General features: G+C 39.8%; 4 protein-coding genes and 1 long non-coding RNA gene across 5 annotated transcripts; 1 reads left to right on the forward strand and 4 right to left on the reverse strand.

Moving 5' to 3' along the window:
* Positions 1-2,694: 2,694 nt before the first annotated feature.
* Positions 2,695-13,049, reverse strand: LOC121638511 (SLAM family member 5-like). The gene is made up of 3 exons (XM_041983359.1): positions 13,010-13,049; positions 5,272-5,583; positions 2,695-3,252 (listed from the first exon to the last, which is right to left on the reverse strand). Exons 2-3 carry the CDS (start codon positions 5,492-5,494, stop codon positions 2,954-2,956), a joined length of 522 nt encoding a protein of 173 aa, XP_041839293.1. The 5' UTR covers positions 5,495-5,583; positions 13,010-13,049; the 3' UTR covers positions 2,695-2,953.
* Positions 6,004-12,639, reverse strand: LOC121638518. The gene is made up of 3 exons (XR_006010033.1): positions 12,557-12,639; positions 8,206-8,211; positions 6,004-6,025 (listed from the first exon to the last, which is right to left on the reverse strand). It is a non-coding gene; the product is annotated as an uncharacterized LOC121638518 (long non-coding RNA).
* A 3,295-nt stretch (positions 13,050-16,344) lies between the features above and the next one.
* LOC121638496 (E3 ubiquitin-protein ligase TRIM21-like) lies at positions 16,345-20,275 on the reverse strand. The gene is made up of 2 exons (XM_041983333.1): positions 20,175-20,275; positions 16,345-18,545 (listed from the first exon to the last, which is right to left on the reverse strand). The coding sequence occupies exons 1-2, from the start codon at positions 20,237-20,239 to the stop codon at positions 17,345-17,347; spliced, it is 1,266 nt and encodes a 421-aa protein (XP_041839267.1). The 5' UTR covers positions 20,240-20,275; the 3' UTR covers positions 16,345-17,344.
* A 9,262-nt stretch (positions 20,276-29,537) lies between these two features.
* Positions 29,538-34,064, forward strand: LOC121638043 (CD48 antigen-like). The gene is made up of 5 exons (XM_041982468.1): positions 29,538-29,580; positions 32,171-32,470; positions 33,474-33,743; positions 33,813-33,950; positions 34,036-34,064. Exons 1-5 carry the CDS (start codon positions 29,553-29,555, stop codon positions 34,062-34,064), a joined length of 765 nt encoding a protein of 254 aa, XP_041838402.1. The 5' UTR covers positions 29,538-29,552.
* Positions 34,065-35,291: 1,227 nt separating this feature from the next.
* Positions 35,292-53,732, reverse strand: LOC121638044 (protein NLRC3-like). Its single transcript, XM_041982470.1, has 15 exons — positions 53,659-53,732; positions 53,391-53,557; positions 51,661-53,239; positions 47,454-47,624; positions 47,051-47,299; positions 46,797-46,967; positions 45,819-45,992; positions 43,771-43,820; positions 43,140-43,702; positions 41,854-41,909; positions 39,855-40,069; positions 39,494-39,759; positions 39,295-39,411; positions 39,083-39,224; positions 35,292-37,622 (listed from the first exon to the last, which is right to left on the reverse strand). Exons 1-15 carry the CDS (start codon positions 53,730-53,732, stop codon positions 37,300-37,302), a joined length of 4,317 nt encoding a protein of 1,438 aa, XP_041838404.1. The 3' UTR covers positions 35,292-37,299.
* Positions 53,733-71,592: the final 17,860 nt, after the last annotated feature.

The raw sequence follows: 71,592 nt of genomic DNA on the forward strand, positions 1-71,592 counted from the left end.
GGGTTAAGGCAGTAAAAAAAATTAAAAAAAAATAAATAAAATAAAAATAAATAAAATAAAGTTTATTTTAACCTGAAGGGTGACAATACCAACTGGGGTCAGGTTAACATCCAGTAAATCTGAAAGATTGAATAAATGCACCTTGGTTGACTGATTCCATACAAAAACAATATTTTATTAACAATTGTGTTTAAAAAAAATAATAAAACATGACTATTAAACACAAACCTTTACAGGGGTTTAGATCACACAGCTTTTACAACCCTGTAAATAAAAACGTTAATACATGCAAAACACGAAAAACACTTAAAATATCAAATCGAAATCAGGACCAACAAAACCACAGAAACCAAGCGATATGAGGAAAACCTGGGCTACATCCACAGTGTGCGATCAGTTTTTGATGCCTTGCATTGGTGTGTAGTAAACTGTCAGTAACAAAAACGTATTAGTCCACCAGCCAGTGGACTGGAGCAGTGAGCGGGAATCCAGCGGAGACAAAACAGCTATTGCAAGCCGAAAGGGCCAAAATTCACCACTCTATTGGTGTGATTGTAATAAAACGGTGGAAAACACTTCGTTTGGTGGTGAAAAAAGCCGTTAAAAGCCTCGTTTTATGTGGTTAAACGGTGTAAAATACGCCATTTTTTAAAGCTTCGGTAAACGTTGATAAATACGACGTTCTTTGTGGTCTTTAAACGCCGCTTTTTGCAGTGTTCAATGAACACGCGTAAAAAGCGCCATTTTGTCATATTTTAACACGTGTTAAAAATGGCATTTTGTGGAACTAAAACACGCGTTAAAAGCGCCATTTTGTTGTATTATAATTATCTCAGCCCCTTTTTTGTACAGCCAGTAAAATTGAACCGTGATCAACCAGTCAGTAAAGAATGAGCGCAGACCCTCCAGTTCATCACGGAGCTTTGCTGAAGGATTGTCTGCATTGTTCCAGTAACCCTGTGGTCTGCTTGTGTGCTCACATCTCCAGCCATATTCAAATGTGCTGCCAGGATACAAGTTAAGATATTCATAAAATTTGTTATATCTTCTTCCGCTGTTTTATTACAAACGCACCAGTAGGGTGGCGAATTATGACCCCTTTGGCTTGCCATAAACAGCAGCCTATGTACCGACAGCGCAGGGCGCGCTAAATCCAGTGTCAGTACATCCCTTCCCACGGGGAGGGAGAGAGAAGAAAAGGCCAGGAATACTCAGCAAAAGGTTTGGTGAGCTAGCCTGGCACCAGACGCAAACACAACCAGGCAGTACACCGGAGAGGTGAAACTGCCCGGTCTGCGGCTTCCCACCCACACAAACTGTCAGCATACAGCGCAACACCTGTCCGGATATAAAGGTGCTCTACTCCGCCCAGCAGTCAGTGGGAGCGAGGACAGGGGAGTAAGGAAATAATAATAACCATAATTGTTATTACCATCCTCATCGATCAATCAACCAAATTTTATTTAAATAGCACTTTTCATACATAAGAGCAGCACAAAGTGCTTTACACAACATAACAACTAAATATCAACAACAAAACAGAATTAAAAATCTAAAAATAAGACTTCATATTCCCAAGCACACAACTCCACATCCAGTATAAGCACATAACTCCACATCCAGATCTGTTCCCAAAGCAGAGCCGGCTCTTTTGGCTCCCAAACAGCTCTTAATTTAGCATCTTTTTAGCCCCATAATTTACATTAACTTCTCAAAAATGGATGAATTGTGTTTTGAAAACCGTTTTTTTGTTCAGCATTCTTACGAGAAACCTTATATTTGCCTCGTTTTGTGCATTTATTCTGATACAAAACCACTTACTGTTGTTTACTATTTCAACAAAAATCATTTATTGCACAAATGAGCAATAAACAGCAACAAATCCACAAAACCAAACTCAAAGCAGCTTTAATGGTTGGCATCTAGCAGCAAGCTCCGGCAGTAAATTGTGAAGCCTATGCTTTCCAGGAATGACGACGCGCATGACGCTGTCAAGATGGCGACGAGCTTCACTTTTGCTCTTCAGAAACCTACGGGTGACGTCACAAAGGCTCCGTCCATCTTTTATACACAGTCTATGGTTGGCATACAGAAAATAAGATGCCTTATTCTGAAAGGGCTGTTCCGGTGTCCCCCCTCTGTGAGTCGGGTTTGATGACGTGATACACTCTCTAACCTCATGGCTGACTGCTGTCTCACTCAGTGTAGCCGTCTTTTATCTCCTTGTTGTCCAGATGCACTTCAGTGTAATTTGACACAGCTGTTCATGCGTGGTTCAAGGTGGTGCAGTTGCGGGCTGCGCCCACTAGAGGGCGCCAGAGACGACTAGATAGAGATTTAAAATCTCTACCTGTGTTATTAAAACTTTACCTAACTGGATTTTGGTTGAATTATGGCTCATTTGGCGTATTTGACTGAGTTAGTCGAATATGTCCAGTATTTATTTGTTATGTAATCTCATAAAATTGTACAGTAATATTAATATTTTTTGTACTTTGTTTCTTTTATAGACCACACACACACACACACACACAGAGGCAAACCCATACCATCCTGTAACCCCACTCAACAGTAAAGTGTTGAAGGAATTGCTTTCTTTGTGCCCTTCCCTCTGACCGGAGCTCTGACCAAGGAATCTGTCAAACCAGTAACATCCCCTCAGAGTGTCCCACTCTATCACACTGTTGTTTTCTATCCCATTTTCTCTACTATTTTACCAAAGAATGTCTGTTTCTACTATTCTCTGTGTATGTGCTTTGTATTTTCTAAGTGTGATGTATTTCTGTGTGTTTCAGGGACTGCAGATGGAAATCAGCGTCAATCTGGTACAAAGTGTTTTTTCTGTGATCCGTGCTGCTGTACACGCTCCCTGTTCCATAAACTGGAAGTAGAAATCCTCACCATCCTTCCACACCGATGGAGACGAGCTGCTAACAGGAAGAACTAGTCTCCATCAGACTGAACTAAGCGTACCTGATCCATGAGGTGGACACAGCTGGGTGGAGTTGATGGAGGTGGTTTCAGTACTGATGGGGTTATTTGCCTCACAGGTGTAGCTGGATTTATTCTCTCTGTTAATCTCCAAAAGGAGGGTGGGACTGATGGAGATGTTGTTGTTGCTTGTCTGGCTTATTTGTTTCTCTCCTTGGTACCAAGTCAGGGTTACATCCGGTCCATTCTCCACAGAACAGCTGACGTAGCAGGTCCCATCGCTGGTCGGCTCTGCTGTGATGTTTGGAACAGAAACGGTTTCTACAAGAAAGAAATATTTAGTTAGTTCATGTAGATGATAAGGAAGCTAAAAACCTGAACAGTCAGAAGGTCTCGGGTCAGGACTTCTGATGATACCCTTTTCAAATGATTTTACTATTGAATGAACTTTATTAATAAAGATCAGGGGTTACGATGGTCTGTCAGTCCATGACTGCTTCTCAGCTTCACTGTGTGAAGGCCGCGCTCTTCAATGGTGGCGTGAACACTGCTCTAGGCCAGAGAGCGTTGCTAAGGCAACGGACAGGGAGCAGAGGCCCTTATCTCGACAGATAACACCTGCTGGAAACCACCGCTTTTGCTCTCAGTGAGTGAAGAGGGAGAGAAGTTTTATTAAAGTTTGAATCTATGACTGTTATGGCACACATGATGTGAGATGATGTTTTTAATAAAAAAAACTGAGTTTATGGACTGCCTGATCAATACTCAGTCATGTTTTTCTATGTGTTATGCATTACCTATTCACATTTCATATATTCCTGTTTGCTTGCTTATTTACATTATTATCCTTAGATTTAGTGATGTTCATTAGGTTTTGGTTTTGATTAATAAGAGCTACAGCTTAGTTGTTATTATTCTGTAGCTTACAGAGAGTGCATTCACAAATAAGATGCAAATAAGAGACAGAGTTTTTACACTGCTGAAGAAGTGGAGAGAGGCCCTGAAGGTCTGAGACTAAGAAGGGGAGTTACTCCTTATCTGCTCGCTCCGAAGCAGAGCGGAATTCCCCAGCAAACTCAGAAAATATTAACAAGCAGCCTTTGTGTAAAAACTGTGAGGATAGATAGATAACGGGGCAGGGAAAAGTGTCTTCTTTCCTTCAGCTCTGATTCAACCCAGAAGGAGGGACCACTTTGCAGATGCCCACATATGCTTTATCCGCTGATGGAAAAATACTAAGTGGGTTGGTTCTGAGTTGTTTTCTGTTGATGGAAAAATACTGAGTGGGTTGGTTTTGGGTGTTTTTCTGTTAGTGGGAAGGTATCAAGTGGGATGGTTTTTAAGTTATGTATATATACTGGTGATATTTTGAAGAGAGTCGGATTGTCCGGAGATTTTGAGGAGCTGCTGCGGAGATTTTGCAGAGACTTCTACAGATTTTCTACGGAGACGTAGTGGAGACTTAGTTAGATTTTTACAGAACTTCACCCTTTGCTGGGATAGATTTTCCCCTTTTGCCAAGGGAGATTGAATTATTATTAGAGAAGACATAGACCGCGAAAGCGGAATCACCCATTGAGGGAAACTTTCACTTTATACTTATTTCTTATATTCTGCTTTTTAGCCCTCACTGAAAGGGAAGCCCCGAAAAGGGAATTTTATTATTTTTTCTTTCTTTTTATTTTTTCTGTATTTTACCAATAAAAGAAAACTTGAATAAAAGGGTTATAGTTAACTTCGGTTAACTTCCCAACCAAACTTATTTCTCTTATATTTGTCCACATCCACTGAGGACAGGAGAGGACAACACAACGAGCAGGTGAGCCCCAGATTCCCCAACGCCCGAAGAGACATAAGAATTCGCTAGATTATTATTTCGATACCAGGTAGTTATCCTGTTAGGACGATAGTACGGTAGCTTCATACTCCTAGACCCAAAGGTTGGCTTATCTACCAGAATAACTCCTCAGGTCTATCTCCGCATGAGCGGACGATAATAATCAGGAATTCTAAAGGGGTAAAATTGCTTATTTTCGCGCCACAAGAATCGAGGTGGAAAGGTTCGCCCATCACTTCGCGACTGGAGTCTCATCGGTCGTTAAAGATCCAAGAGAGGAAACAACAGGACGTGAGCCTGAAAGGTCGGTCAAAGAACTGGCAATAGGGTAAATATTCGTCACCGGTTTCAACAACTGTAACCTGCTTTTCTTCTGGTTCCTCCATAGAAATTCCATTTTCTTCTCTTCACTGATGAACATGACTCCTTTTCTTTTCATATTACTCTGAGTTTTCTGTCCTGAAGCTTTGAAGCTCATTCAGTGCTGCTGGTCGAAGACTTACCGTAGACGGGCAGGTAATATTGTCTCAGAACATGAGGCTCGCTGCCCTTCCAAATCTTCACACAATAAAACCCCGTCAGGCTTTTTGTGACTCTGAGGAAGACGAGGTCTCCAGTGGTTGGATTCAGATGCAGAATATCTTGGTAGCTTTCACTGATTGTGACTATAGAAGCTTTCCACTGAGCGATCTGATCCCCAGAAAAATCTTGACCCTGTGTCCACATGACGTCGTGGTCTTTCTCTAGTTTCTGTAGTCCAGAATCCAGAGTGACTGTTTTTCCTTCCAGAACATTAATACGAAAGGGTCCATTGTCTAGAAAAATTACAAACATGTTACCGATGCACAAATACAAGTAATTAAAATCAGAGCTCTATTTCCAAAATTCTATATTTATAAATAATGTAGAATTAAAGCCCTTAATTAAATTAAAAGACAGCAAATCAGAAGCTGATTTTATAAAAATCAACCATCAATCTGGATGTAGAAGCAACACATTTCACAGACATTAACACAGAGGTGAGAAAAGACTGGAAAACTTTAAATGTCATGGCTGAGCAGTCACAGACGCTGCTTCCGTTCTCTGGAGTAACTTCACCGTTGGTGATGATGACACTGGCTATAACTGGATCAAGTGGGCCAAAGGTCCGAGCACGGCTCCTAAACTGATGTCCGCTTGTCTTCACATGCAGGTTCACAGTCTTTCTGTCTTGCTTTTTTACTGGGGTGTTGTAATGGAAAATTTATACACATAGCCCTTATACCCTATAATTTACTCTTTGTATTATTAACAACCTTGACTTATGCTTCACTGAGGAAGAGAGCGACTTGTACCCAGATAATATTTAGTGAGCTCTCCTCCCCAGCACAGATGCTGATAACAGTCTTTAGAAAACATTGTACCAGGTGCAGACAATGTACTGAAGATTTTCAACCAACGACCTTGATGCCATCACGTCATGCGAGTCTATATTAACCAAGCCCATGTGTGTTCCTGCGGACTCGCTCAGCCAAAGCTGTTTGACTGTGTGACTCTCATTGCTGATCAGCTCTTAATAAAAATACTTTGTTTGATTCTCACTTAGTGTGTGATCTTTGATAATAAAATTCCACAACAATCTTGGCGTTGTCGGCAGGATATCTTGAGTGACTGACTGGAGGACCAGAACCCGTGATTGCTCATCCTGAAGGATACTTCAGCCCCTGGGTCAGCCTTAACCGTCAGGGGACGGCGGAGGGACTCCGTTCAGACACCACTGATATCCAGAACGAAGTCTGCGTGTGGAGCAGCACCCACAATCACACACAGTGAGAAGTTTTCATATCGGGCTCCCATTTACCACCCTTTTCTCACTATCTTATGAAAATGGGGTAGTGGTCCCACTATCTTGTGAAGGCAAGGTAGATCTACTCTGCTGCGGTAGGGTAGGGTTAGTCCGGCACTGAAGTGAAAACTTCGGTGGTAATAATAGGCGTTTTAGTCAATTTTTGTGCCTGAGTTTGGGCTGCTCGAAGAAGAAAAATCCAGCGGGAGACGTCCTAGCTGCAATGGGAAACACAGCTGTGAAGGAGAAGGAGGGTGAATGGGACTCCCCAATATGTAACAAGGAAAAATAAATAAATAAATAAATAAATAAATAGAAGGGTTTTCAGTCCCTTTAAGGATAGGGGTGCCAGTCCCCTACAAGTAACAGGGTTCCAGTCCCTGGAAAAGTGAGGTGCCAGTCCTCACCGCAGGAGGTTAGAGTCCTCTTGTGAGATATTGGGGTTTGAGTCCCCTTTGATAGTGAGGTTAAAGTCGTCACCGCAGGAGGTTGGAGTCCTCCTGTGAGTAAAAAAAGGGTTCGAGTCCCTTTCTACTTTTGGGGTACCCCGTTGTATGTTTTATGTTTGTCTAATGTCTTATGAATAATAATTTATAAATATAAATATAAACATTAATATAAATATATAATTACAACAATAATTGTGGGAAGAAAATATATATTTAAAAAATTGTGTGTAGAGAACCTGAAAGTGTGGGATTAACCCTCAAGCTTACTCCGCTGTCCTATTCTAGAACCGGACAGCAGCAGCTCAGAAGGAGGTGATTTTTGCATAAAGCATTGTGATATTTTTGCTTTGTGAGTATTTTCAGAGACGTTTTGAGAAGCTGTGGTGATTTTGCATACAGCATTGTGATATTTTATATAATAAATAAAATAATTGTATTGCTGAAGCATAAAAGGAAAGAATAATGAAACCAAATAAGAAGATAGCAAAAAAAAAAAAAAAAAAAGGGTCAAAGCAGAGAGTGTGTGAGTGTGTGTGTGTGTGGCTGGAGATTCTCTCACATTCCGAAGCAGCGGAGAGAGAGGACACGTTGCTGGTAATAATGAAGCTCTGTCTAACAGTTTAAGTAGGATTGAGAAATCTCATGAAGAAATAAAATGGGTACTTTTAACAGTAAAAACTAAATTAGAAGGAGATGCTAAAATTACGCCTGGAAAAGATCCAGATAATATAAAATGATCTGATCAGGCTGAGGAAATGTTTTGCTCTGCTCCAGAATACTTAATACACACAAGGACACTTTCGGGTTGTAAAAGCTGGTTGTCTGTTTGGAAAGAAAAATAGAACATTTTATCCATAAGTTTATCTGAAAAACTATAGTTTTTGAGTCTCAGCTGACTTGTATTTGCATTATAAAATATTTTTATAAGAATCTCATTCTTTTCTTATGGACACCTTCATCACAATACTTTAATTTTATTGCTTTCTTTCTACTTATTTTGTGTGTTCTTTTAAACTTGTCAAACGTGAACAATTTTTACCTTAAAGGAAATGAGATCTATCAAATCTGAACAACACTTTGCTTGCAATGAAGAATGCTTTTGCTTATACACACACACACTGAAGATTTACTTTTAGCATTGTCAAATCTCTGAGAGAAAACACTTGCATCTTTCCTCAGACACATACATAATCTCTATAGGATAAATATTGACCCTATTTTTCTTTCTTTTTTTCTTTTCCTCCTCCCTCGTCTCTGTCGGAGACACCCTCTCCTGAAGCTCACAGGCTGCATACCTGACCCGACTCAGTTCTTCCGCCAGGATAAAAGTCAGCAGAGACCCACTGATATATATATATGTGTATATATATATATATAACTTTCTATCACCACCATGTCCTACGAACTGACACTGATGCCCACCCCTACCAGCTCCACCTGATGCTCTATAGGATTCAAGAAACAAAGACAGAAGATACTCCAGCATTTCCTCTGCTTCGAGTTTCAAAGAGACTGAAACCAGATGTTTGATGGACGTGTAAACATCTGCTTTTGGATGGTAGAACACCATCCTCCACAATGCTCCTGATCATGCGTTTATTCAGAGGACAAACCAGGACAAGAGCTCTTCAACCAGCTCTGAGGTGGCGTGGCCGCTGGGCTCTGAGGGGCGAACAGAGAGGTGGGTGCTGGGGGCCCGAGGTTGGAAAACCATCCGGTTCTACTGACCAGAGAGAGAACATCCATGTGGTGAGAAGGGTCATTGGCCATAAAAATCAAAAGGCGGTTTGCCACCTGACTGATCCACGGCAGAGCTGACTCAGGGATGGAAGCAGTCATGTGACCAGTTAACATAATGATGGTGAGACTGTTCTGATTTCATATCACAAATAATTAATGATTTCATTCAAAATCCTACATTGCAGTTAAACAGATCTACATCTTTTTATGGAAAGAAAGTGCTAAAGAGTAAACAGAAGTAAGCTTCATTTCTAGACATTTCATTCACATAAGACGAGTTCACTGCTGGAACAAGAGACACATACATGTACACACACATTTACATGAACAAACACACGCACGCTCACTGCAATGAAGTACCTGCTTGCTACTGACGACATGACAACATGACATGATGAGCTACTAACCCTGTCTTGTTTTGTTTTCATTATTTAGAAAGAACAGAACATGTTTAATGAGCTGGTGGCAACAACCCTTCCTCAGTTATCCAACACTGATCAACTCATTGTTTTTAAAAAAGAAATGAGTAAAACCAGATGAAAATAATGTTTTATTTATTTTAATCCCTTCAGACGCATCCTAATTGTTACTCACTGACACATGAATTTATATTTTCTCCAGATTACCCGTCTAACCGCTGACCCAGGATCAGATAAGATGGTATCTCTCTCATTCCTACAGCTGAAGCAGTGAGAGTGAGTAAAACCTTCCTGCCAGAGGTGGAAATGCTAACATACTGATCCTTATGTACATTTATGTAAATACCGAAAGGCAGTTTCCCTGTTTGTTCTCTGTGGTGATGCAAACTGCAAGTCCCCTGATTTCCTGAGAACTTTAAGTGTGTGCGTGATTTGCACCAAAACTGTTCGTGTGTCTCTGGGTTCTAACTTTTTTTTATATACAAATGGCTTAAGTTAAGGTTTTAATACTCTTGGTACTGTATCTAATTTATATTGAGCAAGAACTGAATCTGAAACAGTTTTAAATATACAAACTGAAGGCATAATAGATTTATTTTCCAGTCAAGCAAACTAAGAATCTGAAATCTGTCTGAAAACAGATGAATCAATAAATAAATTGCTTAGAGGGAACTTCCTAAGACCTAAAGAAAATGCAGCTGTATAATTGAAATTTAAATTAAATTAAAGGAGCTCCTCTATTAACTGTCATCACACCTAACTGTGTGCAATTACTTTTAGTAAAAGAAAGAAAACCTTAAACACTAAAACAACAAAGGTTGAGGCATATAAAATGACCTTTTAGGTCATTGTTAACTCTGCATTAAAACAAGAAAATGCACTATAAAATGACTATTGAGATACCAGAAGAAAATAAAAACTTGTTTCATATTGGTCTGATATCCATGGATATTTTAAACTGATTCTCTTATAAAAATAATAATAATGACAAAAGGGTTTTGTAAAAGACTAAAAGAGAAAAGCGCTGCTCGAGCACATTTGGCTGATGCTGGACACATTAAAAGAAATTTAAATTGGGTTTCCGTCCATATCATCTTGGATTTGAAAGCATTAATAAGAAATCTCCAAAACAATTAATGTTTTCCAAACAATTTTAGAATGAACTTTAAGGATCCTCATGAATGCAGGAAAATTGACCTGCTCTGATTTGGCCTTTCTGCGCACAACTACTGACCTGACTTTGACAAAGTTTTCTGACTCTGACCTGAAGACAGACAACTGATGGACTGATATTAAATGAACTTTTCTTCCAGCAGGATTTTGTCCAGGATTGCTTCCACAAAAGGCTGATTGCTGTGTTTTATAACGCTGTTAATTCTGCTGCCATTAACAGTTACACACATTTATTTTCATGAAAAGCAGGACTGATAATCTGTTTACAGGAGGAGGAGACGTCTACACTGAATCTCTTTTGTAAATTATGTGTATGTGCATTTTATAATCAAACATGATATTGTCCCTTATGACATTTTGGGATAAACTTCTACAGGTGGAGAAAATTATCACCATGTACACATGTACTTGTGCTGATGAGGATTGTTTTCACAGGGGGATGCCAGAACAGGTAACTTCAGGATTCAAGCATACAAGATTTTGAATGTTTTATGAATAATTTTACTCTTTCCTGGGATAATATAAGATATTTCAATACATAGGGACCTTTTGTTGATAAATTACGTATTCCATTATGCACCTGTTGATTATAGACATTAAAGTAAAGGCAACAGACAGAGAATAAGGGAGAAATGGAGTTCATGATGAAGGAACAGGAGGATGACCTTGATCTGAACACAGTGCTCTATCCTCCCCCAGCAGGTTCCCACGGCAGCCCAGGTTTACAGCCTCCTTCATCTGAACCTCCTCCTTTTCACAAAGTTAGCTGCCAATTTCATCCTATAGCACTACTTAACTTTCTTTTTTTTACGATGGTCACAAATGTCAGCAATATTGAGCCATGGGCCTTGCCATGTCTCAACAAGGGGGATGATGGATAAAATATGAAATAAATTCACTGCATATGGTTTCACAAATTATTCAAACTATTTTTGTGCAGCATGATACATGTAAGTAAAAATGAACGAAGTGCTGTTTTACCCCAGGAAATGATGCACTTAACCTTAGGGTGACAAACCTACTTCAAAGTATAACAATTAAATGGACTCGTACAATAGACTGGACTATGATAATTAAGACCACACAAAAGGAGGACAGAGAGGACGGGGTGGATGACAAAATAGCAAGAGAAAGACTGAAGAGGGAGAAAGGTGTTACACTTGTGGAAATTTAGGACACGGATTATGATATTGTCATGGTTTAGAGCAAACATGACTACAGGAAGTGATGAAGGACTGAGGAAAGTAGAAGAAGATTTTAAACTTAGAAGAGATCCTTTTTACAGCAAATAAGGACCCACAAATAACATTGTTGGTTTATCTTTGTTCACTATGCTAATGGAGACCTGCAAAAGGAGAAACTAATGCAGTCACTCCAAATAACTGACCCCTTCAGAAGCTCTCACAGGTACACTGTGGTTAAGGAAGGCCTGCCATGCCCAGCATCGGATCCTTCCGTTCCCTGGTTCCTGGGGACTGGGTCCTGGTCAGAGAGACGAGGAGGAAGCACATGCGGTCTAAAAGGTGGCTGGGTCCCTTCCAGGTCCTGTTGGTCACTCACACAGTGGTGAAGGTCGCTGAAAGGTCCACGTGGATCCACGCATCCCACTGTAGGAGGTTCCAAGATCCACCAACCCCAGCTCCACCAGCTGACCTCTCAACCACAGGGCAGAATAATCCCTGAGGTCAGCCCCGTGTGAGGTAGCCTACCCCCACGTGGCGACATGAAGTGCACCATCTTTCTCATCACACTCCTCTTCTGGTACCTGGATCCAACCGGTCCTCGCCCAACACAACGTACCCCAGCTCCGTCCCAACCCGCCAGACGACTGCAGGGGACAGAAGCACCCTCCTTACGGAGGCACCGCCGAGACGACCACATCCTGATCATCATGACCACACTGATAATCTTTGGTGGCAGGTTTCAAACATGTCAGCTCATAAATTGACAAATGACAGCTGCTATGTTTATGGACTGGTGCCACATGCCACCCCCTATTAGACAGTTTTCATTAATAGAAAGTTCAATTTCCATGTTCATCATTATGCTCCAGTGGATTCCTCTCCCTACTATGATGTTGATTCTGGTGATTTGGAGTTCTTTGAGTAAATTTTCTCTTTATGTGTGATTAATATGGTTCATTTTAATCAAAGGGGTGGATTGTAATGGAAAATTTATACACATAGCCCTTATACTCTATAATTTACTCTTTGTATTATTAACAACCTTGACTTATGCTTCACTGAGGAAGAGAGCGACTTGTACCCAGATAATATTTAGTGAGCTCTCCTCCCCAGCACAGATGCTGATAACAGTCTTTAGAAAACATTGTACCAGGTGCAGACAATGTACTGAAGATTTTCAACCAACGACCTTGATGCCATCACGTCATGCGAGTCTATATTAACCAAGCCCATGTGTGTTCCTGCGGACTCGCTCAGCCAAAGCTGTTTGACTGTGTGACTCTCATTGCTGATCAGCTCTTAATAAAAATACTTTGTTTGATTCTCACTTAGTGTGTGATCTTTGATAATAAAATTCCACAACAGTGTCTACAGAGAAGATAAACCCTGAAAGAAAGAAAATGGATTTAAATGAATGAAAATGTAAACAAGATTAATTTATCAGTTTCTACCTGATTGGACCTGATCCGATGCAGCTGCATCAGTCTGTAGGCAGCAAAAAGAAATTCCAGCTTCTTTCATAACATCTGCACCAGCCCATGAAAGTCTCTGCCGTCGGTCATAAAGGGATAAATAACATGACACCGACTGTAAGCATCCAGCAGAGGCCCCACACCGGGTCTTCTTTCACAAGAAAAAAGGCCAAAAGGAATTTCAGTAATCGGTTTAGCAGCTTTTTGGTTCATTCAGTGGACAGTGAGTCGGGACAAACTACCTACATGTGTCAAAAATAAATCAGGATTATTTGTTGTCCTAGCAACAAGAACTGGGACTGAGCCCAGTTTGAGAGACATGTATGTGCATGTACGGGCATGTTATCCCCTGCACGTGCACATGCATGTTTTCTGTGGAGGAAATTTAGTAAAACCTTTCTAATAACAGGATGCAGGACTGTCTGTTTTGTGCCTGATTGGCTCTGATTTACACTGGATAATAAAATCTGCTGTTTCAACTTGAATTTTCAATCATTTATTTCTTTAAAGATTTTTCTGAAATGTTGGAAGTTGCCTCTTTTTATGATGAAGCAGTGGTTCGGTTTAAAGGATCAGCCCGTTAGAGACTAAATAATCTTTTACTTTCTTCTCTTTACTTCCTGCAGGTAAGAACAAGCCATTTTATACAACTTGGAATTATTTCATTAATTCAGAAAAACCAAACAGTTTTCATGTAAAATGATCTGATAATTCAGGAAGTGTTTTTCTTTCGTTTTGTTTAAGACTGTGTCTTTGGAAAGAAGCTGAAAGCCACAAATAAACAGAATTAAAAGGCTGTACAAGCTCTACTAATATTTACAACAAGATGGTAATAAACATGTATTTACCTGTAATTAGGAGCACTCTTAGCCTCATTTCTCTTTCTTTCATATGCCTGAAAATCCAGATACTCAACCAAACCCAAAAAACCGTCTCAGAGGCGGAGCTGACGAAGAGAAGCTGATTGGCTGGATAAAGCAGGATTTATACTCACACCTGTGTGTCGCCTTGGGCTTCGCTCAGGAAGCTACACGTGCACCTCTTTCTTTTTTAAAATAACTTTCTTTAAACAATAATGGCACAAACATTACTCATTCCATTAGCAACACAAGTTGGTATTAACAAACTGATCCTGAGTAAAGCCAATGACTCACAACAATGCAAAAATAAATAATAATAAACAACAACAAAGCTTAAATTTGGTCCAAGCAGTTACAGTTTTAGTAGCTTAAATATATAGACTAAGTTCACTTTGGAACACAGTGAATGAAGGTTTTCTACCAGCAAATTTACTTTTATGTACATGGAATTTGGCCAAAGTGACAAACAACACATTCCTCCAGGATCATTCGAATCAACGTGAAAACAAATAAACAAACACAAGTTTATCCAGAACAAATGAACAGTGGTTTCTTGGTAGCTGTCAGAAAAACGACAGTTTATCTGAGTGTCTTTCTTAAACCCAGATTTGATCCGGTTCTTAGCAGCGTGGACGGAGAAGAGAAACACGTTTGCTAGCGGAGGAGTTTAGTGCAGACATGATGGCTGCTCCTGAATTAGTGGTTATAGCTTGAGATTCAAACAGCGTAACTACTCCAGAGGGGGTAATATCATCTACTGGTGAGTTCTATTTTTCTATCCATAGAACATTTAGGAGGATCTTATCAATCTGTTTTGAATGTTTATTATGTAGATGAAGGGCTGCTTCAGTCAGTCTAGAAGTACTTTCTGCTTTCGTAATTAGTAAAAATAATAACGTCTAGAGGGGTGCAGGACGAAAGTATTAATTTGAACGAAAATTATAGTATATAAAAAATTGTTTTATAAATTTTGACGGGTCCAAAATATGTAAATATTCACATTTGGTTGCAATGACACACCAGGGATCTCCAACTCCGGTCCTCATGAGCTACTGTCCTGCAGGTTTTGGTTTCTACCCTGATGCAACACACCTGACTCAAATCACTGGGTCATGAACAGGCTTGTGCAGAGGTGTGTTGTAGTAGGAAACATCTAAAACCTGCAGGACAGTAGCTCATGAGGAGTTACTTTAGTGGAGACCCTGGTCTAAATATATACATATTTATATGTGTGTGTATTACTTCAACTTGTAGAAGTTATTATGGAAATTATTAAGTTTTATAATCAATCAATGAATAAAGAAATAAAGAGATATTTCTTTATCTCCAGCAGACAGTAACTCTTGTTCTCAGGTGTGATTATAAATAATAATCTTAATCCTTGTGTAGCAGAGATGGGATTCCACTTGCTATTCATGTGGTTTTGTGCAGTTTTATTTTGCAACTATATGGTTCCACTTCAGTGTGGGTTTCCATGGAGACAGCTTTTGGGTGTGGCATGGATGCCCAGGGCCAGCTCTAAGCCGGCAGGTGCCCTAGGCAAAACCGGAGTTTTACCCCCCGCCCCCACGCAGCAAAATGCTTACCGAAGCTAAAGCTACTTAACTCAGTCACACACATTTTGTAACTAATGTACAAATTCTTGTTTCTTTATTAACAAACAAAACAAAGTCACACTGAAACACTCTAAACTAAAGAAACCGCTACAAAAATGATAAATAGCACAAAATAAATATCATTTAGTTAAAAATAAAACATGTTTAGTGCAATAATCCAGGGCAAGAAATGGCACAAGTGCAAACCCTAAAACAATGTAAAACGCTGCAATCAAAAGCACATTAAACAAAACATCAATCAAGCTATCAAATAAAAAATCAAGTGGTTTAGTTAAGATAATTCCCTCATTCCCTTAAATTTTATTGCAGTGACATTAAATAGCAGCAGCCTGGCCGTACAATAAACACATTTTTATGTCGTATCAAACCTTCTGACATGCATGTTTTTTTTTTTTTTTTTTTTGCATAATATAGGTGGCACTTTAATTATTATGTTGTTCAGATATTGTTGTTATAGCATCTATGCTAGCTAGCGTTAGCCCGCTGTTGATGTCAGAATGAAAAGTTAACACACGCTGCCTTAATGTTCAGTAACTCAGATAAACCTCTGGACTCGTTTTTCCTCCTTCCTACGTTTTCTGTAAGCAGCACCTGATACTTGGATTGTCTTTTCATTATAAACTATTTTAATGATTTTCTTGTTGGCAACACACGACAAGGCGACGTCGTCCATCCGTAGTATCATTACGAACCTGGATGCGCCGCTCCCGTCCCTCCACTCTCACCTTTATTTTTTATGATTTGTTTGGTCTAGTTATTAATTAAGAAAAGAAAAAAAAAAACTAACAAACAAACAAAAAAGAATTATTTATTTCTTTATTTTTTGACTGCAATTTGGCGCCCCGTCCAACAGATGGTGCCCAAGGCGACCACTTAGGTCGCCTATGCCCAGGGCCGGCCCTATGGGTGCCTAGCAGGGCTTCTGCAGATCTGTCATGTCTTTAGAGCTTCTTGCTGTGAGAGAGAGCTGAGGTGTCTTTGATTGCTAGATGCTGGAATAAATGACTTAAGAGATGCCAAACGAAGACTTTCCATGAGTAATTTATAACACAACGAGTGTAAACAGCTGCTACACTTGTCCCCAGGTAACTGATGTTTTCTTCATGCCTCTCATGTATACGTCACACAAACAACACTTTGTAAAATTCTCAAACCAAAACATAAATAAATAAACAAATAAAAAGCTAGATTTAAGAAGTTTTAGAAAGAACTGGTTTTTAGCTGATTTATGTACTAAAATCTGAATATTTAACTTTTTGCCTTGCAGTTACACCCCTGACAGTTGGGGGCGCTGTAGGATCATCAGCACTCCTGCTTCCCTTCCAACGATCTTAATATTTTCATATCTCAATATACATTTTACTGATTAGATGTTAAATAAACTAAAATGGTGACATTATTTAAATAGTAATGGTACACAACTCAAAGTATGATGGCTCAGTTATAAAGTATTTAACATGTTTATTATTTTAGGAAAACTACTTCCTCTACTGAATTACAATCACAGAAAAATAGGCAATATCGGCAACTGCTGGTGAAAGTGTTCATTCACCTCAAACTGGTGATTCCAAAGACGGATTTAGATTATCTCACTGGTGAACAGAAACCAGACTAATGTTTTTATCAGGTATGGTTTTATGACGTTTGAGCCATGATGAGCTTAAGCAGCAGAAATAACACAGATATCCTCCATATACATTTTAAACAAGCTGTTTGTGCACTTTGAGTCCGTGAAGTAGCTCAAAGTGGTCATGTTAACCAGATAATCCACCCTAACGGGATATAATATAATCATGGCTGTTCGGTCTGTTTTGTGAAGAAAAATGAGCAGTTTTATTTTACTCCATGTGTCTGACGGGGGTGATGATCAACGGGGCGAAGTTTTCTCCATCATCGTTAAGACCCGGATCAAAGAACGGGTGGAGCCTCTCGGTGAAGGAGCAGCCGGTGAAGGAGAAGATCAGAGCTGCAGCATCTACGTCATAGAAGAAGACCAGACCCTCCTCGTAATCCACAAACACCCCCACCTTCTCAGGAGGAGACTGAAGGGAGAGGCGGACCGGGGGGGCGGCCAGAGCTCTGTACTCGCTTCTGTTTCTCAGCCATATGGTCCAGTACCCATCCTGAGGGCGCAGCGGCACGTCTCCCCTCCTGTTCACCGTCTCTTGGGTGACTCCTAAAGTCCACTCGGTCTTTCCTTTCACCTGCACTTCAAAGTAAAATTTGCCTGAGAAGAAGCTCTGCCGTCCTAAGACATGAGCATGATATGCACACCTCCATGGGTTGTATAAAAGACTAGCATCACAGCATCTGACTTGCTTCCCGTCGTCAGACACGATGAGCTGGGGACACGGCGTTTCAGGATCCAGAGTCACATCCACCGTGTAGTGTTGGACTTTCATCAGCTCCACCCTCATGAGCAGTTTGGGAATTTCCCTCTTCATCATCTCTGCAAATTTCTGCTCCATCTCCATCTCTGATGTCCTCTGCTTCTCTGTGAGCTCCTGCAGGACTCTGTCAACAGATTCCTTCAGAGAGCCGGTGGTCTGATGGCCGCATGCGTCTTCTTTACTGAGCTGCAATGAAAGTTTGACCTCCTCCATCTTCATTCGAATATCCTCAATAACTTCCTGAAGGTTTTCTTGTGTCAGAGGTAGCTCGTGTTGGGAGAAAACAACACAGACAAATGCCCAAAGCACACAGAAAACCAGGGCTTTCCTCTTCGTTCCAGAGCAGGAGTCACAGTGAAGCTCTGCTGGGTCAGCAGCTTGATCTGGTCCACCTCCTCCAGCAGAACGTCTGAACACATCCACCATCTCTGCCATCAGCGTGTTGACCTGCAGCTCCGGTTTGGGGAAGAACATCTTCTGACAGATGGGACACTGAAACGGGACGTCCTTGCTCAGGTGCTGGGTGATGCAGGCTTTGCAGAAGTTGTGTCCGCATGGCGTGCTGACCGGATCGGTGAAAACTTCCAGACAGATGGAGCACAGAAGCTGATCCTCAGTCAGCCGGCTGCCGGCAGCAGACATGTCTGCACTGTGAGGGGAGACATAAACATCAAACCAAAGTTATCTTCCCTCAGTTAAACAATCCAACTCATTAAGATAAAGTTTAAATTTGCATTATTTTTCATGCATGATTGAAATTTAAATCAGATTCATGTTAGAGGGAAGGTCATGTTTCCAAGGACCAATTTCATTTCAGAGTAGAGCTTCAGGGAGCCACACGGTATCGTCTCAGTCTGGTGTTTTACACCCACTGACCTCTTTACCAACTTCTCCAGTTCTATTCCCTGTTTACACAATCAGCTTTGGGATGTGGTGGAACGGGAGATTCTCATCATGGATGCAGCCGACAAACCTGCAGCAACTGTGTGATGCTGTCATGTCAATATGGAGAAAACGTCTGAGGAAGGTTTCCACCACCTGCTTCCGCCTATCACACCAGGATTAAAGCAGTTCTGAAGGTAAAAAGACATCCAGCCTGGTACTAGAAGGTGGACCTGATAAAGCAGACATGAGTGTAGATCTTTTTTTTTTTTAACTTGTCCTGTCCAGCATGGTAGCGGCAGAATGATGGTCTGGCTGCTGTGTTGTGCTGGACAAGAGGAGCTTTATGGATATAAGGTCCCTCTAGATAATTTAAGAATTATTCTTTATTTTTCAATTTGTCTAAAGCTGATTTTACACACATATATTTTCTGAGGGTTGTTGGGGGGGTGGAGGGGTGGAGGGGAAAGTAAATGAACAAAAGAAAATGAAAGAGAAAAAGAGTGAAAAAAAGGAGGATACACCAGATATAAGGTAACAGCACCAGCTGTTTAATCTAAAAAAAACAGACTAACAGCTGCTACACCTGCAAGGAAACAAAAAAAACACCTGCAACATCTTTAAGAAAAGAAAACCGACAATCACCAGAAGCACCAACAAGACAGACAAGCTGTAGAAAAACGTCAGCAACACAAAGAACAACACGAGCATGTAGCTGGTGATTAAACCCTCAACGCGACACCGTGGCTGTCTCAGCCTACACCCCCACCCACAAATACTCCCCTCCCCTCACACTCCAACCCACTAAATAAGTGACTGCAGGTCAGCCAGTTTATGAAATGATGGAGTTTCACCTGTAATGCCTGTTTTCGCATATCTTCTGCATCTCAGTTCTGTTTGTTTTTAAAGTACCAACAACAAATAATGAGTAGGAAGTCTGGAAAAGCAGAAAATTACAGTCAATGTTTGCAGAAATGGTTCCCAGCAGTAAACAATGCAACAAGCCTCCTTTACATCATCTGACAAACTCATCTCATGTGAAAGGACTAAAATATCCCCTGAAAACCACCTGAGACTAAAACAGGAAGTAAACTACATTTTTTATTTGACTTTGAGACTTGTTGTAACCTCTGCCTTTGTTTTCTCTATTATTTCCTTATTAATGAAATATAAAGGAGTTAAAAAGTCTTTCTGTTAGAGGGGCAGCAGCTGGAAAGCAGCCAGTCAGAACAGTTTACTCAGGAAGTACAGAGGAAAGAAACACGGTGAGTCAAAGAAGCTGAAACAAGGGTTTTCACATAAATATGCCTCAGAACAAAAACACGACAGGTAGGGAAGCAGCACACACCTTCATCAAGAGAAAGTTGAGTCGGGATGTGGGATCAGCTGTACTCACCTGTGTTCAGCAGAGACTCGGAGATGTTGAGGAAACTGCAGGAAAAGCAGATGAAGCTGGTTCATCAGCAGCTCAGTGGACGACGAGAGAGAAGAATGAAAATGAAAGTATGTCAGAGAACAAGAGCTGCTGAGTCTCCTCCCTGTTACCTGAGCTGCTCCACCTCCATCTGAGGTACCTATCTATCTATCTATCTATCTATCTATCTGTCTATCTGTCTATCTGTCTATCTATCTATCTATCTATCTATCTATCTATCTATCTGTCTATCTGTCTATCTGTCTATCTGTCTATCTATCTATGTTCCCTTTATCCGTAACAAACCACCAGAAAACCTGAAGTCTGATGCAATCCTTAGGGCTGGTAGATCAGGTCTTAAAACTTTTTTGATTGGATGTTTTTGGTCTTTTTTTTAATCTGTGTTCATGAATATATTTAAAATATTTAACTCGCTGTGTTTTCTTTGGTCTTAATGTTATTTTTGTATTTTATTTATTATAGTTCACTGGCTTTTATGTATAAAACAGATTTATCTTGCCTAATCCTGCATGATGCACCTCAGGTTGCTTCTTATCTGTAAAAACACACCAGATGTCTTAATCACCATAAAATTAGATGTTATCAGATGTTTTTGATGGATATTTAAATATATTGATCACATACTGAGAGCATCAATATTCCAGGTGTTTCAGCCTTCAGTGTCTTTAATTACACTGAATACTAAGAGTTTAACAAAGATTTGTTTATTTAGCTCGAAGCAGAGTTTTATATGAGTGTTACAATGAAAAGACAGTTTAATGAGAGAAACCACATCAATAATGTCACATAAAAGAAAGAAAATCAGAATAAAAACTAACTATTATTTAAAGTTTAAGATGAAAACATGAACCATTTACATACTTCTCACATGTAAATGAGTAAAACATTAAACTCTTCTAGAGGTGAAAGATGAACAAATGCAGGTGAAAGAGATAAAGTCTAGAAAAAAGAAAATGTGTAAAAACATCCTCTTTGTAAAGACACAAGTATCCATAAAGTTACCAAGAAAAAAAAACAGGCAGCATCATGACAGCTGGAGGAAGGAGGTTTATGGAAAAGTCATTTATTATTTAGTAATAAAAACATAAAGAAATGTAAAACTTTAGCTGAAAATCAGGACCTGAAGGTGGGAAAACAATAAAAAACCAAATGAAATCTCAGGGTGAAATTTAATCATCCAAAACAGAGTTAAAATGTCCAGGTCTGGAAATCCCCCCTAGCTGCCCTAAAACAAGTTACAACCTTTTCCAAGTGTGTGCAGCACAGATACGACCAACAAACAACAACAAACGTTGCATCCTGTGTGTTGGCTGTGAGGTCTTAGTGGTTTAGGTCTGCAGCAGCGTTCAGGTCCACGATCTCTGAGGTCCAGACCGGTTGAACTGTAGTGGGACTTGCATCATCATATATGTAACACAAACCACAGAAAACAAACTCACTGAACTCTGAAGCATCAACAGAAATGAAACTCAACCTGAAAAACATGTTGGATCAGCTTAAAGTCACCAAAATAAAATAAAATAGAAACACTGCAGCTGGCGGGAAATAAAAACACTGATTATTAGCGTACAGTAGGTCTGCAGTGGTGGGGGGGATACATCAGGCCGCGGGGAACATTTGCTCTTTAATTTGATGTTTAGAAAGTTGGAAAACTATTCAGACTGAAGGATCTGAGACACTACTGCTGCTGGTTAAACAGCTGGGTCCACATCTGCATCTCAGTAGTCAGGATTCAGCCAAAGTGTTCCGAAGATGGAAACCCGGCTAAAACCTAACAGGATCAGGGGAAGCCGAGCTGTCATCTGAACCACTAAAGTTAGCTAGCGCGTGACGTGATGCGTAAAGCCAAACTCAGCTGCAACGTCCAAAAACTCTGTTCCAGACCTGGAGCTGTTGTTGCCTAGCAACGTGCAGAGGCTGACAAACCGCTTCACAACTTTCCTTTTCTTCTGCCTAACGTACTGCGTCACACGCTAACAAATGGCCATAAAGACACCGGCTGTTTTAAACGTCCACTGCGACTGATTCAGCAAAGAAACAGAAGAAGATGTTTTCGGAGGAAGAGGCAGAACAAGAGACGAGACTTGCTGGAAAGATCTCACAGTGCAGATAGGCTGAAGATGATGCTGGATTAGCCGTCGATAGGGAGGCGTCACTGAGAAAATCTGCAAAGTTCTGTACTTGTCACAGTCTGTCCTGCTGCTCCTCCAGAACTCCCCTGATCCTCCACACCTGTCCCTGATCCCAGCTCTCCAATCAACCCAACCTGTCACACCTGTTCCCCACTGACTCACCAGTCTTCCAACTCTGGAAGGTAATAGTGGATTGTACACAAAAGTCTCACATTTCACATCATTTCCTTGATTTTATTCTGGACCGCTGGTGTCGCTGTTTCCCGTTTTTTTAGATTATGTGTGTACGCCTCGGTCAGAGTTGCCATGAAGGAACATTTTCCCGTCAGGTTTGGTTTCCATAAATCCCAAAAAACGCCAGCTTGATAAATAAGGCCTCAAATGTTCTGTGAAGCACGTAAATCCAACTGTTGACAGGCCATTTATAAAACACACGGTACCAGGTACCAATACAACAACGATGTTTCCTATTTTTGTCCATATGTGAAGATTTCAGGAACGAACGGAGCTTTCCTGAACTGAAGATGTCAGAGCTCCACCTCTCCAATAACCTGCATGTAGAAACTCTGCCAAACATGACAGTGTGCAGCATTCTTACTGCAGAAGTTGCTGAACATCATATTCTATTCTATTCTATTCTATTCTATTCTATTCTATTCTGTTCTATTCTATTCTATTCTATTCTGTTCTATTCTATTCTATTCTATTCTATTCTACAGTCAGACGCTTTTATCCAAAGCGACTTACATTTGAGAGTAAGATCAACACAAACAAGAATTCAAACAAGATGGGACGTCAGCATTAGGTGGTAGTCAGTCTTCACTCTGGTCCTCTGCTCTCCACCGCTGATGCTTTGACTACAGGCAGCAGCCGGAAACCCACCGACTCCACGCTGAGAGGCTCCAGCTCCATTTAAAAGATGAAATTCCTCCTCATTGGTTGTACTTGGAAGTCACATGTTCAGCTTCAAGGAGGAAAATGCAACTTAAATGTTCCTAAAAGGTGGATTTCCAACTCTGGAAGTAAGAGGAATCTCATCAGCCTCAGTCTAAATATAGCTGGAAATAAACTGGATTAATTCAGTTCAGTTGAATTTAGCTTTATTTGTACAGTGTCAGTTCACAACTTTGTCATGAATTGACACTGGCAAGGCAACAAATATGAAAAAATATTTGTTTATCTGCTAGATTGTAAGAAAAATCATGTATATTATCATTATGTTTTACTATTATAACGTGTGATTCATTATAGGGGAGACCGGGGCTTGTTGTCACATGTGTAAGTTATCACACTGCATTTATTTTCTCCACCAGGAAGCACAACAAAAAAGTGGAATACTAGTTTTCTTCCTTTACATGGGCAGATGTCATGTACTGTCTGAGGAGAAAATAGCACATTGTGAGCTGAGGTGAGCACCAATTTCTTTGTTTGGTTTCTTTTATTCGTTTTTTTAAACAATAATATAAATCAATAAAAGTGTTATTTATTTTTTCTGTGTTTTCTTTTGTTTGTTTTTTTTAAAACATTAAAATTCATCAATAAAAGTGTTATTTATTTATTCTTTATTTATTTAGAACACACACTGAAGTTTTTGGTAAGTTGTGGTTTTCTAGATGTAAGGACCATCATCTTTCAAAGTAGCTGATAAACTCAGGAACTTTAAGGATCCTATTTTCTTTTCTTTTCTTTTCTTTTCTTTTCTTTTCTTTTCTTTTCTTTCTTTTAATACTGACCCTGGTACTACTGCAGTACTGCACTACTGTGTATGCTGATAAGCCAAAATGGAGAGGGCTGGGGTGGACCTTCACCTGGCAGAGTGGATTCTACACAAACCGGCCCCAGTTTGTGAGACCCGGGACTGTGTCTGACCTGCAGACCTGCAGCGTAGGTGTCCCCAGGGGACGGTCTTGTCCCTGTTTCTCTTCACCCTCTACTCTGCAGGGACAGACTGATCCACCGTCGCTGTGTGAAGGAGAGATACCGCAGGTCTTTCCTCCTGCTGCTGTCACACTTTACAATGAGCACATGAAACTGTCTTTACATGTTTACATGTTTATGTACATGTTTATATCCTGTACATACTCACCCTGCACACCAGATACTGGACATGTTATTATTTATTATTTGTGTTCTTATTTATATCACCTGTGTGCTTCTGCTTACTGCACCTGTAATGTTGTAACAAAGCAGCTTCCCCACTGAGAGACTAATAAATTTGATCTTTTTCTTATTATGTTGGGCGGAGGATGAAACTAGTAACATGAAGGAGGAGAGGTGGCGACATCTAGTGGAGAAATGGTGAATAACTTCTACGTGCAGAAGGAGAGTTTGGGATGAAACATGATGCTTGTCAGTGAAGTTAGATTTTCTAGAAAAAACTTTCTGCTGCTCACTGAGTGGAAGAAACATCTAAATAACTTTTATTTTCACTTTTGCAGCTTTTATATTTCAGACAGTGAAATGTTACTGAATCCTGCAGTTATGCAATCACACAAAATATTTAAACAAAAACACGTTTGAATCTTCTTTAAGATGTTATATTTAAAGTTTTTATAAAATTACAGCACATTTATTAAACCGGTCATGACATCAGATTTAATGAAGAGGAAGAGACTCACTTTAATGATCTTCTCTGGATTCATGCGCCACAGATGAAGACTGAGTCTCTCCATCCTCTATTCTCCATCCTCCATCTTCTGTCCTCCATCTTCCTCCCATGTGCCAGCAGTGGATCCGTTGATCTTATCTGTTATGAGAAGCAGCTGGAGGAGAGAGGAGGCTGCAGGAGGAGCAGTGAGGAGGAGGTTCAGGTGTCCTTTGTTCTGCATGAGGAGAGACAGCTGGTCCCACACAGTAAACTGAAGGAAGGCAGCAGCAGGCTGGATGAACAAACCACCACCTCAGCTTGAGCTGCTAGTGGGAGGAGAGGCTGCACAAACTCTGGGATAAGATAAAGTTTATTTTAATCTCACACACTGTAGCCGTTCTTTTCTTCATATTTCTAAAGTTTTATGTGACCACCAGACCCTGCGGGGATTTTAACTTGTGCAGGGCCGTCAGGGGACCTTCATGAGAAGGTTTTAGTGTCAGAAATATTGTGTGTGTTATTAATTATTAATTTCCATGAAACAGAAGAGAAATGTGAAATTTGTATCCTCGTTTTTTTCCTCTCTATTTGACAGTTAAGTTAAACTGTTAAGTTAAAATAAATGTGATACAGGAGAGACGGCTGCTGTGTTACAGGCAGAAAACCTGAGAATAACATGATTATAACGGGTTGAGATTCTTCTTTTTTAACCTGTCCTGTCCAGCATGGTAGCAGCAGAATTTATGGGTATTTTTCTATCATAAAATAAGACACAAAGGACTCTCAGGCTGAGGTCAGCAACATCACGATGGGGAGAGACAGTGGTTCAGCACAGAGTATCTGATGCCAACTCCGACGTCTCAACCCCAGCGCAGCCTTTTTATTATGCCAATCACATGAACCAGTAGTAAGTCGGTCAGAATGGAAAAACACAGCAACCTTTATCATGATAACCTTTATCATGAAGAGCAGTTGTTGCCACATCCTGTTTTCTGCAGGACAGGCAAGACTGCAAGTCACTACACCAGTTTAAAAGAGGAACGTTAAGATGTCAACACTTCTGCTTACTTTAACAAGAATGATGTCTGGTTGCTCTGCCAAGGGGGGCTTATGGGTACAAGGCTCCTCTAGATAACCTGATTCATTTATTTATTTATTTACTGTTGAATTATGGAATCTTGCTGGAGATTCTCCATGTTGCTTGGTTTAGTAGCTGTAATAACCACCCTGGATGAAGGTTTGATGCTCAGTAACTTACTGGCAACACTGTTCCCTGAAATTAGCGATATAGTGGCTGCTTAGTGTTTTCAGACTTACTTCACAGCTGGAAGGTCTGTAGTTGGAATCTGGTCCCAGGCCTTTTTGTGTTGAGTCTGCATGGTTTGAGCAGGTTTCCAGGCTTCGTCTCACAGTCCAGAAACATACGTTTTAGGGGAACTAGCGACTTGACATTGATTGTAGTGATGAGTAAGAGTTCAGATGGATGGTTGGTTGTCTCTGTGGTGGATGGGTAAACTGGCCCGGATGCACCCTCCTCTCGCTCAGTGGTTGCTGCTTTCGGCTGCAGCTGCCATGAACCTGGAAAGAATGAAGCAGATATGGAAAAATATCAGAAAAAACTGTTTTATTTTGCTGTGAAGCACTTTGGACAACTGTGTTGTTTTAAAAGTGATTTATAAATAAAGTGGAGCTGGAAAAAGGAATAAATATTCCATTTAAAAGACTTTAAATGTAATAAATATCTTTAAAATTAAAAGCAAAACTTTCAAACTTGAAATATTTAAAATGCAGTAGAAGTAAAAATACTTTCTCCCAAATGTTTTAAAAAATGCACAAAGTCCTCTGCTGCATCGTTTTATTTAGATAATTTGGTAATAATTTGTATAATGAGCAGAGTCTCAGCTTATCCAGGTTCTTCCACTCAGCTTCAGTCTGCTGGAGAAGAAAAGGATCAAACTGACTTCCTCTTCCAGTTCTCCCGTCTTTTGGATCCTTCCAGCTCTGGCACCGCCTTCTGGTCCATCGTCCGGATTTATCCTCCTAAAACTCTTCAAACAAGAAGAAACAAAAAGAAAAACACATTAAATACATTCCCATGTTTAGGATAAGTTTACTCTAAAAAAATGTGTTTACTACATTTGACCAAAGTACAGGTTTGTTGTACCAGGTGAAACATTTTCTTTGGTGCTTCATGTCCTGCTCTGGATTCATGCATGAATGTGCTGCTTTTAGCAGAAATAATTACTTGTGTTTTCTAGAAATGTGCAGCAAAAGATTAAATCCCTGAACTGTTATGATCACCTGTTAAAAGGACTTTTCTGTCAGAGCTTCTGTTTAATCTTAAATCAACACACAGCAAGAAAAATGTCTGGAAGCTAAATCCCATCCTTTAACGCTGCATTTACAGCCAGCATTGTTCTAATAAGAAGTTTTCTCTGTGACAGTAAGAATGGGGTTTCTGGGAATGTGGGATCTAATGCAGATTTCTCTCTACTGGTTAAACACCAGTCTACTACCACTACATTCCCAAATAAGCTAAGAGCTTCACAGTTTATACGGACATGTAACCTGACTCACTACGAACTGCAGCCCTTTTAAAATAACCATAATCAGCCGAAGTTTTGACGATTAAACGCTGGTATATTCTGTATTTCTCATAAAAGAGTCGTGCAGAATGATTGTGTGACCTGTTCTGACTGTTGTACTGAGCCTTCAGATGAGGTGAGGACCAGCGATGGGCACGTTACTCTAAAAAAGGGATTTATTATAGTTACTAGTTACTTCATGCAAAAAGTATCGTCGGTTATTTTAATCCCTGGTGAGGACAGAGAAAAGAACTGGCTGAAGTTTTGTAGGAATGTTGGTCGATATAGAATAATGAGCTTTGATGATTTCTTAGTGTGTGTGTGTGTGTGTGTGTGTGTGTACTTGAGAGAGTGTGAGCATATGCATACATTATATGAGTTGGGGCGGTGTTGAGAATTTACCTTCTCCTCAGTCAAACTCTCAGTAAGATCCTTGTTTTTGTAAATTAGTAGTCACACACTCACGTATATGTTAAAATATTTATTACAGGTTGAGAAAAAGTATAAAATACAGATCCGGGTTCAGCGTTCCTCTCGCTACAGCCAGACAGAAATGGTCAGCTCAGGAGGTCTGAAGTCTGATCACCAGCTAAAATGTCCCTCAAACCTTTACAGAGGATGCAAAATGTAGGTAGATGTGACCCTCCCAGCAGCCGGTCCACCTAAGATAATGACAGAAGAAGCAGAGGAGAGAAAGCTGGGGGAATGACGTGCACAGTCAATTTCTGGATCATCTCTCATTTCTTTTAATAAGAGAAGTAACACTGCTTGAACGTTAAAAGAAGAACTTAAAAATAAATCTATCAACCAAGTAGCAGAATAGCTGAACATTTCCATTCTAGCATACCTCAGTCTTTGCTTCTACACTGTACTGAGATTCCTTTTACCTCAGGAGTTTGCAGCCTTCACTGTGAACTGAGGCTCATGCACATGTCTGCATACTTAGCACACACTGTGGTGTACGGTTCTGCACGGCACCGGAATGGCGTGACACATGTGTGAGGGGACTTCCAGTCGGAAGTTGTTGTTGTGTGTGTGGCCACGAGGCTAAATGAAGTTAGTTAAGTACAACGCTGTGGTCCATGTTTTCTGGACACACACACACACATGCATAAAAGAGGAAATGGTTAGTACAAGAATGCAGCTGTGATCATGAATAAAGCTGAAGAAGTTTTATTAATATATTCCAACAGTGAACACATGACTCCAGGCTGGACTTTGTGTTCCAGTCCGGCCCTGCGCTGTAAAAAGCCGGACTACAGATATATGCTGTTAACTTTTCTAAGTGAGGAGAGCAAATTGTTTCAAACAAAGCTGAACTAACGGAAAAGGTCAGATTTACAAGTCAGCTGCAACGAGATAAAATTCTCTAGTTGAGACAACTTTAGATGATTTGTGCCTCCATAAATGGACCTAAGGGCACCGTGCAGGTAAAATGGTTGTTCAGGTGTTGGAATAGTCTCACCTCACCATCACAGCACTGCACACATGTTAGTAGCTAGAACCAAATAACAGTTCACACACACACGTTTGAGTGTTGGTGTGTGTGATTTCTATAAATGTGTATCTTCTTTTTACTGGATAGGAATATATTGATATTCAGGTTATTGGACATTCTTGTAACTCCAGAATGTAAAATGTTGAATAATGTTGAAAGTTTAGTAGTTTATATGATTTTTAAAGGTTTTTTTTAAAGTCTTAAAGACACGGTGGTGTAGTGGTTAGCACGTCACCTCACAGCTAGAAGGTTCCTGATTGGACCCTGGGCTGGGGGGAGGGGTGAGAGCCGGTCCTTGCTGTGTGGAGGTTGCATGTTCTGGTGTGTACATGGTTCTCCAGCTTCCTCCACAGTCCAGCTGGGAAAGTGTAAATTGTGGGTGTGACTGGTGGTTTGTCTCCTGTGATGGACTGGTAGCTGCTGGGATGTAAAGTTCACACTAAACGACCCTTTCAGTGCTTCAAGCTGCTTCAGTGTGACACTAATCTAGTGGAACTTTATTTAAAGATGGTTTCCACTCAGACAAGACGGGGGACGATGAAGCTGAAGATCATCTTCTTCACTGGTAAGTACAATAATCTAACCTGCTGTTATGTGCTGATCATCTGTGTTAATGAGGATCCTTCAACTAAAACTAGGACTTTAATTACTTTCATACGCACGTTTATAAGAAACCAGCAAAGTTTAGAAGATAGAAAATATTTATTTATTCTGCTTTTTACTTGATTTAAATATTAAAATCAGTGAAATCATGTCTGAGTGTGTCTGATAAACATGATCTGTTCATGTCGTTTATCCAGTTCTTCTGTTTGTTCAGCTTTATTTTGTTTCCTGACATGAACAGATTAATCTGCTATATTTAACTATTAAAACTGGATTAAAATAAAGATTTTAAAACTATAATTCCACAAATAAATAACGTGACGTATCTTCTACCCCAATTCAGCCGAGCAGTGGCTTCTTTTTATCGGAGGGTAAAGAGACCTTGATAAGCTGCTGATGAGGATGGAGGTCTCGTTCTGCCATTGTGCTTTCTCTCTCTCTCAGCCAGCTGTCCACAATATTTAGTTTTACTTATTTAGCTCGAGCTAACGGACTCGGTGCTGCAGGCTGGTCCGGTTCATAGGCCGAAGGATCGCATACAGACCCTGGAAAACAGAACCAGTCCTCCTCATAGCGACTGGTGGGAGGACATGAGTAAAACTGCCACCTACGAACAGTTCATTAAAAATACACAAACTAAATATATTCTGCAACAAATGAGGCTCCTCTACGAGCATTACATTAACAAACTGATTGGGGATCAGTAACAAAGGAACAGTATGATGTGAGAAACTCAGCATAAAGAGATGCTGTTAATATGTATAAATGGAAAATTTTCATGTTATGAACTTTGTGTCTGAACATTGTGAACTCACAGTTAGTCTCACCTCTGTGGAGATAATATATTCTGATAATAATAATAATAATAATAATAATTCAGTTTATTTTATTAGGATGGGACAAGGTGAGTTACTGAACATTTTATAAGACATTAATGTAAAGATGCTGGATTAAAGCCAAAGGTTCGTTTCCATCCGTTGTTATGAAAAGATGTTTTAAGGAAACAGGAAATTATACAGAAGCTAAAATAATAAAAACAACTAACCTGAAAATAAGAATTACAAATAAAAGATGTGAATACAGTAGAAGTCCAGTTTAATAAGAACGAGGCTCTGACAGCCGCAGATACGCCTCATAATATACGTACGTAAAGTCCTGAATACATGTACAAGTATCCAGTCACATCATACAGAGACACCCCCCACACACACACACACACACACATAGACAATCATCCTATACACAACACACCTTACTATCACCAGCAACCTGAACATAACAAGTAAACCACAAACACTATATGTTTATACACATTTATACTTTAATACACACACACACACACACACACACATATATATCTACATTCATGTCTATACATATACCTACACACACACACACACACACACACTCCCACACACATCACGTCATACCCAGGTCACATGAATCCCTGATCTGGTTCCTGCTTTTTAAAGTGAGCAGAGTCCTGGTTAGACCTGAGCCAGTTTTCCAGCTGGACTTTAATCAAGTCTTTTCCAGTTTCACTGATTCATGGACTAAAGAAAATTTATCCCATTTATTTCCATATTTGCAGCTTCCCAGCATTCCTCCTGACACTATAATCGAGTCTCTGTGGGTAACAGCAAACGTCTCTGAAAGAGATGAGAAACATTTTGGAAGAAGAATTGGACAAACTAAACCTGGAACAGGAAGTTCACCTGTCACACACTGACTCGTGTAAATGATGAACTTCCTGTTCCAGACTGAGCCTCAGATCATTGAAGGTTGTCCACCGGATATTTGTCACCACCAGCAAACTTTCTAAGCTGTGGTGTGTGAAAGACGTCAGCAGCAAACGTGACACACGTGTTGGTCTTCTTCTCAAACATGTGTGTGGTATTAAAGGTGATATTCACACCATTAATGCAGCATTATGGCTGGAATACGTCCAAGCTGTCCCATCATTAGGAGGACAAAGAAGGACATCTCTGCATCTTCATCAGCCCTGAGGAGAATATTATCAGACTGGAAACCAGCATCTTTACGTCACATAATAACACTTAAAACATGACAGGATGATGTTCATGAAGGCAACACAGACGCCACTGATGCTCCCTGACCTGTGTAGTGTGAATATTATGGGATGGAGCTGTTGGCTGCACAACAATAAAATGTGTAAAAAACTAAAGAAGTTCCACAAGATGAAAACGAGGAGAGTTTTTATACATTTAAGGTAAGTTGTTCATCCTGAGGACCAGGACATCTTGTTATTGTAACTGGTTCACTGTGTTCATGTATGTAAATGAACACGGACACACACACACACACACACACACACACACACACACACACACACCCTTCTTTTTATTTATTATTTATATTCTGTTTGTTTTTTTATGCTTTGTTTATGTTTAGTTTATGTACGTTTGTCATCTGTTGTGTTTTCCATTGAAAACTAATAAAAGAATAAAAACAAAGTCAAACTTTATTATTTTCAGGAGCTTTAAAGTGACTTCAGGTTTTAATGTGAACTAATTTCTCTTCATGTTTTTCAGGGATGATTTTATCTGCTGCTGAAGGACAGAAGAACCTGACGGGTGTCGTTGGACGAAGCATCACTCTGCCCGACTCTATGATGGAGAGAGGATTTCTTTCACATAACAGAACAATCGTTGCTTTTGTGTCTAAAAATAAATTTGAGATACAAGAGAAAATCTACACAGACAAACTTTACTGGGACGATAAAACTGGAAAATTTACCATTAAAAACCTGCAGAAGAACGACTCAGGACTTTATGTACTAGACTCTAAAGAAGGGAATGTTTTCAGGTCAGATTATCGTCTCATGGTGTACGGTGAGTCTCATTTTCTCATCAATCTTTATTGATCCGTCTGATGATGGTTGTCCTTCTACCTGCATCTTAACTCCATATCGGACCTCAGAAGAGCCGAAGTTACTCAGAATTCATGACCTCCATCATGTCAACTCCAACATAATAATATCTTTTCTGGGTTTAAAGATGCTTTCAGATGAGATATTTTCATCATCCTCTGCAGCCTGAATCAGTGAAGAAGAAGAAAAGTGAGGAGGAGGAAGCTGTGGAGTAGAATAATAATGGTTAAGTTCAGTCTGACTGAAGTTAAAGATCACATGAAAGATGAAAACATCTGCTCATTAATATGAAGAGATGATGGAGAACTACATTCTGGCCAATCAGAGCTCAGGTTGCTGTCCTGCTGATGGACCTCTCACCACATTTCCAGCTTTAAATGATGAAATTCTAGTTTTAAAGTGTTGGTAGCAGACGTCCCGTAGACGGGACATGACAGATAAATCTGTGTTTTACTCAGCCTTCCTTCCATGTAGCTCCACATGTTCTCCAGCATTAGAAAGCAAAGAGCCCTGACACGTGGAGGATGTGCACCACTCCAGATCCACTAAATGCAGATTCACTGAACACGTCTTTCTGACCAGAAACAGATTTTATGACTGAACCAACGCTGCTGCTGTGCATAAAAGGGAATTTTGGATACCAGACAAAATCTACACAGAGACTCTTTACGATCACAAACCTGCAGAAGATCGTCTGGAATTTATAAAATTAATTCTAAAAGAGGAAATATTTTCTACTCAGCTAATAACTCACAGTGTTCGGTGAGTCATGATGCTGAGAGAAACTCAGAGGAGGAACATTTATTATAAGAAACAAACACTAAAATAAAAAGACGTCTGATTATTTAGTTTCTTTATTAAACTTAAATCTGTTTTAAAGGCGACTCTGGGCCAGCTGGTTGTAGATCAGATGGAGGAGTAAAGGCTGTTTGTGGTGTTTCAGGACTCTGTTTATCCCTCTCCAGACGCTGCTCCACCTCCTGCAGTGAGGAGACTGAACAGCCCTGACGGATGCTTGTTGGAGTGTCGGGTGGAGGAAAAGACGGAGCTGTCGTGGTACAAAGACGAGCAGATCCTGAAGCAGAGCAGCTCTGGTCCCTCTCTGCTTCTCACTGTGCAGGAACAGGACTTCAGCTCCTCTTATAGATGTGTTGCTGCAAACCCTGCAGAAAGTAAAACTCTTCCAGTCGACGTTAGAACATCCTGCAGAGAAGAAAACCTCCGAGAGGACACAGGTGAGGCTGCACCTGCTCTGCTCCTGCTCTCTGTGTCTTACTGATGATCATGTGATGTGTTTGGGACAGGTGGCAGCAGTTCAGGTTCCTGGTGGTTCCTGGTTCCCATGGCTGTGTTTGGATGTGTTGTTGTTGTTTGTGTGTTTGTGACAAACATGAAGAGAAGCAAAGAGACTGAGAGGACTTCACTGTCAGACCTGAACTCAGGTGAGTATGAAGCTGTTGCAGCTCAGCTGATCTCAGTCCCAGATCTCTGTTTGGGTTTTACAGACTTCCTGTTTCCTGTCTGCAGGCCCCGACTCTGCTGAAACACCAGCATGAAGAAGATGACTGGTTTCTGTCTGTTTGAAACTATATATGAGAAGCAAGTAATGAATGTTTCTGCAGTTTAGAGTCACATCTTAACCTCTTCTTGACTAGTCCTATTTTTTCTGCCTCCTGTCTGGAACAACAAACCCAGAATAAATAAAGTTTATCTCCACAACTACCAGGGCTGTATGTATAACCATCATCTCTACAGAAAGCTGAGACATGAGGGACTACAGATTACACAATCAAGATGTTTGTTACTGGCCACGGTTACACAATGTTTTTATTTCAGAACTAATTATTGAGAATGGAATAATTTGGAATTAAAGTATTCTCCTTTGTGTTTAAATGGAAGAACTAATTCTGAAATTAAACACCTTTATTCAGTTCTGCTTTAGATCTGGGGGATGGGAAGGGTTCTGATTGGACACGGGAGGGATGTGACGTATTTACGTCTACTGGAAGAAAACAAAGTCCAGTTCCTGCTTCTTTTCCTTTCGTCTACATGGAAAACATGTAATAAGAAGCTTTTTCACTCAGATGGTGATTCTAGTTTTGAAGCAGCAGCTCGACACCAGCATCCTGCTTCACTGTGGTCAGCCGAGGAGGAGAAGGGAGGTAGAGGACCGTTCCGTCATGGCGACAGGACGAGGTAACGAGCATGCTCAGAACGGCCAGAATTAATTTAAAACAGAATGAAAGTTTCCATGATGGAGGAATTATTCAGCTCAGATTTAATATCAGAATAAATCAGCCAAATTTAACTAAATTAGACAGTAACTAAGAAATGGAACAAATGGAAACAGGAAGTAAAAGTGATGATTCTTATTAAGAGCTGTTGTAGAAAAATTACCAAGAGTCTGGAACTAGTAAAAGTATAAAAAAGTTTATTACAGGAGAAGTATTTAATATAGAATTACCTGCAAGTAATGAGAGTGGTCGTCTTGACTCGCGGGAAGTCAAGAGAGACTCTGGGAGGCAAGAGGAAAAACTATAGTTCTACATTTCTGTAGAAAGAATCCTCCTTCCTGAAGACCTTGGGTGGACACACAACTCCAAGAGCTGGCGTTAAAACAACCACATAGTGTCTCCACCAGAACCAGTCTGAGGGTCTGAGGAAGGACCAGATGAAGGTCATCTTACCCTCGTAGTGAACTTTTAACAGAGCATGTATATGAAGAGAAGAAACCTTAAAAGAGAATAAAAGCATGAAGAGTAAAAATGTAAAAAGTGTAATATAGTAACAATCAGTGTAAATACAATTTATAAATGAATAAATTAAAGGAAGTAATTATAGTTGTGATTATAATATTATATATAGAGCATAATAAGTCAAATTTCTTCCACATAGTGAAGAAGGGTGTGGTACCACCTCCGACTCAGAACGGCCACATGTGGTTCTGTCCAGTCAGGCTTCGCTCTCCAACCTGCTGATGTGCTCCGACACCAGAGTCCAGCCGAAAGGAAAGTCTCAAAAAGTTTATGTCTGAAGGGAAGAAGCCGGCGTGTATTTAACCCCACACACCATCAGCTACCTCATATACACTTTTATAACATCACAAAGACCTATAGATCCATAATAACAGCAATAATTACATTAATAACATTTTTATTTATTTATTTATTTTGCCATAGTGAAAGTAAATAAAACATTACAGAAAGGAAAAAACAAACAAACAAACAAAAAAAGACCTAAAGGGTGTAGGCTGAAACTAGTAGCTTATAAAATGCCTACCCATTACTAAAACAATGTTAACAATTTGCTATAAAAATTACCTCAATTTCTAACAAGAGCAACATTAAAAAAAAAACATAAAAATTACCCACAAAATCTTTTGCATGTCATTTATCATGATACTTCATTATTATATCATTTATGTACTTTCTTATAAGTGATTTCAAAGTAGAACTTATTTTTAAGTCATCACAACAATTGTTCCACAACTTGATTGCATTGGTGGGAATGGGTCTCCGTATTTATTTCATATTTATTAAAATGAATGATAGATGATGGAATAAAAGAATCTCTAGTTGATCTATAAAAGAGCGAACAAAGCTTAGAAACCTGGAAAAGAAATGTGGACATTTCAGACTTTTGTGCATTTTCTACATCAGGCTGCTGGATTTTTGTTTAGTTTTAAGGTCCCATGTGCTGCCAAATGAACCTTTTAAAGGTTTTCTAACGATCACGTGTCCTCAAAGCCTGTATGAGGCCCAGAAATGAGAAAGTTCTGAGCCGTTCTCAGCAGAGCTCCCAGAGCCACTTTCAGAATGGCTGAAATTAAAAACCAAGGCTGAATTTGGGGTAATAGACTTTGTGTAGGAGACACAGATGAAGATGTGGTTCATTGTAAGGTTGAGTGAGTGTGTGTGCTCTGGAAGGTGGTTCACGTGGGAGTGGGCGTGTGCACGTATGTGTGTAAAGGTGCGCACTCACCTGTGACACAGATGAGAGAGCCAGGGTTGGGCAGTAGCCATATTTTTGTTGACGGCTACTCGTTCATTCATTCATCATTTCATTATCTGTTTAAATCACTGGTTTTCATTTTTCTATCCATCCATCTTTGCTGAGCTGTGATAGCTCTGTTGTTTATAATAAATGCACTAAACGCTTCCTGGATCTCAGCGTATGTGTTAATATAGCCCTCTGGCTAACTCGAGGACCGGACCTCATACTCTCAAAAGGGATGTTTCTGGAAGCTGCAACACTTTGAAAACGATGTTCTTTAACTTCCTCAGAGACAATCAGTCGTCTAAACTTTGATGAATGTCACACTGAACTTGTTAGATTCTGGTTTTGGTTCCTGCGAGTCTTAAACATGTTCTGAGAGCATAAAAACATTTACTATTGTAAACTCTTCAGAAAATCAGAAAATTCAAAGAAAGGTCAAAGCTGAGGCGCGTTCAGCTCAGGCAGGTTTTCACTGCCGGCTTTAAAAGCATCAAACTTCTGTTTGGTTCATTCAGTCATTTGTTATCTCTTTAAAAATAATTTCTCGGCTTCCTTCCAGTCGGGATCAGTAATTCATTCTCATGATGGACAGCATCTGATTGGTCTGACAACGTGGAGAAAGGTGGTGTTACACGAAGACTGGTTCCTTTCTGTATCGGTGGATCATCGCTGTGATTCCCTGCCATCAAAGTGTTTTATTAAGTTAATACTCTTGTTTTTATTGTTTGCTCTAAACCTCCTCCACCTCTACTCTCTCCCAATTTTTATTCCACATCATCTCCACAGGCCTAAACTTCAGATCAAGCCGAACTCGCTGCACAGGAACGGATCATTTTCTACGAAGGCGGCGATCAGTTTGGAGCTGGCCTCGGCTCCTTTCCTCCTCACCATGTCGATGAGTTCCCGGGCTTTATCCGCTCTGGGTTTGGCTTTAGCCTCCTCCACCTCAGCGTCGGTCATCACTCTGCAGAGCTGCAGGACATCCAGCAACTTGTCCAGAACAGGAGAGGACACCCGGTCCACGAACCTTGGCCGGATCATTCGCAGCTTCTCGTCGGATGAGATGTTTCGTTCCAGTCGCAGCCGACTGTCGCTCGGGTTGGAGGCTGAGGGTGGAGCTGGAGGCAGGAATTAGATTCTACAGTCAGAAGCTGCATTTCACGCATTGACTCCTGCAACTCCTTACTGGCTGGCCTGCCTGCATGCTCAGTTAAACCTCTGCAGATGATCCAGAACGCAGCAGCACGTCTGGTCTTCAACCAGCCCAAAAGAGCTCATAGTAAGTAAGTAAGTAAATGTTTATTTATATAGCACCTTTCAAGATAAAATCACAAAGTGCTTAACAATAAGATAAAACACTAAATAACAGTAATACAGAGAGAATAAAAACAAATAAAACTAAGTAAAAACAAGTTTAAAAGAGATCATGGAGTCCACAGATCTCGGGCTTAGAGGAAGGGAGTTCCAGAGGACAGGAGCCACTGCTGCAAAGTCTCTGTCACCCTTAGTTTTCAGCCTTGCTGGTTTAACAACCAGCAGATCTTGATGACTCTATCTCAGGGAGCTGTAGGAGATCCCTGATGTATTCAGGTGCCTGGTCATGTAGAGCTTGATAGGTAAAAACCAGAATTTTAAAATGCACCATGTAATAAATGGGCAGCCAGTGCAGCTGGATTAGTAAAGGAGTGACATGGGTGAATTTGGGGGATTTAGTTATCAGCCTTGCAGCAGCATTCTGAACCAACTGGAGACGGTCAAGCGATTTTTTGTTTAAACATGTGAAGAGGGAATTACAGTAATCCAGTCTGGATAAGATGAAGGCATGAACGATCATCTCCATCTCAGATGATGAAACAACTGAACTCAGCTTAGCAATGTTTTTGAGGTGATAAAAACAAAATGTCACTAACTAAGCTCATGTCACTAATCGCTCTCCACTGGCTTCCATTTGCAGCACATCAGATTTAAAGCTCTGCTTCTGGCTTACAAAACAATAACTTGAACGGCTCCGGTCTACCTCCACTCCTTAATCCAGAGCTACACTCCCTCTCCACAGTTACGCTCTGCCAGTGAAAGACGCCTAGTGCTCCCACCACAAGGTGGAGCCACATCAGTAGCTAGACTCTTCTCCTCTGTTGTTCCCCGGTGGTGGAACCATCTACCAAACTCCGTCCGATCCGCAGAGTCCTTATCCACTTTTAAAACCAAGCTAAAGACTCAGTTGTTTAAGGAGCATTTCCACACTTAGCTTAACTCTTCTACTCAGAATGAGTTAGAAAGATTTGTCCAGATCTTTGGTTCAACCAGGTACTGAAGAAGCTGCTGCACTTATGTCCAAGATGATGTTTAATGAATTTGTGATCTTGTATTTAAACAAAATGACTATACAAAACCTCTTAAAAAAAAAAAAAAAAAATATATATATATATATATATATATATACATATATATATATATATATATACTCCTGTAGTAGAATAGAATAGAATAGAATAGAATAGAATGTGCCCTGATTCTCTCTCCATCTGGTTTCCTGGACACATTTAACTGTCAGAGCTTAAAGTGTTGCTGCGTTTACCGGGCAGATGGAGGCCGTACTCCCACACATGCGTCTTCTCCGGATCCTGGATCATCACGGTCACTTCCTCCGTGCTCGACGGCATGATGATCTCAAACGTTGCATGATAATTTGGTCCATAATTTCCAAAAAACTTCGCAGTCTGAAGTGAAATGTAGAAGAGTCAGTCTTTGATCTGGGTTCAGGCAGCAGAGGGGAGGTCTGATACTCACTTTAGGCTGGATGGTGAAACCTTCAGGGTCGCTGTGGAGGCTGTAAGTTTGGTCTTGGTGGAAGAGGCAGAAAGATGGAGCCTGGATGAACTCGGAGTTGGTGTGCTGAGCTTTCACCTGCAAATGAAAACATTTTGTTAAACATGTTCACACAGTCTGAGTGTGAGCGGGTTCTCTGTGGTGAAACTAAGAGTTTTACATCTGTCAGAGGGACGTTGCTTGGCAGCAGGATCACACTTAGGATGAGGATGGGTCTGTGCATGGGTCTCAGGAACAGCAGGGCTTGGCCCTGGATAGGCTTCGCCTTGAAGTTCAGGAAGCGTTTCACGGCGTCCCACACAACGCCAAAGCCAGAGAGGTGTGGGATGTCCACGACCACGTGGGTTTCTGTGACCTCCAGCGGCTTGAGGATGTTCATGCCGTCGTCAGTGATGTGGACGACGGAGAGGCTCTCAGCCACCAGAGCTGCGAGTACACAGAAACAGATTTCCATGTGAGACTCATCGCTGAGGAGAATACTGTTTCCTGCTGGCTGCTCGCCACCACAGAGGCGGTCTTACCAGCTTCAGGTTCACAGTGCGGCAGGTGAAGCTGGCTGACAGAGTCCTGTGGACACTCGATGCTGAACAGCGGTCCTCCGGGCATCTTGTGAGCAGACTGCAGGAGCTTGTCGTCCCAGATCAAAGTCCTGTACGTCACCTCCCCCTCATGGGTCGCGTTGAACACCAGACCAGTCAGAGAACACCGGAACAACCCACAACCGGGGAACCTGAAGCTGAGCAATGCACAAAGGTTTAAATCATCTCTGGTTTCACCAGTTTGGATCTTTTTTATTCTTTCAGTGATTTCTGATATCTGAGAACATCCTGGAATCATCCACCTGCAGACATGTTACCCCTCCACACCTAAAGTCCCAGATTTACCACAAATTACCTCTGGCTTTGTTTTTTTTTCTTTCTTTTCTTTATTTTCAACTAATAAATCTATTTGTTTATTTTTATTTGCCATTATTTTATTTTTATTTTGTTAATTTGTTTATTTTTAACCTGTCCTGATGGTCTGGCTGCTGCGTTGTGCTGAATTAATTTACTCTGCCAAGAGGAGCTTCTGGGGCTCCCCTTGAATCTTAAATGTTATTCTTTATTATTCTTTTAAAATGTGCTTTTGCTTACAACAGCTGGACCAGACCAGAGAAACATAAGGAAAAACGGTGGATAGAAGAGAAAGACGAAGAGAAAAGATAGAAAAAGATGTCGTCCAAAACCAGTGATGCAGGTGACTTTAGTTGTACCTGAGGGGTAGTTTGTAAGGTGCACAGAGTGTCAGATATTACACACAACAACAGGATGATTAAATTAAGTTATGTATTTGTAAATAAGATAAAAATAAATAACTTCAATTTCCCCCCCTTATTGGTGTCTAATCCAGCATCCATCTTCATCGTGTCTCTTCTCTGAGATCTTAGTAAAAGTCAGTCTGATGTTGACTCTCATCTCTTGCTCTCTCGTTTTTCCTCTCATCCTCCGATAATGCATCTCTGATGAATAAGCCTTGGTTTGAGTTTAAAACAGCTGTTACGTTAATATCCAGTTGCTGGTGTGTGACGTGGTGCTGCAAAGTCAAATGCAGCTGTAACTTGCTTCTCTGGGATGGAAACAAAGAGTTTTGAAGGGCAGTTTTTAGTCTCAGGAAGCTGCAGGGCAACAACGACGACTCCAGGGATGTTGTAATGCCACCAAAACGAGTCAGAAATGTAGAGTTTTAGGGTCAAAGTTTTAACCTGAGAGGAAATTAGTGCAAAACAGAGAGAGTTGTTGTGTTTGTGGAAAACGTTGCTGTCATCTCCCATCTACCTGAGTGGTACATGAACTGGAGCAGGGACCATCAGCGAGTTAGTCTCTCTGATCATGTAGAGTTGTCCACCCTCTCCATGGCCTTCATCACAAGAGAGGTGAGCACCAGATCAGCTGTGGCTGAGAAGCTCTTCATCGGTATGGGATCACTGTGGAGGGTTTCCACAGCTGGAGGAAGGTGGAGGATGGTGGATGATGCTGGCCAGAGAGGTTGTGAACAGAGGCAAATAAATGTCCCACAGCACCTCAGGGTGCTGTCAGTGATGTCTGGCCACGGTGCTATGTTTACTTCGGTCTTTTCTAGAGTATTTGACCTTTTTTTCTGTTGTAAAGAGGGAAGAGTTCCCAGATTTAAATTTGATTCTACTGTAAGACTCAAATCTGGTGCCCAGGTCTTTAGGGAGGGATGCTGGACTGCTGCCTGTCAGCTTTGTCATTACAGGTGATGAATATTACAAGGTCAGCATCGAGACTTTCCTGCTAGCGTCTACCTATGTCATCTCAACAAGAGGGAGTTTGATGTGTAAAAAATCTATAAATCCTTCCCTTCTTTCTCTAAAGGAGAGTTCCAAATCTTTCAAACTGTGTTTGGATGTGGAGGACTTCCTCTAACAATGACTACATTCTTATTTTCTCTGCTTTCTGAGGACAAATGCTTTAAATTTAATAGATGTCAGTATTTACTGTGAGCATCTGCACATCTTACCTGTATGAAATCCCGGTTCTTTCTTGGCAGACCTCTGGTGTGAAGCTCGAATAAGTCTGAAACCCAGTAAAAGTAAAAGAAATATTAAAGCCGCAAACGGCATCCATCGGGTCCAAGCGTCCTGGACCCCGCCACCCGTCTCATACACCTTTTCCTAGCGTGGTAGGTAACCTGGTGACATCATAGTTAACATGGTAAAACACGCAGCTGAGAATCTGAAATGTTGATATACCTAGTTAGCATTTTTTGCTTGCATGCTAATATGCTAGCTAACATGCTATGTTGCCATGACAACAGGTGGTGTTGTCCTTTCAAGTTTTGTGCAGTTCCCATGTATTCCTGTGGAGATATGAGCAAACCGTGTTTCATGGCGAGAATGCTTTTTCCGTCGGTTGCCACGGTTACGATCTTTTTCCTATTAGAAAGATTTGAATAGCGTTTGGTCCCCAACTTGTCAGGAAGGTCCCCACCAAGTGTGGAGTCGGTTGCACGAATCCCCTCAGACTAGTTCGTTCAAATGTCAATAAAATCCAAGATGGCGGGCACCCCGTTGCCATGGCAACAGGTGTTCGATTGACTTCTTTGCTGGGTGTTACACGTATGAATACTGTCAACTTTGGTGCAGATCCCATGTATTTCTATGGAGATATGAGCAAACCGTGTTTCATGGCGAGAAGGTCATTTTCCATCGGTTGCCACGGCAACACTGTTTCTGCTATTAGAAAGATTTGAATAGTGTTTGGTCCCCAACTTGTCAGGAAGCTTACCACCAAGTGTGGAGTCAGTCGCACGAATCCCCTCAGACTAGTTCGCTCAAATACGATGTGTGTAAAGTGCAAAAAATGGGCAAAAAATGGCCGCACACGCCAAGATGGCGGGCGCCCCGTTGCCATGGCAACATGTGTTCGGTTGACTTTTTTGCCCGACTCGGGGTGTTACACGTGTGCCGAGTTTCGTCTTCCTTCGTCGAAGAGGAGGTTCCTGGACCTCATTCATTGGGGTATTTTTGGGGTGTCTAGGTGGCGCTGTTGAGCCACTTTTGCCTTGAAGTGTATGCAGACCTTAGAATATTGCGATTTTCACCAGGCTTGACGTGTGTGCCAAGTTTCACAACTTTTCATGGGTGTTTAGGGGGTCAAATTTGGCGTCGAAGCGCTTAGGAGAAGTATAATAAACATTTCAGGAACAATAGGGTCCTTCCATACTTCGTATGGCTCGGACCCTAAAAATTTCCCACTGAAACACAGCTGTACTGCAAATGCTATGAGACAATTAGAAATACTCACAACATCCATTTTCAGCTTCGCTACAGGGGTCAAAGTCAAAGATCCCCCGGAAACAAAGAATGCTGGGAAGAGAGGCTCAGTGAAAGTGGAGTGGAAGGTGTAAATGAGGGTTTTTTTGTTTCCAGACAACCAATAGAAAGAGAGAATCCCAGCTGGCCAGTCCAGAAACAGCCCTAGTGTCTTGGGTCTGGACAGGAAGGCTTTGACGTCAACGTGTGGGATCGGTACAAAGACTCGCTGAAAACTGTGCTGGAAGGAATAACCGTCTGATGCATTGATACTGAAGCACCAGGTGTCATCGCTCCGTTCGATCTGTGTGTCCCATTCCTTCCTCTTCAAGCTTTTATAAGTCACAGCAATGTTCACATAACAAGTCCACTCCACCTCCCAGTAGCAGCGTCCAGTCAGACCTTCTCTGCAGAGCACCAAGCTGGAACAATCAAACCTCTCTGGATGAGCAGGATACGGCTGCTTTTCTTTCGTGTAGCTCACTGTCCTGCCACACTCAGACAGGAGGAGGTGTTCGTTCATAGAGTCCAGGTCAAACGTCAGATCACAGGCATCTAGCACAGAAATGATCGGGGTTACGTTTCAGGGTTGTTAAACAAAGCAGAAGTTCAGCCACACTTACATTTGTTCAGAAGCTGCGGGTTGACAAAGTGTTCTTCATTATGGTCCACACTGAGGGAGAGGAACACAGTGAGAGCAGAACTTATGGAAATATCGTTCAATATGAAACATTTAACCTCAAAACCCAACGTTTCCCTTATAGTACACCAAGGGGCTGAGTTATGACGAGGGCAAAACTGCTGCGCTATTTAACATTTGCTGCGCAGTTTTGCTCTGGTTATGTTTCTACGATTAGCGCCTGATCTATTAAGACTGCTCCTGTTATCATTTGCGGAGCAAACAGCAGTATTTAAATGAGGATTTAGCGGCGCTGTTTGCTCTGTCATGTAAGGTTCTGGAGAGCAAGGAAACCGCAAACGCAAAATTAACTTTTATCCGATAGAAGTTGAGACAAATAAAGGAGACAAATAAAAATATTGCGGAAGTCGAGGAAAAAAATCTAAATGTCACCAGAAATGCTGCAATATAGTTTCATATTCAAGTTCAATTTATTTATAAGGCACACTAACAACAACCTTTAGGAACCAAGGTATTGTACATATAAAAACATGCAAGGAACAAATAAGAAATAATAAAGGTTTAAAAGCTATAAAGAAATAATAATAATAATAATAATAATAATAATAATAATAATAATAATAATAATAAAAGACAGGCATGATAAAGTCTTTAAACTTATCCAGCAATTCTAATATTGCAACGCTGGATCGTCTCCACAATCCTCTTCTCTGGCATTCTAAATATATTAATATAATAGAAAAAAATGCATTATCTTAGTCGCCTTTCATGGTGTCTGTGCCTCCTCCTTAAAATTATTACTGCAGCCATTGCGCGTATACTGTTGTGCCAATTAGCACCTGCTTTTCAGAAACGCTATTTTTAGAGCAAACAAACACCGCAAACTATTTGCGGGCTACATGAATCCCACTGCTGCGCAAACCAGATTTATTTGCATAGTCTCCTCCCACTAATGTGCACTTTCTGGCCGGAACGCCCATAATGCATATGCAGTAGCTTCAGAAACGCAAAGTGGAGAGCGGTGCAGTTTTGCCAGGATAACTGACGCAGTTCCATGTTTGCGGCTTTGATAGATAAGCTTGGGCCGATTTTAGCGGAGCAAAGCCGTCTGCACCTGTTTTAGTACACGCAAAGCGTTAATAGATCAGGGCCCAAGTTCTTTCTACTATCACGCACATTCATACCCCGATAAACACATCGGGAGGCAACGTGGGGTTCAGTGTCTTCCCCAAGGACAGTTTGGCATGTAGTCAGGAGAAGCCTGGAATCAGTCCACCTACTTTCCAGGTGGTGGACAGTCATATATGGCCCATGCCATCAGGGAAGAAGGAATAACCTGCTCATTCAGTTTCTTTTCAGTTAGCCAGCTGACCTCATTCTTTGGACATATAATGTTGGGAAGATAACTGGGGATGCGGAGGACTGTGAGGTGCTGGACGTATTCACACCGTTCTCAACCTGGAGTGTCGGCCAGAACACCCCTTGAGGCCAGGACTTTCTTAGATATGAGGGATAGGCTTTAATGAGGATGATGGCGGATGAAAGGAACATCAGTCAGACACCTGCAGCTGATCCAGAACTCTGCTGCTCCAGTCCTCACTAAGACCAAGAAAGTGGACCACATCAGTCCAGCTCTGAGGTCTTTACACTGGCTGCCTGTTCTTCAGAGGATAGACTTTAAAGTTCTGCTGGTCTAGAAAGCTTTTTGCACATCGCTTTATAATTCAGTTACTGCCCATTCAAAAGCCATTGATCTAACTGGATAAAACAGAAAAGATAAAACTTTGTACCAGAAATCTTGTTCTTTCTGCATATTATGTTTTCTAGAGCACAAAGCTTTTTAGTTTGGCCTCGCATCTGTGGAGATGTTACCAACTTAGCCTTGTAACTTACTCTTGGTATAGTTTTTTTATGTATAATTATAGGAGAACGTTAAAACTCTCTACATTTATGGCTCTACAGTAAAATATTTCTGTTGAATGGCCAAACTGACATCCTTGTATGGGTGTGAATGCTGCAGGGTGTACCAACTTGAGTATTTCCAGTCTACATTTTGGATCCTCAAGTCTCTCAGAGAGCAGCTTCACTCCAGACTCTCCTGGATGGTTGTAGCTCAGATCCAGCTTTCTCAGATAGAAGGGGTTGGACTTCAGAGCTGAGGCCAGAGAAGCACAGCCTTCTTCTGTGATCCCACAGCAAGACAACCTGCACAGAAAATGGCTTTTAATACAACTGATGGCCAAACAATTCCCCGCACTAATACCAGCAGCACAGTTAGACTTTTATTCATGAGGGCAGAGGGTGGGCGAGACAAGGGGTCTTATACTAAGAAAGGAAATGATTGTGTTCCTCTAACGCTGATGGTCACATTAGAGAGACATGAGAAATAAAACATCTTTACATCAATACTCTGGATCACCAAGTGCAAATATTTGCAACAAGTTCAAAAAGGTCCATAGAAGGTAAGTTGGTTGTTTTGAGTGCAGCATGTGGAGCTAGCTGTGGTTCTAGTTTACTGTCTGGTGGTAGACTGGGTCCTAATGTGGTAGTAGGGGGATCAGTTCTAGTTTACTGTCTGGTGGTAGACTGGATCCTGGTGTGGCTAGCTCTCCATTGGGAGCTGTGGGGCTGTTGATGCTGGGTCTGGGATCTGTCTCCACCTGATCTGTGTCCTTCCTCTTACTAAAAGTCAGAAATATCTCTCTTTCTCCTCATTCTTATATCTTCCTCTACTAAATCAGACTGGTTACAGGATATATTTTCCACATTTCATGCGGCAGCTAATTTAAAACCAGCTAACAGCCTTGCTAGCTGGTTTTAGGATGTCTCTGTCCTCCTCCTACAGTGACCCGTCAATAACCTGAGGTGAAACCTGGGGTGTCCAATCAGATTTCAGAGGTGCCACCTCTTTAGCTCCATCCCTGCACCAATATCTTTAACTCTAAATGCACTTGTTACAAAAAAAGGATCTGATCAGTAACATCATGCTATCAGGAGGTGAATAATTACCTAAGTGTTTCCAGCTGACATTTTGAGCTTCCTAGTCCAACAGACAGCAGCTGCACCCCTGAATCCTGCAGCTCATTGAAACTCAGGTCGAGTTTTTTGAGCTGGGAGTTTGAGCTGAGAGCTGAGGCGAACACCTGACAGCATTTACTTCTCAGGAAACAACTGGTCATGCTGCAATCAGGACAAAGATGACATAGAAATAATATCAACAACACACACAAAGAAATGAACATCTAATCTCTGACAAAATGTACCTGAACTCCTTCAGTTTACAGATGGGACCGATCAGTCCAGAGGAAATCACAGTCAGAGGGCTCAGCTCATCAATGAAATCATCGTACTTTTCATTCTTCTCCACTTCTTTTGAAAAATATCCGCTGTAGTCCTTCTGATATGCGTATATGCAATGAGTTAAGTCCAGCGCTGTCAGGTGTGAATGTTTTGACTCAAGAATGGAGGACAGTTTGTGGCATTGAACAAAATCTAGAGTGAACCCACACAGTCTGTAGAAAAACATGTAATTTACTGATTAGCTGCAGGTTCAGGTGTGAAAGTACCAACATTCAAAGGGATTCAGCAGGTATACTGTCTGGTTGCAGCCAACAGATTCTTTTTACATTAGAAACAGCAGCTACAGAAACAGCTCTTCAAACTGACCTCAGAGTCTCCAGTTTACAGTTTGGAAATTGCAGCACGTCAAAGAGATCATGAGGAAGTCGATAACCAACACTTGGAACAGACACCAGGCTCAGCTCTCGAAGGTACGAGTCTTCTGACTGAAGAGCAGACAGCAGTATATCAAGGTAACTGTCATGGTCACTCTTGAGTCTGCAGAGTCGGAGAAAAAGCAAATAAACCAGGGTGTCACAGTAGTTTATGACTTGTATATACACAGCAGGGTCTCCTCACCCTGGTTTCATATTTAAAGAATTTATCTCTACTAAACAAATCTGATGAACAAACCTTATTATATATTTTACACAGACATTATCTGAAAACTGTCTGTTGCTTACCAGGTCTTAACAGTCAGTAAATCCAGCCTCAGATAAACAACATGACAGATCACACTGTCGATTTTTACTGAAGATAAACTCAAAGTCAGAATCAGTGTGAAAAACTGCTTCCTCTTCAGGATCCAGAAGCTCCTCCAGCAGCAGGAAGGTGCAGTTTCCTGGATGATCTTATCAGTTTCTCTCATGCTTCTGGAGGATTTTTGCTCCACTCTTCTTCCCAATGTTGCTTTAGTTCATTGGTTTCTGCAGCTCTCTGAAGGTCCCACCACAGTCAGGATGAGATCTGGACTTTTTCTGGACCATGTTAACATCCTGGGGCCGGTTGTTCAAATGTAATCTGATCGGATTTCAGTCACTGGATTGGATCAAATCTTGAAAAAGTTGTTTAAAAGGGAAAGGGATTCAGAAATCGGCTTGGATCACGTAATCAAGTCCTGGTTGTTATCCAGATAAAACCCTCAGTTTGGGTTGTTCAGAACCTCTGAGTAGAATCTGGATAACTTTGGTCCAAGAAAACCGGATTATCCTGATCCCAACAGAAGGTATGATTACAAGGCAGATTTCAGGAGGAAACTGCGGTAAAACCTCAGATTAGCTCAAACAGTAGAATCTTTTTAGTCAGTGCATATGCTAATATTTATATGCTGCACCCGACTTGTTTAACCGTTACATGGATGAAGTGGTTAAATTAGGCACAGGCTCCTGTTGAGCCTTCCAGCATAGTAAAGCAAGAATAAAACGCAAGAAAAAGCAAGAAAAAAATAATCTTGTCCCCACGATATACACCTCCAAACAATTTCAATAACAAACACACATAAAATAATTAATTTTCCTGTCATTCACTGCAGCATAATCAGAAAAGAACCGGTCACAAATAATGTCTAAGATTCATCCCCCACTTCACGTCCCGTCCGATTGTTGTAGAAAAATTACCAAGAGTCTGGAATGAGTAAAGTATAAAAAAGTTTATTACAGGAGAAGTAGGGAATAAAGAATTACTTGCAAGTAATGAGAGTGGTCATCCCGACTCGCGTGAAGTCGGGAGAGACTCTAGCTTGCTGCATCATTAGCGTCACTTTTATTCAACCCAGTTCGAGCTGAAGGTCAGTCTCTCAAACTGATAACAGGAGAAGTGAGGCTAGAAGGCGTCTTTCTCTTATTGTCTTGCCCCAATCAGGCTGTTATTTTCTAAATAACTGTTTATCTTGCAGCTGCCTATCAGTCTCATCTTTCCCCCACGTCACGAGTCTGAAAGATCAGCCTGACCTCACATACAATGACCCAACAGGAGAATAATGACTTCAATGTTCTATATCAGAAAAGCACACATCATGAAATGTAACTGAGAATAATAAATGAATAAATGCAGTTTATGAGTAAAAGAATGACTACTTGTGTTTATTGTATGAGTAAATATGATTGATTACCATATGCATTAAAATTACTTCCACACCGTCCTGCATCCTGACGGAAAGCCGGAGGTTGGTCCGGTTCCTCACCGCGGCGCTCCGGCGCATCGCTAACATCGACACAGAGAGGGACGCTGCGCCTTCATGAAGACGTTTCCAGAACATCGAGTTGTTAACGAACTAGTTTTATGTTTGTTGTGGCTCCGATGGGAAGTCATATGTTCATGACTGCTGTGTGATGTCGCCAAGTAAAACGTTCTTAAACTGACCTCATACCGGCTCTTCTACCTGTTGTTCTTCACGTAGCCAGAAGCCCACACGGTTTTAAACGCTGGAAATCTGGATTTGGTGATCCTGAAAAACGGGATTCTGGATCAGGGTGATCCAGTCCAATGATGCTTTGAACAACCAGGATAAAAGTAAACTGGACTGCATGACCCTCTGTCCTGAAAAATAGAATTCCCAAACGCGGGTTGCTTTCATCCAGATTAAATGTTTTGGCCCTGGTCCTGTTGTAGTTCTGCTGCTGCGTTTGGGATCATTGTTCTGTCTCAGCCAAGCTTTAACTGATGGACAGATGGACTCACGTCTCACTTTTGTATCCAGAGACGTTTATGGTCCACGCTGGTCTGGTCTGTCCAGAGGACCTTGTTCCAGGCGTCTACTGGTTTGTTCAGATGCAGCTTTGCCAACTTACGCCATGCTGCCATGTTGTTTTCAGAGGGAAGAGGCTTTTTCCTGCAACCAGTCAAGTCATACTTTTTCCAGCTGGACTGTCATGAACTTTATCCTTTAACCTGCTAACTGAGACCTGGACAGTCCGAGGTGAAACTCTTGGCTTTTTTAGTTACTCTGAGCTCTGATCTTGGACTAAACTTGCTGGGAATAAACTTTCTCTCTGTAGAATCGTAGAATCTAGCCTGAAAATGACTTTATTACTAATGATTATCAGTTAATGAGTTCATGTGACTGGCAGACCTGCCTGCTACTGGTCCTCCAGCAGGGGAGGGTTCAGTTTTTCACACGGTGCTTCTGACATTGTTAGACGTCACGTTTAGTTCTTCATCTGAGATGATATAAACGAGGATGTACTTTCTTTTACCACATCTCACATCTTCTCTTAGCTTTGACTGTTTGGACCAGAAACAACCCAATTTTCCAACTTAAAACTATTTTTAACTTTTTTTTTCTTGGATTTTTATCATTTTCAGAATATTTCTTGTGCAGTGAGAAAGGTGGTCTAATACGGTCAACCCCAGGGATGCACGATACCGATACCAGTATCAGGTATCTGTCTACTCATATTCTGTATTTATAAAAGGGTTGTCTTTTTTATCTTTCTTTCTTTCTTTCTTTCTTTCTTTCTTTCTTTCTTTCTTTCTTTCTTTCTTTTACCTGCCTAGGAACTATGGATGCAAATTAGCTTGTTAGCTGGTATGTTTACATCTATTCTTTACAGATGATCATTAGCATGAACTGCTCCTTTCAAATAAACTAATAAATGAAAAAAAGTTCTGATACTCCAGAACCTGAAACCAGAGTGGAAAACTAGGGCTGTAAAAATGAAATCGTTAATACAAAGAGATTAATCTCTGGAATAAACACACCATGGTGACCAGAATCCACCAAAAACCACTTTATCCTCCGTATTTATGAAGATCCTGTTTCCCAGTCTTACTTTTAGAGCGGTTTTTCTCAGTCCTGGTCCTCGGGACCCCGGCCCTGCATGTTTTAGTTGTTTCCAACTCCAGCACACCTGATGCAGATTAACTGCACTGCTGGTCAAATTCAAGCCTGTTAATGAGCCGTTCATTTGAGTCAGGTGTGTTAAAGTACGGACACCTCGAAAACAAGCAGGGCGGGGTCCCCAAGGACCAGGATTGAGAGGCACTGGTTTAGAGGATGCTGCAGGATGACCCGTCTGACATTCTAGTCCACGCTCCTCCTTACCAGTGAACTGTAGTGGGATTTATTAGTACTCATACTGGTACTCGTATCAGCAAGTCTCAGATATAAGTATCTGTACTCAGTTTGTAAAAATGTGGTACTGGTGCATCCGTAGTTAACCTGTATATAAAGTAGTGCGTTGTTACCAGGCAGCTTCATCAATTCATCACAGTGATGCAGTAAATCCTCCACTGGTGCCATTTTTCTAGATTTTACAATAGAAGTGACTCATAAGCTCCAAAATTTAAAAAGATTCCTCTTTAAGAGGAAGAACTCAGAAGGTCTAGCACTAAAACATCACAGGGACTTTATGCTACATCAGTTCTTTTCCAAATCTGGGTTCTCTCATCGTTTCCTTTCTACCTCTGCAACAACAAAACTTGAATGATTTTCTTCATAACTGGCTGCTTGGTAACTTCATAAAATGAGCATTTAACACAACATTACAGTTAAACTCTGTATTAATCTGTACATCAGAAAACTTCTGCTACTTACTCAGCCTTCTTGCAGTTCCTAATTTGCAGGATAAGTCTTTCACCCCCAAAAAGTGGAGTATAGCATTTAGTTAGATCGAGTTGTTCCATCACTTCTCCAGATATCTGCAGCATGGTGGACAGCACGGAGCAGTCAATGGGTGACAGCCTTGCTCCTGAATTTAGGAACTTCCTTATGTCATCCTGAAATCTCTTTTCTTTTAGCTCAAATTTGCAGAGGAAAAGATTCATGCACCTCTCTTTGGGGATGTTGCCTGCATGAAAGCCTCTCAGGTACATCTTCATCTCCTCAGCTGTATCTGAGCTGCTTCCAGTCGGGGGAAGCAAACCTTGCAGCATCGTGTTATTTGACTCCTGTAAGAGTCCAAGGAAGAAACAGAGAAACAGGTCCAGCTGACCCTTCTCACTCTGCAATGCTTTATCCACAATCTTCTTATGCAACTGAGACATGCTCAGATCCGCAGGGTCAACATCCAGGAAGGACTTCAGAGGGATGACGTTCTTCGTCTCACAGCAGTGGAACATGTAAAGAGCAGCAAGAAACTCCTGGAAGCTTAAATGCACAAAGCTGAACATCATCTTCTGGTACAGACCGTGCTCCTGCTTTAGGACCTCTGAGCAAAGTCCACAAAACGCTGAAGCTTCATCAACATCAATGCTGCACTCTCTGAGGTCCTCTTCATAGAAGATGATGTTTCCTTTCTGCAGCTGCTCAAATGCCAGCTTAGACAGATTAAAGAACATGGCAGCATTCTGTGATGTAGACTTTTTCTTTGCACTCTCCGTCTCATATTTCTGTTTTGTTCTTTGTGTCTGAATGAGTAAATAATAGATGTACAACTCTGTCATCGTTGTGATCCTTCGACTCCGCTCGTCATTCCAAGACTTCCTAAATACCTCTGCGATTATCCAACAAAAGATTGGGATATGGCCCATGAAATGGAAGCTTATCATCCCTCTGAGATGTGACAGGACTTCTTTGAGCTGACCCGCAGAGCTGAATCTCTTCCTGAAGTAGTTTTCTTTTTCTACATCCGTGAACCCTTGCACTTCTGTCCTCTGGTCAATGTAGCAGGAAGGAATCTGATTGGCTGCTGCAGGGCGGGAAGTTACCCAGAGCAGAGACTTGGGCAGCAGATTCCCTTTGATGAGGTTGATAAGCAGCACAGCAACCGTTGATCTCTGGTTAACGTCGCTGAGGCTGGGACTTCCATCGAAGTCCAGAGGAAACCTGCTTTCATCCAGACCATCGAAGATGAACAGCACCTGCTTGTTGGTGAGGCGTTGTGCATTCTGCAGAGGCTTCAGTTCAGGGTAGAAGTGGAGGAGGAGCTGCAGCAGACTGTACTCACCCTCCTTCAGCATGTTCAACTCTCTAAAAGGGAGCACAAAGATGAAATCAATGTGCTGGTTGAGCTTTCCCTCGGCCCAGTTTAGGGCGAAGTTTTGGACGGCGAAGGTTTTCCCGATGCCAGCGATCCCTGTCGTCATCACTCTTTGGATGGGCTTGTTTTGTTCAGGTGGTTTTTGGAAAAAAAAATCCTGGTTTGAAGATGTCCCAGCTGTTGATCTGCTGGTAGCTCATGTTTGCGTACGGGGATTTCTCATCAGGAAGCATGAAATGGTGCAGGATCTCATGTTGCATGGAGCCGTGTTGGTCAGCCTGCTGGGTGATGTAGAGTTTTGTGTAGACATTCTCGAGTCTGGACCGACTGCCGGATATACCCTCACATATCCAGGTAAACTTCTCCTGAAGATGGGTTTTAAGCCTTTGTTTAATGCGCTCCATGATCTCACGTCCTTCTATGTTTGCAGGTCTGTTACCACGTCCAGAAAGTCCGTCTGTCTCTTTGGTTTTATTGGTTCTGCTCCTCGTTTCTTTGAAGTTCACGTCAAACCTGAAGAAAGAGAAAAGTGGATTTATTTTCACCTGCAGCAAATATTTATTTATCATCTTTTCTGTGTCACTGAGGGCCGTAAGCTGGTTTAGGTCACAGACATCCTGAGAGCCGAGTCTCCTCCTCCCATACCCAAAATGAACCGATCAGAGAACTTGGAAATCTCTTCATCCATACCTTCATTAAACCAGTTAATCCACATTTTGAGGCTCTTTACTGGTTAAATTAATGGAAACAGTTTGAAAAATGCAGATTAAAAAAGGCAACAAATCTTAAACTTTGTTTGACTTTTGTCTCATTACAAAGAGCCTGAACACAAGAGATGTTTTCTCTCCTCAGTGTCAGCTAACTTGCCAGTGTACATCTGTTTCTGCATTTCAAACCCGAAAGATACTAAAAATATATAAAAACAAAAGTATAAGTTTGGATGAGTTGCAACTTTGCATGATTTTCAAATTTTTTGCATTTCACACACACACACACACACACACACACACACACACACACACACACACACACATATATATATATACATATATATATATATTATATATATATATATATATATATATATATATATATATATATATATATATATATATATATGATGTTTCCTTTCTGCAGCTGCTCAAAAGGAGTAAGGAAGATATTTTTAACAGTACTATTTTGTGGCAAGGTACGGAAGCGTGGAGCTGTCAACCAAATTAAAAAAAAATCGGACCTTATCACGTGATTTTTTTTTTATTATTATTTTTATTTATTTTTTTTTTTTTTTGGTTGACAGCTCCACGCTTCTGTAGCAAGGCCCTTAATCTGTGTTTGAATAGTAAAACTACTATTCTGGGGCCCAATTCCACAATAAAAGAGTATGGGACAGGGTGTAAGGTAGCTGGCCAGTAATTTCCACAGTATATGAATCAATTTTTAAATAATTCAGTGATGAGCATCAGTGGAAATGAGCACATAAATCTTTATTTGGACTTTACACTGTAGACATAAAGCAGAACAAGCCTGGATATCTGATTACAGCGTCTCTTCACCTGCACGTGGAATGAACCTTAAAAGCACTAACACGTCATCTGTTAACGTGGACAAAATCTCACGTGGTTTGATGCCAGAAGAACAAGCCCCCCCCCCCCCCCCCCACTCCCCGTTCTGGTCCACCAAAACCCGTATTCTGGATCAGCAGTACCTGCTTCCGCATCCAGTTTTCCAGGAACAAAACAAACCAGGAAGCAGTTCTGGAACATGGAAATAAGCCTCCCTGAATGAAAACTCTGGTGTTGGTTTTACTGGAATATCTGCGTGTTAAAGTGGGAGAATGTGGGAGTGGGTGTACAGGTAAATGTTCCTACATCACACCTAAACACAGTGTCACATTCAGCGGAGCTACTTACTGACTTGTCTGCTCTTTTCTCCGCTGCTATGAGGATCATTCGCGTCAGACAGCGCTGCCTGATGTTTCCTGCACAGCTGGAGCGAGAGAAGAAAGCAGCTGAGACTTCCTGTGAAACGCTGCTGATCCCAGAACAGCTAGTGAGGAGGTGGAGATGTCTGCTGAAACTGTCAGGACTTTACCGAGTTCTGCTCACCCGATGGCACAACGCAGAGATGGAGGCAGACTGGGAACGAAGGAGGCTGGAGGCTGTCCGGCTACAGGGCAAATAAAAACTTCCTGTGTTATCTAGTAATCTTTACCCTGCAGAACTGTACTTCCTGTCTTTGTTTTCTTCAGTTAGTCGTCTGTTAACAGGGACGCCCCCAAGTGGTGGCCAGGGGTGGCCAGTGCCACCCTGAACAAGAAGCTGGCCACCCCAGAAAATATTTTATTTTTATTTTTATTTATTTTACTATTAACACGGCACAGCACACTTTGTTTAGATTTGAATGTCAAACTATTTCAAAAGCTAATTAAAAAAGTAAATAAAAAGTATTTTAATCAGGCAGACAGAGGGCACCTCACATGTAAGGTCCTACTGAAAGGGCCTTAGAGCGAGGACACCGAAGCGGGAAGATCAAAGGTCTACATAGATTCTATATAAATGAAAATAGCCTTCCCTAGATAATGGCAGATAATTTCATTTAGTCTTTTTCTAGGAACACTTCTGATCAGGAGTTTCCTCTGGGCCATAAGCTCAAACTGACCCACTTCATGTTTTCGTTCAGCAGACTACACAGACGTTTGTAGTTACGCATCATAGACTTAATAACCTTTGGCCACCCTGCTATTTTCTCTGGCCACCATATGACCACCCCTAAAAAAATCATCCCTGTCTGTTAACTGGGCGGATCGATCGATCGAGGCTAGTATCGGCACTGATCGATACAGCGTGATGAGGTCGATATTTTTCCTAGAGATCACTTTGGGAACAAAAAGCCAAAGAAAGTGAATGAGAGCCAATCATGAGTAGCTTTTGCTTTTGTTTAGATAATTTGCACTTTGACGTTGTTTTTGTGATTAAAGGGAAAAACAGAGTTTTTCATTATTTCGTTGTTGATTTTAATTTATATTGTTTACAAACAACAATGCTTAAATTTAAATTTTTTAGCTTGACTTGTAATTTAGTTTATTAATAAAAATGTATTTGACAATCTTTATACTGGGTTTTGTTATAACAATAATCAATAATTAAAGGCAAAATCATTAAACGACGGTTTAAATTTTAAGCAAAAAGTATCGGTATCACTGATACTCACCCTGGATTTACTCGGTATCATATCGATACCAAAACCTGCAGTTTTGTTCAGCCTTACCGTTAACATCCAGGTCCGCTACATCAGGTGCCTTAAAACAGTGGTGGAAGGTACTAAAGTATGTTTTTCATGTATAAGTTCTGCAAATATTTCTACTTTCTACTGCTCTACATTTCTACGTTACAGCCACACTGCAGGTTTTATTACCTGAGGTGATGTTTTAGTTCATCTGTCTGCAACGTAACTCAAAAAGATTTTAATTAAACTTTCAGGAAATCTCTGAAATGGAAAGAGGAACAAGTGATTAGATTTTGGGGGTGATCCGGTGTAGGGACTGGATCTGCTTGGAGCCCGGCACCTGCAGATGATGTCCCACTAGGGTAACGGCACTCGGACAAACCTCATTTCATAGGAACTGGATCTGCTCGGGTGTCTGTATTTATCAATAGATATTGAAGACATGTTGGCAAAACAAACTTCTGTTTCCCATGTAAACAAATAAATTCGAGTACATCGATAATTTTATTTATTTATGGTGTACAGTCTGGGATTATTTATTGGATTAAATATCAGTTCCTATATTTATATGTAAAAATGCATCATCCTACTGATACACATATTGATCCAAAGGCAGTCAAAACGTTTAACATTAAAGTCATGATATACAATCAAAGAACCTCATTACAAGTTAGCTATATCATTAAAGGTAGGGTAGCAGATGTCTTTAGGAGTATTTTTTACAATATTTTTTAAAATTTCCTTCACACCCCAAATGCAGCCAGTTAATTAAATGCTGGAACACAAAAATAAAAACTTTAGTCACCTGTGGAACGAAGAGGACTGAAAAAACACCATCCAGTTATTTTAACCTGTTCTAAAGGATTGGTTGGTGATATCTCCATCACACTCTACTGCCACTTGTCCCTCCCTCAACCCTCTACTTTCCCTCTTCATGCATGAATCGCGCTCTCAGAGGTTTGGAGCAACGAAGCGAGAGCCAGAGCTTGACCAGCTTACTACTTCAAACTACAGAAAAACATTTAAATGTGAAGGAAATTACAGCAGAAAAGGTGCCGATACATCGAGTCAGAAAAGAAAAACTGGTTTGGAGAAGAATATTTCCAAGGAAAAAGCTGAAGAAGAGCCGAGCATGAGCAGAGTGTTAGCGAATCACTGCTGCCCAGACCTGACTATGAGGCCAGATCAGTCTCAATAGGAATGAACTCACGCCAGGTTTTTCACAAATGCACATACTCTGGTTTGCATTTGTATTTCAGAATCGGAAATGCACACTTGCTGTTTCACAAATGCACATGCTCTGATTCACAAATATAATTTTGAGGCACACTTGTAAGATTATACGAATTGCTGAACGTGCATTTACGAACTGCTTCTCATTTGTGAACATCTCTGCATTCGTGAGAGAATTCTCTGCGGTGGATTTTGAGACTCCCCTGACGTCGCAGGGTAACGAATGTCACCATTGGTTGACTAATCTGTCAATCAAATTTCCGAGTGTGATTGACAGATTCATCAGTCAATCAGGTGTGTTTGCATTCAGCCAATCATACTGCTCCTTACATTTTCTCCATACTTTTAAACCTCATGATTTACAACGAGGGAATGTAAGATAAATGTGTTACTTACAGGTTGTGATTGTTGCGTCTCCTCCATGTCTGCCCGCTAGTTGGACTTGAACTACCATGCTCAAATAGCTCTGCGACAGGTTTAAAATGCGCTTTAGACAAAAAGGCCAGTATGTGTCTGTAGCCTTTATGATCCAGTTATCGCTGCTGAACTTCTGTTTTTCTTTGCGACCAGGAAGAAACAAAGGAGGGAAATGCCTTTGTTAACAGCTCCTACTTCAGAGAATAGAGATATTTGTAAAGATTAGAGGCTGAGTTACAGCCTGGTTAAAACCTGGAGACAGACTGAAGTAGATTGCTTTAAAATAAAACTGACCACACTAGAAGTAAGTTATCAGAAACAGAAAAGAAAGAATATGTCTGCAGACTGAGATAAATGTCTATAATACATCCATGGAGAGGACACCGAAGCGGGAAGATCAAAGAGCGATGTTTCCACTGGTAATAGAAAGGATCCAATCAGCTCTACAAAAGACTTGTCAGTAAGTATTTGATAAAACCACAAGTACTTCAGTTTAATGGTTTTCTGCCAGATGTCGGTGGGGTTTAAATAATTACAGGGATGATGGCTAGCGCTAACATCTGGATGTAGATGACCTGGGTTAATGGCAATATAGTTCCTGTTACATGAGCTAAAGCTACGAAGCTAACGTTAGCCAATGTTCAGCAAATCAAGCCATTCATAAGTTAACGTTTGCACACGTTAGGTAGTTAATAACATTATTAACCTTATCTTCGTTAGATGGAAAACATTTCTAACAACCTTGTTAGCTGTCTGAATGCCACTGCCCAGGCAGCTAACATTATACAGAAGTTGCTATAATAGCGTCATGATTTAATTAGTCACTGTGTGCTAACATTATGTCATTTTGCAGACAATAAAGAGAAAGTCTTCCAAAGATATTACCTCCTTCTTCTCTAAGAGACAGACAGTTACAGGAGAGCAGCACAGGGCTAATGCTAGTCAGCCAGAGAAAGAATCAGAGAGAATGACACTGTGGTTACACCTGGAGGCAACTTAAGCCAACCGCAAATGTTTCCCTGACTTCTGCGAACATCAGTTATACTAGATTTATTTCTCAGAACAATATCACAGAGTTGATCGAATCCTAGACCTTTTCTTGTAATGTAATATTACCGTCCTTGTGCTTCTTCCAAACTTGTTATTTTTCTATTACTCCAGCTTTAGCTATAGTGTAATGTTGAGTGTAGTGCTGTGATGACAAGAATTTCTCCTCTGGGGATGAATAGAAATAACTAAAAATTATATCCTGATGTTGTAATCTGGGGGCTGTAGTAACCCTCAGAGACTAAATCATCTTATAAAAACAGCAGGCTCTGTTTATTTGCATATGATGATCAATATCTTTTACAGTAGAGGGCTCAGAACAGCTGGATCCCGACCAGCCCAGGCCTCCAGGTAGTGGACCTGCTCATGGACCAGCAGGTGAGGATGATGTTTTCCTGGTGGTAGAATTGATGTTTAGCAGATCAGATCTGAAAGAAGGTCCTGTCATTATATTTTTTATAATAATGACTGCTTTTCTCTGTTGTTCTACACATGTCCCAGTCACGAGCAGATGGACCAATCTAAAGGTTTACCCTCGGACCGTCTACGACAGGAGACGGGGCTTCAACTACAAGCGGTTCTCCATCCATACGTGGTTGAAGTAAAATAATTTCCATGTTTACTGCTTGTTGGTCACACAGATCCCTGAGTGAGTGAGTGAGTAAATTTTTGCCCTCTCTTTGCCATATCGATGAAATAAACATATGAGAATGTAAATAAATGCAAATTGATAATAAATGTGCAATCTAATGGAGAGAAGAGTCAGTGTGCTGATGTTCATTAGGGTTGTTTGAGCAGTTCAATGCTGTAGTTGCCATATACATTGAGAGGAACAAGTCTGTTCAGATATGCCCAATATGCCATTATGGGATAATATAATATTATTATATTACCCTATATGGCACACCCCCAGACCCCCTAGCTGAATTTGGTCCCCCACCCACACAACCAAGGCTGTAATCATGAAAATAGCCTTCTCTAAATAATGGGAGATAATTTCATTTAGTCTTTTTCTAGGAACACTTCTGATCAGGAGCTCTTATGTGCCATAAGTTCAAACTGACCCACTTCATGTTTTTGTTCAGCAGACTACATGGACTTGTGTAGTTACGCATCATAGACTTAATAACCTTTGGCCACCCTGCTATTTTCTCTGGCCACCATATGGCCACCCCTAAAAAAAATCTCTGTGGGCATCCCGGCCGTCACATGGAAAATAAAAAGCAGAGGGATGAAAAGGAAGGAAGAGCCCAGTGCATCATGGGACGTTTATCTGCAGTCTGAGCCTGTAGCAGTAACTAAAGGATGGCTAGACCCCCTAATATAAGATTTATTAGAAAGAAAGTTTTAACTTTGATCTAAGAGACAGAGAAAAATATAATACCTGAAAGTAATATGAATAAAATAAAACATAATGTGCAATAACTGACTTTAAACCAGTAAAATATCAGAACCAAACCTCATCACCACGAACAGCAGCATCATGACTTTATGACATCTGAGGCTGCCATAATCTCTCAGAAGTAAAAACAAATGTTTTGAATCAGCACATGGTATCTCAACACTCAAAAACGTTATCAAATCTGATAATTTGACTGGCTGATATGGAAGTATTGACCCCAGAGTACTGATACACACATCCCTGCTAACAGAATAAACCGCGATTACATCCACTACATGTATTCTATATAAACTAATGTTACATTTTGCATTAAAATCTGCTTATTCCACCTGCGTGAAGCTGCCCCCACCCCACGCAAAACACAGCGGAAATGGTCTCGATCGTTTGTGCTGCTTTGGTTTTTAAGATATAACAAGTTTATTATGAGGTGATGACGTCACCCAGCCCCCCACATTGTCCAAACTGAACAAAAATGGTCTCAATCGTTTGTGCTGAAAAAATGTTGTTTGACAAGTTTCTTATGGGCCAACCATTGCATTAAATTGTTACTGAATTAGTTGATGGAGTGTGTTTTGAAGGGAGCCGTTCTTGCGGTTAATTGGTGGTTAATTGGTGGTTAATTGGTGGTTAATTGGTCATTAATTAATCCGGCTGGTTTTTCTACACTCATTCAGTGGAAAAGTGTGATGTTCTTATTTTGTGGCTTTTCCTGTTTCAAGACCAAGTTCGTCCGAGCAACCAGTGAGTATTTAAATTTCGTTACTTCACCTATGTAAAGTTGAGTAAACTGCATTTGTTTGGTGTGATATTGCTGCTGTTTCAACATACAAAGGCGTGCAGCCCTAAATGTCACCATTTTCTCCTCTATTTCTAAGTAGTCACTTGTTGTAAAAGTGGAGAAATAACTTGCTTCTTGACTGTTAATATTCCTTTAAAGCTACTTTAACCGTGTTCCAGCCACATGTCAGCCAACCAGAAAATAAGAAAGGATGCATGCTTCAGGGATTGTGATTTAATGAATTGTGCGGGTCCTTCCTGCCCTCACACACTCTGTGGCTACCTGCACACGCCAGTGTCCAGACATGAAGCGCTTGGACTGACCTGTGTGCTTGGATTCATCAGTGTTTTTTATTTTGCACTTTAGGGCCATCGGGCTGTTTAGTGCAGGCTCTTTCTCACACTGAATATCTAGATGGCTGAGACACTCTGTGCAGTAGCCTTGTATAGATATATAATCTGTTATCTGTGATGGATAGACCTTGGCTCTCTTAAATACAAATGTACATGGGCTTTTAACTTCTTTCCAAATATGCTCATTTATAATATGAGTCCAGATGCCAGGCTTCAAAATTCTGTATTCCCTTTTTTTTAGTTGAAGAACTCATGTCTTTATATTCCACATCTTCAGGAATAAACTGTACCCATTTGTCAAATGGAACTTCAAGCTGGAAATCCTTATCTTTTAGTCCAAGAGAAAAACCTGACTCTGATGTTTCTGTGTCACTGCTTTCTGGATCCTTGGTCTGAATACTGAACCCTAAAGCTGACCAGACATCGTATGGGTTTAATTTAACTATAAAGCGCCTTTGCAGAGATCCTGTTTCCTAGCTGCTCACTCAGCTCCATCCAGACTCTGGTTCTAGGAGTGGCTATGTTTGCCTTTTCCAGGAGTTTGGCCTCTTTTGATGAGCAGAGAACTTCCAGAAGGGAATCTCTGTCTACTGCTGGTTGTTTGGGCATCTAGTTGAAAGAGAAATATCTAGTTAGTTTAATCACTTTAGTATTTTTTACTAATTTGCATCCAACTTTACTGAGGACTTTATTTATCCCTCAGTAGAGGAAGTTAAATAATACTGACGTCATACTCTTGTATGAGTCATAGTAAACTAAGGTAAATACTATGAAATGTAAACACTGATTTATATTTCATAGAACTTAGAAAATACGTGTAAGAGGCTTGATTTGGATGCAGGTAAGGCCTAAATAAACTTGAATGGTTTTGAATTTATTGACATAATTCTGTCATGCATATATCATCAACAACTTAAGTTATTACCAAGTATTCTCATTAATCTGTTAAGAATAATTAAGTAATTATTACCAAGTATTCTCATTAATCTGTTAAGAATAATTAAGTAATTATTACCAAGTATTCTCATTAATCTGTTAAGAATAATTAAGTAATTATTACCAAGTATTCTCATTAATCTGTTAAGAATAATTAAGTAATTATTACCAAGTATTCTCATTAATCTGTTAAGAATAATTAAGTAATTATTACCAAGTATTCTCATTAATCTGTTAAGAATAATTAAGTAATTATTACCAAGTATTCTCATTAATCTGTTAAGAATAATTAAGTAATTATTACCAAGTATTCTCATTAATCTGTTAAGAATAATTAAGTAATTATTACCAAGTATTCTCATTAATCTGTTAAGAATAATTAAGTAATTATTACCAAGTATTCTCATTAATCTGTTAAGAATAATTAAGTAATTATTACCAAGTATTCTCTTTAATCTGTTAAGAATAATTAAGTAATTATTACCAAGTATTCTCATTAATCTGTTAAGAATAATTAAGTAATTATTACCAAGTATTCTCTTTAATCTGTTAAGAATAATTAAGTAATTATTACCAAGTATTCTCATTAATCTGTTAAGAATAATTAAGTAATTATTACCAAGTATTCTCATTAATCTGTTAAGAATAATTAAGTAATTATTACCAAGTATTCTCATTAATCTGTTAAGAATAATTAAGTAATTATTACCAAGTATTCTCATTAATCTGTTAAGAATAATTAAGTAATTATTACCAAGTATTCTCATTAATCTGTTAAGAATAATTAAGTAATTATTACCAAGTATTCTCATTAATCTGTTAAGAATAATTAAGTAATTATTACCAAGTATTCTCATTAATCTGTTAAGAATAATTAAGTAATTATTACCAAGTATTCTCATTAATCTGTTAAGAATAATTAAGTAATTATTACCAAGTATTCTCATTAATCTGTTAAGAATAATTAAGTAATTATTACCAAGTATTCTTAATTAATCTGTTAAGAATAATTAAGTAATTATTACCAAGTATTCTCTTTAATCTGTTAAGAATAATTAAGTAATTATTACCAAGTATTCTCATTAATCTGTTAAGAATAATTAAGTAATTATTACCAAGTATTCTCATTAATCTGTTAAGAATAATTAAGTAATTATTACCAAGTATTCTCATTAATCTGTTAAGAATAATTAAGTAATTATTACCAAGTATTCTCTTTAATCTGTTAAGAATCATTAAGTAATTATTACCAAGTATTCTCATTAATCTGTTAAGAATAATTAAGTAATTATTACCAAGTATTCTCATGAATCTGTTAAGAATAATTAAGTAATTATTACCAAGTATTCTCATTAATCTGTTAAGAATCATTAAGTAATTATTACCAAGTATTCTCATTAATCTGTTAAGAATCATTAAGTAATTATTACCAAGTATTCTCATTAATCTGTTAAGAATCATTAAGTAATTATTACCAAGTATTCTCATTAATCTGTTAAGAATCATTAAGTAATTATTACCAAGTATTCTCATTAATCTGTTAAGAATAATTAAGTAATTATTACCAAGTATTCTCTTTAATCTGTTAAGAATAATTAAGTAATTATTACCAAGTATTCTCATGAGTCTGTTAAGAATAATTAAGTAATTATTACCAAGTATTCTTATTAATCTGTTAAGAATCATTAAGTAATTATTACCAAGTATTCTCATTAATCTGTTAAGAATCATTAAGTAATTATTACCAAGTATTCTTATTAATCTGTTAAGAATAATTAAGTAATTATTACCAAGTATTCTCTTTAATCTGTTAAGAATCATTAAGTAATTATTACCAAGTATTCTTATTAATCTGTTAAGAATAATTAAGTAATTATTACCAAGTATTCTCATTAATCTGTTAAGAATAATTAAGTAATTATTACCAAGTATTCTCTTTAATCCGTTAAGAATCATTAAGTAATTATTACCAAGTATTCTCATTAATCTGTTAAGAATAATTAAGTAATTATTACCAAGTATTCTCTTTAATCCGTTAAGAATCATTAAGTAATTATTACCAAGTATTCTCTTTAATCTGTTAAGAATCATTAAGTAATTATTACCAAGTATTCTCATTAATCTGTTAAGAATAATTAAGTAATTATTACCAAGTATTCTCATTAATCTGTTAAGAATAATTAAGTAATTATTACCAAGTATTCTCATTAATCTGTTAAGAATAATTAAGTAATTATTACCAAGTATTCTCTTTAATCTGTTAAGAATAATTAAGTAATTATTACCAAGTATTCTCTTTAATCTGTTAAGAATAATTAAGTAATTATTACCAAGTATTCTCATTAATCTGTTAAGAATAATTAAGTAATTATTACCAAGTATTCTTATTAATCTGTTAAGAATAATTAAGTAATTATTACCAAGTATTCTCATTAATCTGTTAAGAATAATTAAGTAATTATTACCAAGTATTCTCATTAATCTGTTAAGAATAATTAAGTAATTATTACCAAGTATTCTCATTAATCTGTTAAGAATAATTAAGTAATTATTACCAAGTATTCTCATTAATCTGTTAGGAATAATTAAGTAATTATTACCAAGTATTCTCATTAATCTGTTAAGAATAATTAAGTAATTATTACCAAGTATTCTCATTAATCTGTTAAGAATCATTAAGTAATTATTACCAAGTATTCTCATTAATCTGTTAAGAATAATTAAGTAATTATTACCAAGTATTCTCATTAATCTGTTAAGAATAATTAAGTAATTATTACCAAGTATTCTCATTAATCTGTTAAGAATAATTAAGTAATTATTACCAAGTATTCTCATTAATCTGTTAAGAATAATTAAGTAATTATTACCAAGTATTCTCATTAATCTGTTAAGAATAATTAATTATTACCAAGTATTCTCATTAATCTGTTAAGAATAATTAATTATTACCAAGTATTCTCATTAATCTGTTAAGAATAATTAATTATTACCAAGTATTCTCATTAATCTGTTAAGAATAATTAAGTAATTATTACCAAGTATTCTCATTAATCTGTTAAGAATAATTAATTATTACCAAGTATTCTCATTAATCTGTTAAGAATAATTAAGTAATTATTACCAAGTATTCTCATTAATCTGTTAAGAATAATTAAGTAATTATTACCAAGTATTCTCATTAATCTGTTAAGAATAATTAAGTAATTATTACCAAGTATTCTCATTAATCTGTTAAGAATAATTAAGTAATTATTACCAAGTATTCTCATTAATCTGTTAGGAATAATTAAGTAATTATTACCAAGTATTCTCATTAATCTGTTAAGAATAATTAAGTAATTATTACCAAGTATTCTCATTAATCTGTTAGGAATAATTAAGTAATTATTACCAAGTATTCTTATTAATCTGTTAGGAATAATTAAGTAATTATTACCAAGTATTCTCATTAATCTGTTAAGAATCATTAAGTAATTATTACCAAGTATTCTCTTTAATCTGTTAAGAATAATTAAGTAATTATTACCAAGTATTCTCATTAATCTGTTAGGAATAATTAAGTAATTATTACCAAGTATTCTTATTAATCTGTTAGGAATAATTAAGTAATTATTACCAAGTATTCTCATTAATCTGTTAAGAATCATTAAGTAATTATTACCAAGTATTCTCATTAATCTGTTAAGAATCATTAAGTAATTATTACCAAGTATTCTCTTTAATCTGTTAAGAATAATTAAGTAATTATTACCAAGTATTCTCATTAATCTGTTAAGAATAATTAAGTAATTATTACCAAGTATTCTCATTAATCTGTTAGGAATAATTAAGTAATTATTACCAAGTATTCTCATTAATCTGTTAAGAATAATTAAGTAATTATTACCAAGTATTCTTATTAATCTGTTAAGAATAATTAAGTAATTATTACCAAGTATTCTTATTAATCTGTTAAGAATAATTAAGTAATTATTACCAAGTATTCTCATTAATCTGTTAAGAATAATTAAGTAGTTATTACCAAGTATTCTCATTAATCTGTTAAGAATAATTAAGTAGTTATTACCAAGTATTCTCATTAATCTGTTAAGAATAATTAAGTAATTATTACCAAGTATTCTCATTAATCTGTTAAGAATAATTAAGTAGTTATTACCAAGTATTCTCATTAATCTGTTAAGAATAATTAAGTAATTATTACCAAGTATTCTCATTAATCTGTTAAGAATCAGTCAAATGAAAGAATGAAACATCCAAAGTTACACATTTTGACCATTTTCAGTCATCTGGGTGTATTATACTAAATATATGTGAATCCCCAAGAAAATCTACTTGGTTTGTCTTTGCATTCATTAGATGAACCTCTTTGCATTAAGTTACTGCATGTAAATAAGAATAAAAGCTCTATAAAGTCTGCATTGTATAAACAGAGTATTACCACATTTTACTTACCTTTAAATCTTTTGAGAACCAGTAAAAAATGATTTGCTGTTTAGGTTTCAGTGACTTTCCGTTATTAAATGGTAGGAATGACAAGTAAACTACAAGTAAACTGATGAGCCATAAACTGGTTTTACGCCACAAACTTCAGGTTTTCACAAAAAGAGACACAAACATGTTTCAGATTTTTACAAGAAACTTGATTGATTACTGGATTAAAACAAGGAAGAAGCTGGATGATGAAATTGTTGATCTTCCAAACACAGTTACAGTCTTCTAAAAACACACTACAACAGACTTCTCTGTAAAGTGGATTTTTTGTCCAGTTTGCTGTATAATAAAATGTTGAATATCGTAAATCATAAACGAGCTTTTTCGTGGGTTTGCATGAACAGTTTGACCTTTTCAAATATTATTTAGCCTTTAGAAACCAAAGCGGCACAAAGCAACATTTTTATATCGATGTTAAGCGTTTCTTATTACTGCAGCTGGAAGGGTGGGCTAGAGTAATCAGTCTGAACACAAGATGCTGCTTTTTATTGCCAGTTGGCATCACCGTCACAACAGAACATGCTTCATCCAAACCACTTCACCTCCACCCATCGCGCTCCCCGAACAGTGTTGCCAACTTGGCGACTTTCTCGCTAAATCTGGCGACTTTCTAAACCCTCTTGGCGACTTTTTTTTGTCAAAAGCGACTAGCGACAAATCTAGCGAATTTTACTGTAGTTATTGGAGACTTTCTGGTGTTTTGGAGACTCTTTGAAAACACATGTTGTTCTGCAGTTACTGTCGTGAACGAGCAGCGTGTGCTGCAGGAGCCCCACCCCGTCCCCAAAGCACTCACACCGGCTCACAGTAGCTCGGGCAGCGGCTGCAGTCAGAGCAGCAGAGAGGAGACCCACACCGCTCCGCTTACACGGTGAAAATGAATTGCGCATGCGCAAAGGCACCGGCGATCCCGCCCTGGCTTACAGAGCGGGATGTAAATGTTTTTCTCTTTCACACTAAAATAAATAATTGCATTTGACTCACAGCCTCAGTCACTTACTCACCTCGTTCACTGTGTGTGTGCCTTTTTGTGACTAAGCTAAACATCTAGCTAGCTAGCTCATCATGTCTCAGTCTAAACTGTACACTCAAAAGTATAGAAAGGAGTGGGAATCAAACCCTGAATTCAAAGGCTGGTTGAAGCCGTTTATTGGAGATGATACACAGGCATACTGCCTGTATTGTAAGGCTGATTTCTATACCAAACTCTGTGATATAAAAAAACACATGGCAACTCAAAAACATACTCAAAAGGCAAAGCCTTACAACAGTTCCACCCAAAGCAAGCTACCATTAATAAATAAAAAGTTTGACTCAGCAAAAAAAGCTGAAGCCACTGTGGCATTAGCTATTGCTGAACACTGTTCCGTGCTGGCATGTGACCACATTGGGGAAGCATGTAAAGCTGCTTTCTCAGACTCCACTGCTGCTACTCACTTCAGAATGCACAGGACAACGTGCACGGAAGTGATCAATGGTGTTCTAGCACCATACTTTCTGAAAAGGTTGGTCGCAGATGTGGGTGACCAGCGTTTCAGCCTCCTCCTCGATGAGTCCACACATGTAAGTATTTCTAAGTACCTGGGGATTGTGATAAGGTACTTTAGTGACACCAAACACACAATTGTCTCAACATTTCTGGGGCTTGTTGAGTTGGAGGGAGGGGATGCTCGATCTATAGCCCGAGCTGTTGTGGCTTTCCTGGAGAAGTGTTCTCTTAAAAAAGAGAAACTCCTGGGAATAGGGACTGATAATGCCTCAGTCATGATGGGGATTAACAATGGGGTCCACACAGTGCTGAAGGAGGAATATGGCCTCAAAGATCTGGTTCTTATCCGCTGTGTGTGTCACTCTCTGCAGCTTGCTGTAAGTCATGCTTCCAATGACACCATCCCCCGTAGTGTGGAGTACTTGGTACGGGAGACTTATAACTGGTTTTCAGTGTCTCCAAAGCACAGAGAGGCCTACAAAGCCATATATGAGACTATCAACTGTGGGGAGAAACCCTTACAGATAACCAAGGTGTGTGCCACACGTTGGCTCTATTGAACCAGCAGTTTCACACATTTTAGACCGGTGTTTCTTAAGAGGAAACTTTCAGATCATCTCAAGAGGTGATGCAGAAAGCCTCCACGACCTCGGCCAAAGCTTTGGAGGCGTCTTGGCTCGTAGCTAAAGCTAAGAAACCGTTCACCATGGCGGAAGACCTGCTCCTTCCAGCTGCCGTTGTTCTGGCAGAGACCATGATGGACAAAAACGCGGCGGAGAAAGTAAATGATGTCAAATGATTCAGTTTGTCGTCGAGTGGAGAAAATGGGCACAGACATTGTCAAGCAAGTTGTGTGGAAATTTAACACCTTTTCCCTCCAACTTGTTGAGTCCACAGACATCAGTGGAAATGGTTGCTTTTGTGAGATACTTAGATACTGATTACATTTATGAGCACATACTATTCTGCAAAACTCTGGAAGGGGAAAACCACAGGAGAGGACATATTTGATGTTGTCAACACCTTCTGTGAAAAAGGCCTGAGCTGGAAATGCTGCAGCATCTGCACCGACGCAGCATCAATGACGGGCAAAGCGAGAGGACTCGTAGCTGCGTAAAGAAGAAAACCCCGACGTGAAATTGACTCATTGTGTCATACACAGAGAGGCACTGGGGTCCAAGAAAATGAGCCCTGAGTTATATGACGTTTTAAATGACAGCGTCAAAGTGATCAACTTCATAAAATCAAGGCCACTTGATGCAGCCTGTTTCACTGTCTCTGTGAAAATAACACCCAGCTGCTACTGCACACTGAAGAGCGCTGGCCCTCTGGAGGAAGAACAATCAACCGGCTGCTTGGGTTACAATCTGAAGTACACGTCGTTCTGGCTGAGCATCCATCTCCCCCTGCCACCTTGTTCCAGGACAAAAACTGGCTCGCACAGCTGTGCTGCTTGGCCGCTATTCAGCAAACTGAATGAAGTGAATACGTCTCTGCAGGGCGAAGACAGCAGCATTTTAAACTCTGATGACAAGGTGGGTGGTTCCTGAAGAAAGCAGAGCTGTGGAGAAGGTCTGGTGCACATGGAAATTTCACCTGCTTTCCTCTGGTGGATGATTTTCTCACTAGTGAGGATGTGGACAGAGCGCTAGTGAAATCAGGCATAGTGGGCCATTTGACCACCTTGATTCAGTCCTACTTTCCTGACATGGAGAAGGAATCTGCACAACTGGATTGGGTGAGAAACCTCTTCTCTTGGCTGAAGCAAACAGAAACAAGCTTCCTGTCACTTTCCAGGAAAAATTCTTGGAAGTGTCGTCTGACCGTGGCCTCCAGATGAAGTTTGCCACATCCACACTCACACAGTTTTGTGCTTGTGTAAAGCAGGAGCATCTTTACCTGGGGCCTCCATATTTATGTGAGTCCTCTTTCTCTGCAATGACTGTGATAAAAACAAGACAAAGAAACAGGCTCTGCCTGGAGAAGAGCTTCATCACAGCAGTCGCTTCCTGCACCAAAGACTGAGAAAGATCCTCTGTGACTCACAAGCTTTCCCACTAAAGTACTAAAGTTCTCAGTTTAATGCAAGGCAAGGCAAATTTATTTGTATAGCACATTTCATGTACAAGACAATTCAAAGTGCTTTACATAAAACATAAAACATTACAGCAAAGTGCAGGGGAAGAAGAAAAAAAAAGAAAGACAAACAAAGATTAAAAAAAGATAAAATTGATTACATAAAAACAGCAGGAAAAACCTCAGATAACAAAATAGAGTTAAGATTTCAGCGTAAAAGAACCAAATGCAGATCTGGATTTCTAAATAAAAACTAGTCCATGCAGCAGAGAACAGGTGGGTCTTTAACCTGGATCTAAATAAACTGTGTGTCAGCTGCTCTGAGGGTTTCTGGGAGTTTGTTCCAGACATGTGGAGCATAGAAGCTGAATGCAGCTTCTCCATGTCTGGTTCTGACTCTGGAACTGATAAGAAACTGGAACCAGATGACCTGAGGGTTCTGGTAGGTTCATACTGGGTCAAGAGGTCTCTGATGTATTTTGGTCCTAAACCATTCAGAGCTTTATAGACCAGCAGCAGAACTTTAAAGTCTATCCTCTGACAGACCGGCAGCCAGTGTAAAGACCTCAGAGCTGGACTGATGTGGTCCACTTTCTTGGTCTTAGTGAGGACTCGAGCAGCAGAGTTCTGGATCAGCTGCAGGTGTCTAATTGATTTTTTAGGTAGACCTGTGAAGATGCTGTTACAATAATCAAGTCGACTAAAGATGAAAGCTGGACTAGTTTTTCCAGGTCCTGCTGAGACATCAGATCTTTTACCCTTGTTATGTTCTTAAGGTGATAGTAGGCTGACTTTGTGGTTCCCTTAATGTGTTTCTCAAAGTTAAGGTCTGAGTCCATCACTGCACCCAGATTTCTGGCCTGGTTGGTGGTTTTTAGGTGTATAGACTGAAGCTCTGTGGTGACACTTAATCGTTTCTCTTTGGCTCCAAAAACCATCACCTCAGTTTTGTTTTTGTTTAACTGGAGAAAGTTCAGACACATCCAGTCATTAATCTCCTCAATGCATTTACCAAGAGCCTGTACGGGGCCTCAGTCTCCTGGTGACATTGTAATATATATCTGTGTGTCATCTGTGTAGCTATGGTAACTAATTTTG

This window comes from Melanotaenia boesemani, chromosome 4 (genome assembly GCF_017639745.1).
Source record: "Melanotaenia boesemani isolate fMelBoe1 chromosome 4, fMelBoe1.pri, whole genome shotgun sequence".
In the NCBI taxonomy this organism is placed as follows: domain Eukaryota; kingdom Metazoa; phylum Chordata; class Actinopteri; order Atheriniformes; family Melanotaeniidae; genus Melanotaenia; species Melanotaenia boesemani.

What these genes read in the sequence shown, in the direction of transcription:
- LOC121638511 (XM_041983359.1), bottom strand. Translation starts at nt 5,494, where the DNA reads ATGTGGACACAGGGTCAAGATTTTTCTGGGGATCAGATCGCTCAGTGG. An exon ending in ATATTACCTGCCCGTCTACG is followed by an intron (nt 3,253 to 5,271) that starts GTAAGTCTTCGA and finishes TCTTTCTTGTAG; the next exon opens with AAACCGTTTCTGTTCCAAAC.
- LOC121638496 (XM_041983333.1), bottom strand. Translation starts at nt 20,239, where the DNA reads ATGAACCAGCTTCATCTGCTTTTCCTGCAGTTTCCTCAACATCTCCGA. An exon ending in CGAGTCTCTGCTGAACACAG is followed by an intron (nt 18,546 to 20,174) that starts GTGAGTACAGCT and finishes CTCCCCTCACAG; the next exon opens with TGCAGACATGTCTGCTGCCG.
- LOC121638043 (XM_041982468.1), top strand. Translation starts at nt 29,553, where the DNA reads ATGAAGCTGAAGATCATCTTCTTCACTG. An exon ending in TTATCGTCTCATGGTGTACG is followed by an intron (nt 32,471 to 33,473) that starts GTGAGTCTCATT and finishes ATCCCTCTCCAG; the next exon opens with ACGCTGCTCCACCTCCTGCA. An exon ending in ACTGTCAGACCTGAACTCAG is followed by an intron (nt 33,951 to 34,035) that starts GTGAGTATGAAG and finishes TCCTGTCTGCAG; the next exon opens with GCCCCGACTCTGCTGAAACA.
- LOC121638044 (XM_041982470.1), bottom strand. Translation starts at nt 53,732, where the DNA reads ATGGATGAAGAGATTTCCAAGTTCTCTGATCGGTTCATTTTGGGTATG. An exon ending in CGAAGCTGAAAATGGATGTT is followed by an intron (nt 41,910 to 43,139) that starts GTGAGTATTTCT and finishes ACTGGGTTTCAG; the next exon opens with ACTTATTCGAGCTTCACACC. An exon ending in GCACTGTGAACCTGAAGCTG is followed by an intron (nt 39,760 to 39,854) that starts GTAAGACCGCCT and finishes GTGTACTCGCAG; the next exon opens with CTCTGGTGGCTGAGAGCCTC.